Source organism: Hordeum vulgare, chromosome 5H, assembly GCF_904849725.1.
Source record: "Hordeum vulgare subsp. vulgare chromosome 5H, MorexV3_pseudomolecules_assembly, whole genome shotgun sequence".
In the NCBI taxonomy this organism is placed as follows: Eukaryota; Viridiplantae; Streptophyta; class Magnoliopsida; order Poales; family Poaceae; genus Hordeum; species Hordeum vulgare.
The window spans coordinates 421,047,653-421,119,741 of record NC_058522.1 but is presented as its reverse complement, the minus strand read 5'-3'; the positions used below and the strand labels follow the sequence as shown (position 1 = coordinate 421,119,741).

Here is a 72,089-nt window from a genome sequence, read left to right as displayed (position 1 = left end):
TGTTTTTTCCATGTTTTTGACCCCTTTGAGAGGAGGATTTTGAACGGAGTCCAAACGGAATAAAACTGTCAAAAAGATTTTTGCCGAAACAGAAAAAGATCGGGAAGCCGGAGAATTAGGGCAGGGGGCCTGCAGGGACCCCACAAGCCCTCATGGCACGTCCAAGGGGGCCGCACCTCCCTGGCTTGTGGGCTCCCTGGCCACCTCTGCCCTAGGTTTTGTGCCTATATATTCCCTAAAATCCTAGAAAAAATCAGGAGATCATCGAAAGTACTTTTCCGCCGCCGCAAGCTTCTATCTCCGCAAGATCCCATCTGAGGCACGTTCTGGTGCCCTGCCGGAGGGGGGATTCGGACACGGAGGGCTTCTTCATCAACACCATGACCTCTCCGATGATGCGTGAGTAGTTCACCATAGACCTACGGGTCCATAGCTAGTAGCTAGATGGCTTGTTCTCTCTCTTGGATCTTCAATGCAAAGTTCTCCATGATCTTCATGGAGATCTATTCGATGTACTGTTCTTTTGTGGTGTGTTTCTCGAGATCCGATGATTTGTGGATTTATGATCAGATTATCTATGAATCTTATTTGAGTTTCTTCTGATCTCTCTTATGCATGATTTCATATCCTTGTAATTCTCTTCGAGTTGTGGGTTTTGTTTGGCCAACTAGATCTATGATTCTTGCAATGGGAGAAGTGCTTGGTTTTGGGTTCATACCGTGCGGTGACCTCACCCAGTGACAGAAGGGATAGCGACGCACGCATCGTGTTGTTGCCATCAAGGGTAAAAAGATGGGGTTTTCATCATTGGTTTGAGATTATCCCTCTACATCATGTCATCTTGCTTAAAGCGTTACTCTGTTCGTCATGAACTCAATACACTAGATGCATGCTGGATAGCAGTCGATGTGTGGAATAATAGTAGTAGATGCAGAAAGTATCGGTCTACTTGGCTCGGATGTGATGCCTATATGTATGATCATTGCCTTAGATATCGTCATGACTTTGCGCGGTTCTATCAATTGCTCGTCAGTAATTTGTTCACCCACCGTAATATTTGCTATTTTGAGAGAAGCCTCTAGTGAACACTATGGCCCCCGGGTCTACTCCACACCATATTTTCAGCCTTACACTTTTTCTTCGTTGCACTTTCCACCTTCAGATCTCACTTTGCAATCAATCTTGAAGGGATTGACAACCCCTTTATAGCGTTGGGTGCAAGCTCTTTGTGTTTGTGTAGGTACTCTGGACTGGACGAGATTCTCCTACTGGATTGATACCTTGGTTCTCAAACTGAGGGAAATACTTACTGCTCCTGTGCTGCATCACCCTTTCCTCTTCAAGGGAAAAACCGACGCAAGCAAGAGAAGTAGCAAGAAGAATTCCTAGCGTTGCCGGGGAAGGACTTTTGTTGCCGTAGCAGAAGAATTTCTGGCGCCGTTGCCAGGGAGGATCAAGTCAAGAACTCATCCAAGTAAGTGTCGCAAACTCATCTCTTGCATTTACTTTTTTTCCTCTCGTTTTCCTCTCCCCCACTTCTGAAAAACAAAAAATTACAAAAATATTTGCCTTTTTATTTTGCCTTTTCGTTTGCCCTTTTCTTCGTTTGCCTTTCCTTTGCTTGTGTGCTATGTGCCTTCAATATGCTTGCATCTTCGCTTGCTGAAAATCTAGTGATATGGATCCTCATCCACTTGCTAATCTCTTTAAGAGATCCAATTATGTTGATCCAATTGCTAGTGAGTTGAGTGCACTTGACTTTCTCTATGGAGTTTTTCTTGAGATGCGTGAATCTGGAAATCGTGATGAAGAAATTTATGAAGTGATTCACAAGGGCTCCTTGAATGAAAAGCATGATTGCAATGATTTCATTATAAATTCTATTAATGACAATCATGCTAAAAATATGCAAAACCCTAAGCTTGGGGATGCTAGTTTTGCTATGTCTACTACTTGTTGCAATGATCATGATTGGGGTAATGATTTTTCTTATGATCTTGAAAATTTATTTAAGCCTCATGATGAATATGATATTTGCAATAATATTGAAAGTGGGTTTGGAGAAGTCATGACTTTAGTTGATGATAATCCCACTATTTTTTAAGAGCGTCAACTTTGCATGCATGTGGATCATGAAAAGAATATCCTATGTGATAGCTATATTGTTGAATTTGAATATGATCCCACATGTAATTGCTATGAGAGAGGAAAATATTGTGGTAGAAACTTTCATGTTACCAAATTGCCTCTCGTTATGTTGAAATTGCTATTATCTCTTTCTTCTTCCTTGCATTTGGTAACTACTGGTTGTCTTGCCAATTTGTTTTCCTATAAAATGCCTATGCATAGGAAGTATGTTAGACTTAGATGTGATTTGCACATGCTTTATGATGCTCTCGTTGTGCTTCAATTCTTGTCTTTTGTGTGAGCATCATTGAATTATCAATGCCTAGCTAAGGGCGTTAAACAATAGCGCTTGTTGGGAGGCAACCCAATGAATTTATCTTTTTATTTCTGTTTTGTTGTGTCCACACTTTCATAATTCTATTGTGATTGTGTTTTTTGTGTTTCTTTTTGTGTTTGAGCCAAGCAAAACCTTTATGACTAGTCTTGGTAATGGTTGTTTGATCCTGCTGGAAAAAGACAGAAATTTTTCGCTCACGAGATGATTTTTCATTTTTATTCAGAAAGAGATTTTCAGTTGATTCTTTTTTATGCTGGTTGATATGCCTTTTTCCCGGGCTGTCGTAACTTTTCAGAATTTGTGAGGTACCAGAAGTATACGAAGTATACAGATTGCTACAGATTGGTCTGTTTTTGACAGATTCTGTTTTTGTTTTGTTGGTTGCTTGTTTTGATGAAACTATGGTTAGTATAGGGGGTACTAGCCATGGAAAAGTGAGAATACAATAGCCCAACACCAATATAGATAGAATTCAAGTTTTCTACAGTACCAAAAGAGGTGGTAGTTTGTTTTCTTGTGCTAATGATATCACGAGTTTCTGTTTAAGTTTTGTGTTGTGAAGTTTTCAAGTTTTGGGTGAAGTTATCATGGACAAAGAGATAAGGAGTGGAAAGAGCTCAAGCTTGGGGATGCCCAAGGCATCCCAAGCCAAATTCAAGGACACCAAAAAGCCTAAGCTTGGGGATGCCCCGGGAAGGCATCCCCTCTTTCGTCTTCAATCCATCGGTAACATTACTTGGACCTATATTTTTATTCACCACTTGATATGTGTTTTGCTTGGAGCGTCTTGTATCTTAGGAGTCTTTTATTTTTGTTGTGTCACAGTCACCCTTTCTGCACACCTTTTTGAGAGAGAGAGACATGCACTCATCGTGATTTTGCTAGAATGCTCATAGTGCTTCACTTATATATTTTGATCTAGATAAGTTTGCTCTATGTGCTTCACTTATATCTTTTAGAGCACGGCGGTGCGTGACTTGGTAGTTGGCTTATGCTATGAAAGTAGTCCCAAAGGTGAGAGGTACCCAAAGAGGATACAAAAACCTCCATCTTCATGTGCATTGAGTAGAAACAGAAGTTTTGATTCCTCTCAATTATTTTTGAGACGTGGAATTGGTAATATTAAGAGTTATGTTAGTGGGTGTTGTGAATCTAGAAATACTTGTGTTGAAGTTAGTGATTCCCGTAGCATGCACGTATGGTGAACCGCTATGTTAGGAAGTCGGAGCATAATTGATCTATTGATTGTCATCCTTTGTGTTGAGGTCGGGATCGCGCGATGGTTAACACCTACCAACCCTTCCCCCAGGAGTATGCGTTTAGCACTTTGTTTCGATTACTAATAAAAACTTTCGCAAAAAGTATGTCAGTTCTTCATGACTAATGTGAGTCCATTGTATAGATGCACTTTCACCTTCCACCTTTGCTAGCCTCTCTAGTGCCGCGCAATTCTCGCCGGTGCACAAACCCACCATATGCCTTCCTCAAAACAGCCACCATATCTACCTACTATGGCATTTTCATAGCCATTCCGAGATATATTGCCATGCAACTCCCACCGTTCCGTCTCATGACTTGTGTCGTCACTCTCATATTGCCATTGCATGATCCTAAGATAGCTAGCGAGATGTTTCAACATCATATGCCAAGATAGATTGTTGCACATCCCGGTACACTGCCGGAGGCATTTCCTATAGAGTCATTTCTAAGCTTTGAGCTCTGAGTAAATAAAAGTGTGATGATCATCATTATTAGAGCATTGTCCGATGTGAGGAAATAAAAAAAGAGGCCAAAGATCCCAAATAAAAGGGAAAGAGAAAAGAAAAAAAAGAGGCCTAAGATCCCAAATAAAAAAAAGAGAAAAAGAGAGAAGGGACAATGCTACTATCTTTTTCCACACTTGTGCTTCATAATAGCACCATGTTCTTCATGATTGAGAGCCTCTCGTTTCGTCACCACCATATGCTAGTGGGAATCTTTATTATATAACTTGGCTTGTATATTCCAATGATGGGCTTCCTCAAAATTGCCCTAGGTCTTCGTGAGAAAGCAAGTTGGATGCACACCCACTAGTTCTACTTTTGAGCTTTCACATACTTATAGCTCTAGTGCATCCCTTGTATGGCAATCCCTACTCATTCACATTGATATCTATTAATGGGCATCTCCATAGCCCTTTGATACACCGAGTCAATGTGACCATCTCCTCCTTTTTGTCTCACAACCACCACCACACTCTATTCCACCTATAGTGCTATATCCATGGCTCGCGCTCATGTATTGCGTGATAGTTATAAAAAGTTTGAGAAAGTAAGAGTGGGAAAACAATTACTTGGCCAATACCGGGGTTGTGCATGATTTACATTAGTTGTGTGAGGATGATGGAGCATAGCCAGACTATATGATTTTGTAGGGATAATTTTAATTGGCCTTGTTATTTTGAAAGTTCATGATTACCTTGCTAGTTTGCTTGAAGTATTATTGTTTTCATGTCGATAGCAAACTATTGTTTTGAATCTTACGGGTCTGAACATTCATGTCACGTGAAAGAAGTTGCAAAGGACAACTATGCTAAGTAGCATTCCACATGAAAAATTCATTCTTTATCACTTTCCTACTCGAGGAGGAGCATGAGTTAAGCTTGGGGATGCTTGATACGTCTCCAACGTATCTATAATTTTTGATGGTTTCATGCTATTATCTTGTCAAACTTTGGATGTTTTGCATGTGTTTTATATATATTTCGGGACTAACTAATTAACTCAGTGCCAAGTGCCAGTTCCTGTTTTTTCCATGTTTTTGACCCCTTTTAGAGGAGGACTTTGAATGGAGTCCAAACGGAATGAAACTGCCAAAAAGATTTTTTCCGAAACAGAAAAAGATCGGGAAGCCGGAGAATCAGGGCAGGGGGCCTGCAGGGACCCCACAAGCCCTCATGGCGCGGCCAGGGGGGCCCGCGCCTCCCTGGCTTGTGGGCTCCCTGGGCCACCTCTGCCCTAGGTTTTGTGCCTATATATTCCCTAAAATCCCAGAAAAAATCAGGAGATCATCGAAAGTACTTTTCCTCCATCGCAAGCTTCTGTCTCCACAAGATCCCATCTGGGGCACGTTATGGTGCCCTACCGAAGGGGGGATTCAGACACGGAGGGCTTCTTTATCAACACCATGACCTCTCTGATGATGCGTGAGTAGTTCACCATAGACCTACGGGTCCATAGCTAGTAGCTAGATGGCTTCTTCTCTCTCTTGGATCTTCAATACAAAGTTCTCCATGATCTTCATGGAGATCTATCCGATGTAATCTTCTTTTGCGGTGTGTTTGTCGAGATCCGATGAATTGTGGACTTATGATCAGATTATCTATGAATCTTATTTGAGTTTCTTCTAATATCTCTTATGCATGATTTCACATCCTTGTAATTCTCTTCGAGTTGTGGGTTTTGTTTGGCCAACTAGATCTATGATTCTTGCAATGGGAGAAGTGCCTGGTTTTGGGTTCATACCGCGCGGTGACCTCACCCAGTGACAGAAGGGGTAGCGAGGCACGCATCGTGTTGTTGCCATCAAGGGTAAAAAGATGGGGTTTTCATCATTGGTTTGAGATTATCCCTCTACATCATGTCATCTTGCTAAAAGTGTTACTCTATTCGTCATGAACTCAATACACTAGATGCATGCTGGATAGCGGTCGATGTGTGGAGTAATAGTAGTAGATGCAGAAAGTATCGGTCTACTTGTGTCTAGTGAACATTGCCTTAGATATCGTCATGACTTTGTGCGGTTCTATCAATTGCTCGACAGTAATTTGTTCACCCACCGTAATATTTGCTATTTTGAGAGAAGCCTCTAGTGAACACTATGGGCCCCGGGTCTACTTCACACCATATTTTCAGCCTTACACTTTTTCTTCGTTGCACTTTCCGCCTTCAGATCTCACTTTGCAATCAATCTTGAAGGGATTGACAACCCCTTTATACCGTTGGGTGCAAGCTCTTTTTTGTTTGCGCAGGTACTCTGGACTTGACGCGATTCTCCTACTGGATTGATACCTTAGTTCTCAAACTGAGGGAAATACTTACTGCTCCTGTGCTGCATCACCCTTTCCTCTTCAAGGGGAAAACCAGCGCAAGCCAAGTCTCTGTCAACGTGCCAATTTCTGGCGCTGTTGTCTGTTGCCGTAGTAGAAGAATTTCTCGCGCCGTTGCCGGGGAGGATCAAGTCAAGAAATCATCCAAGTAAGTGTCGCAAACTCATCTCTTGCATTTACCTTTTTTGCCTCTCGTTTTCCTCTCCCCCACTTCTGAAAAACAAAAAATTACAAAAAAATATTTGCCTTTTTCGTTTGCCTTTTTCGTTTGCCCTTTTCTCTCGCTTGCTTTCTGTTCGCTTGTCTGCCTACTAAGACATGTATGGCCCAACCAAGGGATTTTGATGCTTACTATGCGAGGTTGGAAGAGATTGAAACTAGTGTTAAAGGCTTCATGTCTACACAGTTTGATTATGACAGTTACTTCTGTAGGGAACTGAAGGAGCAAAATTCTTTTTTGGCCTTTATGAATAAAGAAGTTGATGATATGGCCAAAGAATTCCTTGCGCTAAATTCTCAGTTTGCTCGTCTTGGAAAGTTGGTAGGCCAGATTTCTGATAAGCAGGCTACCTTAGTCAATAAAATGGTTGCTAAACCTGAAACTCGTGATGAGAATCACGAAGATCTTAAAGTGCTTGGTGTGACTCCCATTGAATCTTTGTTTTCTTGTGTCAAACCTAATGATGATTGGGTTGGATATGAATCCACCTTAGTTGAAAAACGCCCCAATGATTCGGAGTCCATCTATCTTGATGCTAAAAGCATTGAAAGTGGAGTAGAAGATATTAAAACTTTGAGTAGTAATGAAATTACTACTTTGGATTTCAAGGAATTCAATTATGATAGTTCCTCCTTGATTGAATTCATTTCCTTGATGCAATCCATGCTAAACTCTCCACATGCTTATAGACAAAACAAGGCCTTCACCGATCATATCGTCGAAGCTATGATAATATCTCTTGAAGAGAAACTTGAATTGGAAGTCTCTATCCCTAGAAAGCTTCATGATGAGTGGGAACCTACTATCAAAATCAAAATCAAAAACTACGAATGCAATGCTTTGTGTGATTTGGGTGCTAGTGTTTCCGCGATTCCAAAGTCTTTATGTGATGTTCTCGGTTTTAACGAGATTGAGGAGTGTTCTCTTAATTTGCATCTTGCGGATTCTACTGTCAAGAAACCCATGGGAAGGATCAATGATGTTCTTATTATTGCAAATAGGAACTATGTACCCATGGATTTCATTGTGCTTGACATTGATTGCAATCCTACATGCCCTATTATTCTTGGTAGACCTTTCCTAAGGACTATCGGTGCTATCATCGATATGAAGGAAGGGAATATTAGATTTCAATTTCCTTTAAAGAAGGGCATGGAGAACTTTCCTAGAAAGAAAATAAGATTGTCTTATGAATCCATGATGAGGGCTACTTATGGTTTGAACACCAAAGACGACGATACGTGATTCCATCACCTTATGCCTAGCTAAGGGCGTTAAACAATAGCGCTTGTTGGGAGGCAACCCAATGAGTTTATCTTTTTATTTCTGTTTTGTTGCATCCACACTATCATAATTCTGTTTTGATTGTGTCTTTTGTGTTTCTTTTTGTGTTTGAGCCAAGCAAAACCTTTATGACTAGTCTTGGTGATGGTTGTTTGATCTTGCTGGAAAAAGACAGAAACTTTTTGCTCACGAGAATATTTTTCATTTTTATTCAGAAAGAGCTTTTGAGTTGATTCTTTTTGCTGCTGGTTTATATTCCTTTTTCCCAGGTTGTCGTAACTTTTCAGAATTTTTTAGGTACCAGAAGCATACATATTGCTACAGACTGGTCTGTTTTTTACGGACTCTGTTTTTGTTGATTTGGTTGCTTGTTTTGATGAAATATGGATAGTATCGTACGGTACTAGCCATGGAAAAGTGAGAATACAGTAATCTAACACTAATATAAATAGAAATCAAGATTGCTACAGTACCTAAAGAGGTGGTAGTTTGTTTTCTTGTGCTAATGTTATCACGAGTTTCTGTTTAAGTTTTGTGTTGTGAAGTTCTCAAGTTTTGGGTGATGTTCTCATGGACAAAGAGATAAGGAGTGGAAAGAGCTCAAGCTTGGGGATTCCCAAGGCATACGAAGCCAAATTCAAGGACACCAAAAATCCTAATCTTGGGGATGCCCCGGGAAGGCATCCCCTCTTTCGTCTTCAATCCATCGGTAACATTACTTGGAGGTATATTTTTATTCACCACATGATATGTGTTTTGCTTGGAGCGTCTTGTATCGTAGGAGTCTTTTCTTTTTGTTTTGTCACAATCATCCTTGCTGCACACCCTTTGAGAGAGACATGCACTCATCGTGATTTTGCTAGAATGCTCATAGTGCTTCACTTATATCTTTTGAGCTAGATAATTTTGCTCTATGTGCTTCACTTAGATCTTTTAGAGCACGGCGGTGTGTGACTTGGTAGTTGGCTTGTGCTATGAAAGTAGTCCCCAAAGGTGAGAGGTACCCAAAGAGGATACAAAAACTTCCATCTTCATGTGCATTGAGTAAAAAGATAAGTTTGATTCCTCTCAATTAGTTTTGAGACGTGGATTTGGTAATATTAAGAGTTATGTTAGTAGGGTGTTGTGAATCTGGAAATACTTGTGTTGAAGTTAGTGATTCCCGTAGCATGCACGTATGGTGAACCGCTATGTTAGGAAGTAGGAGCATAATTTATCTATTGATTGTCATACTTTGTGTTGCGGTCGGGATCGCGCGATGGTTAACACCTACCAACCCTTCCCCTAGGAGTATGCGTTTAGTACTTTGTTTCGATTACTAATAAAAACTTTCGCAACAAGTATGTGAGTTCTTCATGACTAATGTGAGTCCATGGTATAGATGCACTTTCACCTTCCACCATTGCTAGCCTCTCTAGTGCAGCGCAATTCTCGCCGGTGCACAAACCCACCATATGCCTTCCTCAAAACAGCCACCATACCTACCTACTATGGCATTTTCATAGCCATTCCGATATATATTGCCATACAACTCCCACAGTTCTGTCTCATGACTTGTGTCGTCACTCTCATATTGCCATTGCATGATCGTAAGATAGCTAGCGAGATGTTTCAACATCATACGCCAAGCTAGATCGTTGCACATCCCGGTACACTACGGAGGCATTTTCTATAGAGTCATCATCGTTCTGAGCTTTGAGCTGTGAGTAAAGAAAAGTGTGATGATCATCATTATTAGAGCATTGTCCCATGTGAGGAAAAAAAGAGGCCAAAGAGCCCAAAAAAAAGAGAAAAAAAAATAGAGGCCCAAGAGCCCAAATAAAAAAGATATAAAAATAGAGAAGGGACAATGCTACTATCTTTTTACACACTTGTGCTTCATTATAGCACCATGTTCTTCATGATTGAGAGCCTCTCGTTTCGTCACCACCATATGCTAGTGGGAATCTTCATTATATAACTTGGCTTGTATATTCCAACGATGGGCTTCCTCAAAATTGCCCTAGGTCTTCGTGAGCAAGCAAGTTGGATGCACACCCACTAGTTCTCCTTTTGAGCTTTCACATACTTATAGCTCTAGTGCATCCTTTGTATGGCAATCCCTACTCATTCACATTGATATCTATTAATGGGCATCTCCATAGCCCTTTGATACGCCGAGTCAACGTGACCATCTCCTCCTTTTTTGTCTCACAACCACCACCACACTCTGTTCCACCTATAGTGCTATATCCATGGCTCACGCTCATGTATTGCGTGATAGTTATAAAAGGTTTGAGAAAGTAAGAGTGCGAAAACAATTACTTGGCCAATACCGGGGTTGTGCATGATTTAAATTAGTGGTGTGAGGATGATGGAGCATAGCCAGACTATATGATTTTGTAGGGATAACTTTCTTTGGCCTTGTTATTTTGAAAGTTCATGATTACCTTGCTAGTTTTCTTGAAGTATTATTGTTTTCATGTCAATAGCAAACTATTGTTTTGAATCTTACGGATCTGAACATTCATGTCACACGAAAGAAGTTGCAAAGGACAACTATGCTAGGTAGCATTCCACATCAAAAATTCAGTCTTTATCACTTCCCTACTCGAGGACGAGCAGGAGTTAAGCTTGGGGATGCTTGACACGTCTCCAACGTATCTATATTTTTTTATGGTTTCATGCTATTATCCTGTCAAACTTTGGTTGTTTTGTATGCCTTTTATATCTTTTTGGGACTAACTTTACTCAGTGCCAAGTGCCAGTTCCTGTTTTTTCCGTGTTTTTGACCCCTTTCAGAGGAGGATTTTAAACGGAGTCCAAACGGCACGAAACTTCCAAAAAGATTTTTTTCCGAAACAGAAGAAGATCGGGAAGCTTGAGAACCAAGGCAGGGGGCCACCAGGGACCCCACAAGCCCCCTAGCCACGGCCAGGGGGGGCCGCGCCTCCCAGGCTTGTGGGCTCCCTGGGCCACCTCTGCCCTAGGTCTTTTGCCTATATATTCCCAATAATTCCAGAAAAAATCAAGAGATCATCGAAAGTACGTTTCCGCTGCCGCAAGCTTCTGTCTCCACAAGATCCCATCTCGGGCACGTTCTGGTGCCCTGCCAGAGTGGGGATTCGGATACGGAGGGCTTCTTCATGAACACCATGATCTCTCTGATGATGCGTGAGTAGTTCACCGTAGACCTATGGGTCCATAGCTAGTAGCTAGATGGCTTCTTCTCTCTCTTGGATCTTCAATACAAAGTTCTCCATGATCTTCATGGACATCTATCCGATGTAATCTTCTTTTGCGGTGTGTTTGTCGAGATCCGATGAATTGTGGATTTTTGATCGGATTATCTATGAATCTTATTTGAGTTTCTTCTGATCTCTCTTATGCATGATTTCATATCCTTGTAATTCTCTTCGAGTTGTGGGTTTTGTTTGGCCAGCTTGATCTATGATTCTTGCAATGGGAGAAGTGCTTGGTTTTGGGTTCATACCGTGCGGTGACCTCACCCAGTGACAGAAGGGGCAGCGAGGCACGCATCGTGTTGTTGCCATCAAGGATAAAAGATGGGGTTTTCATCATTGGTTTGATTTTATCCCTCTACATCATGTCATCTTGCTTAAGGCTTTACTCTGTTCGTCATGAACTCAATACACTAGATACATGCTGGATAGCGATCGATGTGTGGAGCAATAGTAGTAGAGGCAGAAAGTATCGGTCTACTTGTCTCGGACGTGATGTCTATATGTATGATCATTGCCTTAGATATCGTCATGACTTTGCGCGGTTCTATCAATTGCTCGACAGTAATTTGTTCACCCACCATAATATTTGATATTTTGAGAGAAGCCTCTGATGAACACTATGGCCCCCGGGTCTACTTCACACCATATTTTCAGCCTTACACTTTTTCTTCGTTGCACTTTCCGCCTTCAGATCTCACTTTGCAATCAATCTTTAAGGGATTGACAATCCCTTTATAGCGTTGGGTGCAAGCTCTTTTGTGTTTGCGCAGGTACTCTGGACTTGATGCGATTCTCCTACTGGATTGATACCTTGGTTCTCAAACTGAGGGAAATACTTACTGCTCCTGTGCTGCATCACCCTTTCCTCTTGAAGGGAAAAACCAGCGCAAGCCAAGTCTCCGTCAATGTGCCAATTTCTGGCGTTGTTGTCTGTTGTTGTAGCAAGCTCTTCAATGATAGGGGCCCCAAGGCAAGGGGATCCCCTCTCACCCTAATATTCATTCTTGTCATGCAAGCCCTGCACTTACTATTTCGAGCCGCCATGCAGGAGGGATTGCTCGAGCCCTTGGGTCGCCATGGGTGACTCATCACCGCTCGCTCTTTGGCAACGACGTAATGCTATTCGTCAAACCAAGAGGAAGATACCTAAAGGTCTGCACTGCAATTCTGAAGGTCTTTGGGTAGGCCTCGAGATTGCGCGTAAATCAAATAAGTGGTGTGCTCTACCTATTCGGTGGTTGGATGATCAATACAAACTCATCTGCGAGATTTAGGGGTACCCAATTGGATCTTTCTCGAGAAGATACTTGGGTTTTCCCTTGATGATACGGAAGCCGGTGGATGCTCAGTTTCAGGACATCGTTGATAGTTTGGCACGGAAACTTCCTTCATGGATCGCTTCATTCCTAGAGAAGTCAGCCCGACTAATCTTGGTGCAATTGGTGTTGTTTGCGATTCCAATTCACACCATGATGGCCTTACGTACCCCCCCCCCCCCACCCCGAAAGTATTGGCCAAGGTAATAAAAAATTATCGCAATTTCTTGTGGGCGGGCACCTGTGAGGTGAGGGGTCGACAATGCTCTGTTGCAAGGGAGGTCGTATGCACACCCAAGTGGGCAGAAGGATTGGGTCTCCCTAACTTGCGTTTGATTAATATTGCACTGTGAGTGCAATGATTATGTTTGAAGAGAGTTGACAACGAGAGGTCGTGGTCAGAGCTTGACATATCGGTGCCCAAGAATCAATACTGAATTATCAAGTGGCAATTTTCGTGGGGGTGGAAGGACTGCACTTTTTGGGAGGACGGGTGGATCAATGGTTATCGCATCCACGAGATTGCACCACGCCTCTACAATCATGCCAAACCTCGAGTACGAGAAACGAGATTAATGGAAGAGGCGAGCAACGGATCACGGGTTCGCAATGTAGGCCCGAATGTTTCTGCAGAGGAGTTGGAGGAATACATGACCCTATGGATGAGACTTGTAGATATCACAATCACCGAAGGGCGAGAGGACATGATTCGGTGGGCTTGGGAACCCTCAAGTACATGCTCGGTTCGCTCGGCTTAAGTGGCAAACTTTGTGGGGGAATGCAGATCGATCCGCGGCATTGATCACTTGGGGATGTCGGGCTCCACACCGGTGCAAGTTTTTCTCTTGGTCGGGCATACAGGATAGTTGTTGGACATATGACCGGCTTGTGATGCAAGGCTTGCCACACTAGGACGTGTGCCCGCTTTGTGATCAAGAGGAGGGGAGCATTGATCACTTGTTGGTCTCCTGTGTTTTTGCATGGGAGGTTTGCTTCTCGGTGCTCTTGGCAAGGGACAAGGTGGAGTGAACATCAACGAGCGAGGACACGTTGATTCAATAATGTTCTGAGTTGCAACCGAACCTGACCACACGGAAGGATCTCCATACACTCACTTTGCTAGTCAATTTGGAAATGTGGAAGCACAAAAATGTCATATTATTCGACAACGCGAGTGATTCCTCGACGAAGGTTTTGGCGAGTATTTTGCATGTGAGCAAGGTGTGGGACATGGCGGGCAAATTTAGAGGGGATATGGACTTGTGGTTTTAAAACTTACATCGGCACACGAGTAGCGAGTAGTCGGTTGGGTCTCGTTTAGTGGGACTTAATGCCTACCTTGTAACTTTGGGGGACGGGTGTCTCGCCCTCTTCTTCGTGGAGTATATGATATGCATACTCATGCATATTCTAGAAAAAAGGTCTCTAGATTCCAAGTGTCAGCCTAGTTCTTGTACATAAAACCTTGATAATCTGGGTATTATTTGTGTGCCAAGGGTTTGACCTTTTTATCATGCTTAACTATACATTTTCTGTGCATAAGGGCCCCTCTTCGTGGTCTTGCACAAGGGCCCCTGATATGACAGGGCCGGCCCTGCCGCCAGCGGTAACTTCTTTTGGTTGTGAGCTTGTGATAGTAATCACTCGCCGTCTAATTTTGACCATCAGGAAGTGTTTTTCTGATCCATTTGGTAGATTCTTTTGGTTGTGATAAGTAATTACTGAGTCTATCTGAGCCCCGTTCGCGCTGTCCGTCGAACTTTAAGAGCATTATTCAACAAAATCCTCCCATGATGACCCATCAGCTACCGTTTGTGAACAGAAATGTACTGTATTCCACTGCAGGTCATACCCCATTTGGCCGGCAGCGCGTACGTAGCCAACGGCTTCCCCGGTATAGAGTGTCATCTTATGCTGTAGGGCCGGCGACACTGTCGCCCACTATGTACGCCCAGATCGTACTGTTGATATTCCGGCAACTGAGATTGATAAACAAGAAGAAAAAAAACCTCACGCACATGTACACCAGATGATTGATGGGGTTTTGGCTGATGGCGCACCTACACGCTATAGCAGTCGTCAGTACGTAATAGCATGTCTGTCTATCTAGCTACACACACCTGCACCAACAGTATCGGGCATAAATGTCACGTATAATTGCACGTTGATTAATTTGGCCCATCACCGTAGCATAATGGGACGTTTCCTTTTTCTTCTTTTCGTTTTTCCGTCGCCGCCCGGGTTGTGCTCGGAAGAAGTGAGATCGAAGCTAGGGACCAGCCGTGACTCGCAAGCTGCCACTGCCACGTTTCTAACTTCTAAGGAGGGGCCGCCAGTAAATCAGAAAATCGCGCTGTCACGAGCTTTTAAAGAACTTTTCTATGACAAGGTTTCTAAGAATTCGTCCACAATGTGGGGTAATTTTTATTTAGAAACATCGTATGCACACTCACAAACACACAGGTATATTCACTCTATAAATCATGTACGTACATCATGTCTCTATGGTCATCTCTAAAAAGATTAAACCAATCTTGAATTAACAAAGACAAAACAGACGACTTAAGTCGTTAGGAGGGTGGGGTGAAAGGGTATTGACTTGTATTTTTCCCTTGGTTACTGCTCTTCTTTTTCAGCACCTTGGTTTTTTTAGGCAATTTTCAGCGCCTTGGTAACTGCTGGAAACGACTGAAAATAGCCCACACACGGAATGCAAGAGGGACGCAGCTTCAGTGACTTAATAAAGTCAAGTTTCATCGTAATTTAGCCCTCTATTTTAGCCATCCATTAAAGATCCGACTTATCAAATTGACTAAGATTTCAAACAATTTTTTTAAAAGTCTTCAGAAAAAATTGAAAAAAAAATCAATAAATCATAAATGTTTCGATTTGTATTCTGAGAAAGTTTCTAGCCATTTGGATGTATGGTTTGTGACTTAATATCCTTTTGAGTTCAAATGAATAAATAATCTTTATTCAAAAACGATACATCCAAATGGATTGAATTTTTGATAAATACAAAACGCAACATTTATAATTTATTGGAAAAAAAATCATTTTTCTGAGCTCTTATAAAAAATCATTTGAAATCTGGGTCAATCTGATACGTCGGATCATTAATGAGTGGCTAAAACAGAAGGTTAAGTTACGGTGAGACTCAGCTTCATCAAGTCACTCAAGCTGCGTCCATGCAAGAGGTCGTGGACAAGATAGCCTTTAGCGGACACAAAAGCTTTTGTCCCGCCTAAGGTCGCGTTTGGATCAGCGTTTAAGCTCGTTTGTGGCCGGTTTAGGATACATACCTTCTTTCGTTGTTTTTATTCTACATAGAAAACAAGACGTGGTCGGTAAGTCATAAGTGTAAAATTAATACGGGTGTAAAAACTTACACCCATTCCAAACAGGACATAATGTTTTTCTAGAATCAACTTATATTTCTTTTAGGGGTCTATATCTGGCCTAATATTTTTGCTATATCTAGCGTACTGCAAGATGGTCTGTGGGCAATCCATTCCTTGTTATTCTCAGAAGATTTCGTCATATGCTTCCTTTTCTCCTTTTCTATGTTTTATTAATCTGTTTTCTGTTTTGTTTCAAGTTTTTACGGGGTTTTTTTCTTATGTTTTTTCTCTTTTTACTGTTCTATATATTATTTCTATTTATTACATATTTGTATTTGCAAATATGCATAACATTTTTATAAATAGACGTCAAACCTGTTGTAAGTACATGTTAAATATTTTTTACATACACGTTGAATATTTCTTAAATACACTTGAACATTTTTTTAAATGCATGTTCAGCATTATTTAAATACATGGTGAACAATTTAAAACGCAAGTTGAATATATTTTCAATACAGGTCCAACATTTTTATAATATATGGTACATATTTCTATAATGTATAGTGAATATTTCCAAAAATATGTTTAACATATTTAAGTAAACGAAAAAAGAATTATATACATACCATGCACATTTTGAAACAGATGATAAATACTTTTTTAAACATCATGAACATTTGTCTGAATGGCACAAACATTTTAAAAAATGTTATGAATAGTTTTTAAGCGTGTATTTTCTTTGGAGTGGTACAAATATTTTTTGAAGTATGAATATTATTTATAAAATGTCATGAATGCTATAGAAGCTAGCAAATACCAGCAATAAAAACAAAAACATATAACCAAACCAAATGTTGGACGGGCAGAAAACCACGGTGCACACAATGATGTGGACCGGCCCATGACGGGAGCTCCTGTTGGTGTGATCGAGCTCCCTACAAGCGGTACCTAAACATGGGGTGGTCCGTACTGCAGGCGCCCATTCCCGCTCCTGGCACCTGCAGCGCCCCATACTGGGGCGGCCCAATAAACTTTAACTTTAATGATAAAGAAGAAAATAAAATAAAAATTGATATTTTAAAAAGTTCATGCATTTTAAAAACGATCATATTTTTCTCTAAAGTCAATCAAATTCAAAAAAGTTCACTGATTCTAAAAAAACGTTCATAAAATTTCAAAAATGTTAATAACTTTTCTAAGTTAATCGAATTTTAAAAACATTAACCAATTTTAAGAAATCATTCCAATTTATAAAAATTCAATATTTTTCGAAAAAGTTCATCAAATTTGAAAAAAGTTCATAAATTTGGAAAAAAATACCTATTTTTAAAAAATGTTCCTCGAATTTGATAAAAGTTCATCATTTTTCGCAAAAAAAACCATTGAATTTGCAAAAAGTTCACAAATTTTGAAAAACAGTTCACTGATTTTTTTTAAAGTTCATCAAATTATAAAAAACGATCATCAAATTAGAAAAAAGTTGATCATTTAAAAAATCATCGAATTAGAAAATAGTTCATCCAATTTGAAAAAAAAAATCAAATTTGAAAAAAAACATTGAACTTGAAAAAAAGGTCAGTGAATTTGAAAAATGTTGACCAAATGATAAAAAAGTTCATCAAATTAGAAAAAAGTTCATCGTTTTTTAAAAAAAATCGTCGAATGTGCCAGTAGTTCATCAAATTTGAAAAAAAAGTTCACCAAATTCGAAAAAAGTTCATCTAACCTAAAAACTATTCAACGAAATTGAAAAATAATAATTGATTTTAGAAAGAAATTCATCCAATTTGAAAATAGTTCATCAAATTTAAAAAAAAACATTGAATTTGAAAAGACGTACAACAAATTTGGGAAAAATCATCAATTTTGAAGAAAAAATTTCATGAATTTAAAACAAAATCATCGAATGAGAAAGAAAACAGAAAAAAGAACAAAAGAAAGAAAAAGAAATGATCCATCCTGAAATGACCACGAACAAAGAAAAAAATGGCTTGGAAGGACTCACGCCACATGAGAGAACAAATAAGAGAAAATAAATTAGGAATAACTAATTGGTCGATGTCGTAGTGGTTACGGTCGTCGTAGATGTAACAACCGATCACGAGATCGACTCCTACAGCACACTCCTATTTTGATCATTTTTACAGAATAAACAGAAGTTATATGGGCCGGCCCAGATCGCTCATTGAGGGGTTGCTCTGCAGGCGCCCGTTTGTTAACGGGCGCATAAGCGCCAAATAGGATTTTCCCTAAACATGGGGAGCACACTCCTATTTTGATCATTTTTACAGAATAAACAGAAGTTATATGGGCCAGCCCAGATCGCTCATTGAGGGGTTGCTCTGCAGGCGCCCGATAAATAGGATTTGCCCTAAACATGGGGAGCACACTCCTATTTTGATCATTTTTACAGAATAAACAGAAGTTATATGGGCCAGCCCAGATCGCTCATTGAGGGGTTGCTCTGCAGGCGCCCGTTAAATAGGATTTGCCCTAAACATGGGGAGCACACTCCTATTTTGATCATTTTTACAGAATAAACAGAAGTTATTATGGGCCAGCCCAGATCGCTCATTGAGGGGTTGCTCTGCAGGCGCCCGTTTGTTAACGGACGCATAAGCGTCAAATAGGATTTGCCCTAAACATGGGGAACGTCTAACTAACAAATGTCTCGTATGGGGGGGGGCACTTTTTCTGGCATGGGAGCGCTCCATATGGTCCGCCCCAGGCTCCAACATCGCCATGTGTCACACATTGGATGGTTTCAATTTTGACTATAATTGGGCCGAACAGTGGTAGAACCCGGTGAATCAAACCTACTACCAAATGTTGATTCTCTCACCTAACCAATTCAAAATAAGTGAAATACATGGAATCGATCCAAACTCCAAGCAAGGGAATCAACTCTTATATATATACAAGGAACAAGTAGCCGTCGCCACCTATTCTTGTTGGAACAATTTTTCCTGATTTTTTCATTTTTTTTTTGGTTTTTTACTCGCTTTACAAGTTTTTTATGCTTTCATGTTTTGCCCATTTTTTCGTCGGGAGCATAGGTGTGCTTCACGTATGGAGTACAGGTTCAACTGTGCTTCCTCATGGGAGCATATTTGTGCCTCACCCTTGGTGAAGCACATTTTAGTACATGTAGGGATCATAAGTTTGTATGGAAAGGACCGCGGGTTGCAATCTTCTTTTTTGAAAAAAATGGAGTAGAAATTAGTGTTGGTTGAGAGAAAATGATTACAAACATGCATGCTAGTGCTACTTGCGAACGCTACTTGGGAAGCACTGGCGGAGCGTTGGCGGAACAAAGGAGGATCCTAGCCCCCCTTTCCAAGAGAAAAATTGCAAGGATATGCTCTTCTAAGTAGGCCTAAACTCGCTGATAATCTCCCGGCCTCCTTAATCTCTCTAACTCTTTTGGCCCCTCCTTGAATTTGGCTCACGCTCCACCACTGTTGGGAAGGAAGGGTTAGTTCACATTAGGAGGACAGGTTAGTACCAGCCTAGCTGCGAGCATAGTCCAGAAAATAAATTCGGTCAAACCTATCAACATGGAATCAAGTTTCGAAAATCTTAATGTGACGAATATAACAATGTAAATGATTTGTAATTTGGACACATGGTTGAAGATACTGAAAAACAAATCTAATAAAAAGCAAAGACCCATCTGTCCTATTGTGTGTTAGAAAAATCTTAGCAAAACTTCTAAATTATAACAAACGGTATAACTATGCACGACAAGATCACCAAAGGAATGGAAATATGAGTGATGAAAGTGGTGCCCTTTGTTTTTATTAGCCCTTGGTGATTTTGCTACCTTCGGCGGAAGAGAAGGGGGTGCAGGCATGCAGCTATGTGCCGCCTATTACGAGGCATATTGCTGCCTTGCGTACAGGGTGCCTGTGGTGGGCCGGTCCAGTAGGACTTGGTTCGTATCTTCCAAATTACTTTTATTTTTGCTTTTCTTTTATCTATATTGTAATTTAAATGCATATATCTAAAAAACTTAAATTTACTTACTAAATTTTAAAAAAGAATTTAAAAATGTTGACATAGTATGGAAAAGTTGTTAGTGCAGTTTCAAAAAAAAAAATCAGAAAAAAATGTTCGTGACAACGAAAAGATATTTATCTGTTTCAGAAAATGTGTATACAATGTAAAACAAAAAAAATTCATAATGTAAAATAAACTTTCATGCCATTAAAAAAGTACATTATATTTGTTTTAAAATTGTTTATTTTCATTGAAAAATGTTTGTGGCAGTTTTTTTAAATGTTTACTTTCATTGAAAAATGTACCGTGACATTTTGATAAATATTCACGTGTTATGAAAAATGTCTGTGAAGTTTTCATAACGAAAATTATACAATTTAAATAATTATCGGGTAGTTAAAAATTGTTTCCCCTCATTTAAAAAATGACAACGTGTATTTGGGAAAAAATACTATGTATTCAAAAATATTCTAAACATGTATATCTAAAAAATGTACATCCTGTATTTTGAAAAACATCCAACATTTATCAGAAATATGTTTCACATGTGCTTTAAATATGTACGTTTTTATTGAGACAATGTAGACATGTGTTTTGTTTTGCTAATAATATATACATTTGTTCAAAAGAAAAAAATGATAAAAGAAGACAAAGAAAAAATTGAAAACTAAAAATAAATAATGTAATAAAAAATATTAAATAAGAAACAAAGGAAAAAACGAAAAAGGAAAAGGAAAAGAAAGGGAAAAAAGACCGCTACGAGTAGCAGCGACCAAGCGAACTAAATGGGTTAGCCTGCTAACAGGCGACATATATGTGGGGCAACTTGGCCAGGCCTATAATCAGCTCACGCAACACTGGCCCGTTGGATCGGTCTCAGTACCAACAGCATTTTTCGCGCTAGCGTTTGACTCTCGCTCGATCACTCGACCACTGCCCGAATGATCGATGGTCGACGCTCCGGACGGCGGCGCGCGCGCCAACGGCGAGGCCACCCCCTCCCACTCATCTTCCGGCGAGGACGTCGATACTCACCGGGTCGCGCACTGCGGCGTCGTCAACCGTGGCCAGCCGCTGCCCCGACGCCCCCCGGACGACGCGACGCGCGCCGGTGAGAGATGGTGGCCGCGCCGGACGACGGAGGACGCCGCACGCCGCCTGGTGTCGTGGACAAGGGACGGTGGCTCCGTCCGCGCGCTGCTCGTCGTATCGGTGAGCCTCCGCTTTCATACTAAGCCCAATGATCACCATGATTTGGATCGTGCCGGCAACTGTAACATCATTTATCCCCCCCAGGTTGGATCCGTAGCATCCGTGCCGCTGACCGTCCTCCTGGTCTTCTCGTTCCTCCTCGCGGCGGCGATGACGACCGCCATCGTCACTTCGGTCGTCATGTCCCTGGCTGCCGCCGGAGGATTCATGTCCGTGCTGTTCGCTTTCGTGGCGGCGATGTACGTCGGGGCCCTGTCAGTCGCCGTCCTTGTTGTTTCAGCGACGACCGTCGCAACAGTCATTGCCATCACGATTGCCACTGGTACGTCTAACGCTTCATCTTCTTCCAGCTCCCACTCTTGCTTGAGACACTTCTTGTATCTTGGGGTGGTTCAGGACCCTTTTTTTTTGCACAAAAAAAAATCTAGATCTATTACATAAAAATTCATCAGAAGTACGTATAAAGCACCTCAAATGAATATTCGGTAGGTTAAGCTGGTAACCACGTTCTGTCATTTGGTTGTTCATTCGGAAGTCTTAATCAGATGTTGTCCCTTCCAACCGCATGGGACATGTGGTTAGCAAACTCAACATTCACATAGATGCTGTCCCTTCTTTCGTAAAAAAAAAATATATAAACGTTTAGATCACTACTTCTTTATCAAGGAAGTAGCAGTTAAAAGTCTCGTCTGAAAAACACGTCAGCAACGGGCACTATGTCAAGTACAAACTGAAATGTGGTGGAGGCATGAATATGGTCCTTCAAATACGCACATGAGGAGAGAGTATAGCTGGCCAAACGGGACGGGCTAAACAGACTGGCACGCCATGGACCGGGCATGACCAGAGCTCTTGACACATATTTTGCTTAGCATCGATGACTTAGAAACGTGTGCACAGATAAATACAGAATGTTAATCAAGCATATTGCAGCAATCCGTCTGACCATGCATATCATTGCAGGTTGGGTCGCGTTCTTCTGGATTCTTTGGTTTTGTGCTAAGAAATGCATGGGCCTTGGCTAAGTTCTAAGAGATCAAGAGGCACGACAAGCTAGCGGTCAGATCCACGGCTGTCTGTATATAAGATGGATAAGTTATTGCAATTATGTGAACCATGCATGTGAAGGTAGGGATCTACTCCAGCTAGCTATGTGAATAATAGGTTGCTTCTTTTCTACAACAGCGCAGATAAGGAATTCATGTAAAGCTCATCCTGTCTAGAACTGATCGATGTGGTTTTGTTGTTAGTTTCAGTCTATGACCCAAATCTTGCTTCATCTTAGGTTCGCCTACTCCAGAAGCATATTATTACTGGATTCATATACATATGAAGTTTTGGAATATATACTTTTGGTCACATGTAATACATATTTGGTTAGGACAACTCCAGCGCCATACATCAAAACGCTCCCAAATGCTCTGACCACGTGGTCCAAACACTATAGGCCTTCGAGTGCCATGCACCAAACGTTCGTTGCGTGCTTCGGAGGTTTGAAATCACACAGACCGGAAGCAAACTTTGAGAGATTTGGCGTCCGGTCCTCCACCATGTAGGCCTCCGACACCCCGGCTCAAGTCCCAATTTTCTCACTACCACCATCAGCCCCCCGCTATTTCGACCTATACCACCCACTCCGTTGCCTAGGCCTTTTCGGACCTCCGCTACGCCACCCAGGAGTTAGCCTCGCTTTGCCTATGCTTCCCTACCACCACTGGTCCGACAGTTGCCCAAGTACCCTCCGCTCATGTACATTGCCGTCCATAGTGGAGATCTCGTCCGATGAGTGTTCGGCCAAATGTCATAGCCAAAGTTTATAGAAGGTTTTGTTATTTACTTTGAAGTAAACATGATGGAATCGAACAAGGAGTACTACACTGAGTTCATGAATTAGTCCTCATCACATGAGGATGAATATGAGGATGAAACGCTGATGATACAGGCGGTTATTAAAGATGCGGAACATGTGGAGGAGCATGTTCTCAATTTCAAGGGATCGATCAACCAAGCGACATAGATTGTTGAATCAAAATAGGGCATGGGGGCATATGATGTTGATGGACAACTACTTTGTTCCCTGATGCGCTATTCAACCCCTATTTCCATCGTTGATTTTGGATGCGGTGAACTGTGTTCGATCGCCTCTACAATGTTGTTCGGACCTATGATGACTACTTCATGTTAAAGAAGGACGTCACTAGACCAATATTTTATCTAGTTACGAGAAGTGCACACCTATATTGAGGATGCTTGCCTACGGCATGGCAACAAATTCATGGGACAAGTGCCTTTGGATGTCTGAAAGCACATGTATCGAAGCCATGGTCATGTTTTCTACTCCGATGGTCAAGGTGTTTGGAGTGGAGTACTTGAGAGAACCAATTATCAAAGACACTACAAGGCTCATGGCACAGTCAGAAGCAAGAGGGTGTTTAGGTATGCTCGGATCCCCAGATTTGCATGCACCGGAAATGAGACAATTGCACATATGCTCAACAAGGGCAATATCAGGGTTGTTGTAAAAGCCCGTCAGCATTCTTGAAGCAGTTCCATGGCAAGACCTCTGTATTTGACACTTTTCCTTTGGGGTGTCCGTCTCACAATGACATTATGGTGTAGCTGTCTTCGTTGCTTGTAAGGTTGTGGGTGGAAGAAACTCCTCCATGCAACTATATCATCAACAGTCATGACTAGAACATGTGCTATTATCTTGTAGTAATATCCATCTTGGGCAACCTTCGTTAAGAACATTCTCTCAGCCAAGGGGTGAGAAAAGATCTCACTTTGACCAGACGCAAGGAGGAGCTAGAAAGGATATCGAGATGGCACTTGGAGTGTTCCTAGCCAGTTTTTTGCCACCGTTCGAGGACATGCAAAACTATGACATGCCTAGAGATTGTCGAAGTGATGACAACTTGTGTGCTCAGATTGTGGAGGATGAATGTGACAAACTTCGGCACGGTCTCGAATTTGAGCATATATGGGTGGTCCTATCCAACTTCCAAAATCTCGTGATGTTTGAGGGTTTCATTCAAATGCATCAACAAATTTGTCATCAAACTTACGAGCAGCTTCAAAATGATTTGGTTGAGCATTTATGGTCGATTCGAGAGAACTAAAAATGTCTTCGAATAAGCTGAATTCAAATTTAAACTATTTTATTGCAAAACTTCATGTTTGGATTGTAATGTTTGTATTTGATTTATCGTTGCATTGGAATAATTGCACAACATTATTTTGGATGAAGGATGATGTTTTCTTTAATTATTTTTGAGTGGTCCGATTATAGGCAAGAAAAATATGAAAGAACATTTTCCTCAAAAATATGACATGTCTGCAAAGATTTGGCGTATCCTTTTTAGTGAACCATGTTGGTGTTGCCCTTAGTCAGATTGCTGACCTAGAAGCACACCCATACCCTATACCCCGTTCGGAGGGAGTACCCCATAAAATAGACAAATCTATGTCTACTAATAAAAAAATAGATATTATTTGTTAATTATACTATTTTGTAAAAAAAACTAATGTTTTTGGTAATCAACTTGTAACTCAGTTTTAAGTCAACTTTTTGTTTTTGCAAAAAAAAACCTGATAATGGGATTAATCAACCCGTAATACATAGCAAATGATTTTTAAAAATATCCATGTCTTTTTAACGTAACTCCAAATTTAACGCGATATATAGACAATTATTTTTTTTAAAATATGTAAAATCTGAATATGATGTTATTTTACATGTACCGTCGGCAAGGGAGGAGACGGATAAATGACAACACATATGAGATGTTATGTATTAAAATAAAATAAAGGAATGAACTTATTGAGATCTTGAGTCATGATTATTGGGTTAAGAGAGTGGTTTCGGCAAAAAAAAGTAAGAAAATGTTTTTTTTCCTTCCATTACAACATATAGGCTCTTTTGCTAGTACTAAATACTACTCCTTCCATTCCCTTATACAAGGCCACTATGAAAAATACATTTTGCATCTATATAAGGCCACCAACAGTAATCAAGTAACTTGTTTAATAATTGCATGCATGTATTCATAATGACAGTTGGGTACTTTCTTCTCACTCATTCGTTGCATGCATCATAATGACAGTTGGGTACTTTCTTCTCACTCATTCGTTGCATGCACGCAGCGTATTAATGATTCCAGTTAACGAAAAAAAAACTTGATTTTCCAACCGATCATTAAATTTTACCTGTAATATGAGTTTGTGACCTTGTATAAGGAATGAAGGGAGTATAAAAGATAGGACGAGGCCCTTTTGCTAGTGAGATATGACGAGGCCTTTTGCTAGTAAATAGGCCAATAGGCCTCTCATATTCCTCACACGACTTGGATCGAATCCAACTTGTCCCAATTTTTATTAAAATATTTTTCTGGTTTTCTAATTTAATGACCCGTTTTTTCACTTGTTTTCCAAAAAATCAGACAGTTCTATTAATTTTCTCTGGTCCAATTACAGAATGATCTTATTAGCTTAAAAACCGATGAGGCTGCCGGTTCCAGCTTTTTCCGGTCCAACCAACTAGGGATACAGCACGTGGGAATTTGTGATAGCCAAGGTGGAACACCAGCGGTACAGACACCATCGACATGCATAATTTTCACAATAAATAGATGTGATTTTTTACCAATTTTTGGAAAAAAAATCACATATACCAGGTCTAAAATTTTCATCTGATGCGTCGGTTCAGAACCCGATGAAAAACCTGGGGTTTTTTTCTGCATATGGGACACCCCAGGATCCTGTAACTTTTCTTTACTACATAGTGCAACAACTGCAAAAGGCCAACCTGGATGCACGCCACTCCCATTTTTTCTCAATAAAGTTAAATAACAATGTGAACTTCAGTGAAAGCAGTAAAGCCAAATACAATCATCAAACCAACTGCACTGATACCACATGCCATGCAAGATGGAACCAGCCCACTGCACTAATAATATATACACATATTTTAGGCAAGCATAAACCAAGAGAAAGCAGAAATAGTTGTCAGCGAAACTCAGAACACAGTGATGACGACGTCATACATTTTGGCCAGGTAGAGTCACTGCGTTTAGGCCTTTAGGGTAAAGTAATGCAACAGAGTAGCGTGTACGGCCATGGACACATAGCCTGTGAAATGCGAAGGGTGGAGCAAAACACAAGAAGGTCAATATGAGCACTACCATCTTAATATGTAAGCGAGTACGTTAAAGACAGTACCATCAGCGAACATTACCTAATGGCTACCAACAAGAGAAAGCAGGAACGTCCGATAACCTCCTGATGTTTCTGAATGGATAGCATCAGCTAACGGCTTTTTGTATTTCTTGTAGTATTCTGCCTTGATATACTGCATATCAATCTCAGTCCTCGTTACCACAACCCTTACAAGTGTCTTGTCATCAGTACCTAGACCTTTCATGGACTTCCTTAACACCTGAATTAACATTGTTCGGAAAAAAATGACAAGTCCCAAAGAGTACAGAGAGTCAGAGATAAACAAAATAGAGGTGAGGCCCTGATAAGAGAATTAATAAAGATGTCATAACTTTTATGGTTACCAGTCACTACATGAGCAGATAATAACATTCATGAATGCATACTCTGGTAGCATATTCCCATAATGATACTAGTGTTCAGCCTGGATACTAAATACAGCTAGCACAGTTACGGATTATAGTGGGAAGTTAGGCACCTGTACCAAAAGTTATTGTCTATTTGAAAGTATTTACAGAATATTAGAATATATCACACCGGGATTGTAACTAGATATTTTCTGCAAATAGGAAACATGAAGAAAAGAAAACATAAACAAGAAAATTCAAGAGTCAAATCCTGCAGCTTTATGCACAGCATACAATGGAGCAACTGATGTTGATTGTTCAGATGTTCGAGAACAATGGTGGCATAAAAATAGGTTGAACTGTTGTAATTCATGCTCTGTACAAAAACACCACTTTATCAAAAACATGAAAGCTTGGCTGCTTGCCTCTTGCAACCAAATAATGATGTTTACATATTCTTTTCAGAGGATAGCACGGGTGAGATACCTTAGCAAAATACTTAGCTGGATTCTCAGCACATCTGAGGATAGTTATCAGAGCAACTTCAAAGTTTCCAGATGTTTCACTCTTCACAACCTACCAGCAGTAAAGGAAACTCATTATTACACTCCAGGAGAGCACCAAAATGTATATGGAAGGGAAAACTGAACAGAAGGGTTACCTTCTGTAATGACCGATCATACATGTGCTGGTAAGCAGAAGCAACAGCTGCCATGTGTGCCCAGCTGCGTTCAGTGAAGATGCGGATGAAGGTTTTCTCATCTGTGCCCAGCTTCTTCTCACCAGCTTTGTAGAGGTCCTTCGCATCATGTGTCACTATAGTGGGATCAACCTCTGGACCTTCGTAGCGTGGAATGCCCACATAGGCTAGTAAGATCTGAAATACACATCATATCATTCATTAGCACAAAAAAGTACAATTTGGACAGGTGTACCCAAAAAGTGTACGTGTGGAAACTGTAAGGAAGCCCATGCAGTAGATCACCTTGACATCAACATATAATAAAGCGAAAGTACAAAATGGTATCAACATAGCATTTCGTTAGTAACTGCAATATGCCCGAGAAGAACACAGCAAAATTCTGGGTTTCAAGAAATGATATGCACAAGCACAAGTCCTGATAGAGAAGTAAACAATGCAAATATAGCTTTCAACTGCCACTCATCGGATGAAGAAGTTCAACAAATTAAGAAATGAAACCTTCTGATGATCGCCGGATGTTTGCTGACTAATGTCATGCTCAAGATAAGTACCAAACTTTGCATAATATGTCTGTTTCATTATTTGCAGCTGTGATGGTGTCCTCGAACATATTATATCAGTAGCTGCTTTCAGATCAAGACTTTCAGCACTGAGAGCTTCTTTCAGAACAGTCGCATCACGTCCAGCAGGATCAAGAATCCAGAGCGACATTGCTTTCTGGAATCATATACCACAAGATTAGCCACATACCCATATCTAGCACAACAATATTTTGAGTAATTCAACTATACTGAGGACTGGCGTAACACAGACTTGGTTAACAAATATAGAACTAACCTATGCAAATCCATACTTCTACTCGGTGAATACTGGTACGAATAATTAAGCATACCATTTCAGCTAGTAAAGTTATTCAATAGTTTGATTTATATTTCAACAAACATTTTTCAACAATTTTCCATACCTTGTGGTTTCCACTGAGTTCAGACGATATACGACGCGAAAGTTCCTCGGAATACATAGTTTTGTATTCCTGTTGAATGTATCCACGTTGCATTGAGTCACGGTGAGCAAGTATATTTGAAACTGTTGTACTATCACAGCCAAACCCTGTAAGAGCAACGACCAAGTGAAAAAAATATATAATCAGGATGCAAAGGATTAATTATACTTATAAAGAAGACATGATGAGGGTTGATTGAAAAAATAATGACTCTTACATAATTTTAAGTAAAGAAACATAAAATTTGTTCAAATATGTGATTTTCTGAATCATCTTTCTTAGTAATTCTCACTTGATCACAGCAACCAGGAATTATTAGAGCATATATATAACTCCTGCCTTATCTAAAGAATAACTTAGTTTGCAGAAACAGTAACATTGGTAATGGTACCCGCAGAAAACAAACTTAACTTCATATCGATAAACTGTAATGGTCACTAAATGGAAAATGCCACATTTGGCTTCTCAAATGGAAGTACTTGCATGCCGTCAAAAAAGGCACCTTAACATGGACATATTTGCCACTAAAGTGCATATTACTACACAATTGCTGGTAAAGTACGTACAATTGTACATATATGTATGGTACTAAGGAGCGCAACTCAAATATCATGGTAAAAACGAGTACAACTCGACTAGTCATGGTACTTGGGGCCACAGCCCAAATAGACAACTCCACCGCTACAGAAGCTACTACTATGGCACAGCAATTATGTCACAGGTTGTCCATAACAAATAAATTCTCAAAAGACCTTGGTCAGATGTTGAGCCCTTTTCTTACTATGAGATCCTGAGCCTTTTATTGGGTGCACTTAGCAGTTGACAATTTTCAATTATAAGTTGTACTGAACACATAGGAGGGCCATGGCACAAATGCGGGCAAGAGCAGGGGCGGTTGGCCTTGCGGCGCTTCTTTTTTTCGAGAAAACGCAAAAAGCCTTTGCGTTTCATTGTATTGAAAAGAAGGGGGGTTACATCCTCCTAAGAGGCTATTACAGCATCGTTACATGAGGATTAGTGAACATCCCAAGATGTGGGCAAGACTACCCTTAGCCCTTTGGCCCCGGCTCTTGCCCAACACCTGGTCTCATCCTTGATCCTGTCCATGAGCTCATCGAGCGATGGTGTAACATGGTCAAAAACACACGCATTCCTATGCTTCCATATCATCCACGGCACCAGAAGCGCGGCCGACATCAACGCCTTGCGAAGCGATGGTGGTGTGGCATCCCTCGCCCTCATCCACCAGTCCTGGAGCGAGGCGTCGTGTTCTAGCGACGGGGCCGGCAGGCGCAACCAAGATAGGGTCTCGTGCCAAGCCTGCCTCGCAAAAGGGCAGCAGCAAGTGCCGGATGGTCTCCGGCTCTTGGTCACAGAGCAGGCAACGGGGGTGATGGGGAAGGCCGCGGCGAGCGAGCCGCTCCGCAGTCCAGCAGCGGTCCAGGTTGGCGAGCCAGTGGAAGAACTTCACCTTCGGCGGTGCCTAGCCCTTCCAAATGAGCTTCCAGGAGCGGCATGTCAACGATCCGTGGAAGGTGGCCCGGTAGCAGGACCTCGCCGAGGAAACGCCGTTGGCCGTCCAGTTCCAAACGAGCTTGTCTGGCTCGGTGGACAGTATTGTCTGCGTCACAAGCTGCCATGTCCGCAGGTACTGCCCAATCTCTTGCAGGCCTACAACTCCGCGGATGTCCCGGGCCCAAGCGTTGCCGGCAATGCCCTCCGCCACCGTCCGCGCTCTTCTTCTGTTTTTGGGGATGCATAGGTAGAGCAGGGGCGCGAGCTCGCGTATGGACTGATCGTGGAGCCAGCAGTCTTCCCAGAAAAGGGCTGTCAGACCATCCCCAACCACCATGGAGGTGGAGGCGTAGAAGAGGCCTCGCTCCTCAGGTGAGAACTGCAGGTCGAGGCCTTGCCAGGCATGGTCGGTGTCCGTCCTTGATAGCCAAAGCCATCGGAGTCTGAGGGCAAGCCCCGTGCGCTCAAGGTCTCGGACGCCCAGCCCGCCATACGCGATCGGCCGGCAGACCGTGCGCTAGTTCACGTGGCAGTGTCCTCCATGTGCGACCTCACGGACGGCCCAAAGGAAACCGCGTTGGATCTTCTCGAGCTGCTTCAGTGTTTTCTTCGGGGGCGCCAGGGCGAGCATCTGATGTATGGGGATCGCACTGAGCACCGACTTTACAAGCGCCAGCCGCCCGGCCTTGTTCATGAGCCACGCTTTCCGTGACGGGAGGCGCCCGGCCACGGCGTCGACAAGCGGCTGCAACTGTGCCGCGGAGGGCCGGCGGGTGGTGAGCGGGATGCCCAAGTAAGTGATGGGCAGGTCCGCCGTCTGGCAACCGAGAACCTCCAACAGGGCGGCGCCTGACTCGTCTCCATGCAGGGTCGTGGCAGAACTCTTGCCGTAGTTGACCTGCAGGCCCGATGTTGTCCCGAAGATACCCAGGATGCTCTTCACGGCGAGAACCTCATCCATCTCGGTGTGGCAGAACAGCATCACATCGTCGGCGTATAGGGAAATGGCCGGGATGTTGCGGCGTGGATGAAGGCGCCCAAGGATGCCGGTCTGGAGCGCCCGGTGCATGAGGTGGGCAAGCGTGTCGACCGCCAGGACAAAAAGCTGCGGGGATGCGGAGTCGCCTTGGCGCAGCCCACGACGGTGCCAAATCGGGGGGCCGGGCACACCATTGAGCATGACACGGGTGCTGGCCGAAGATAGGAGAATGGCCAGCCATCCCCTAAACCTGTCCCCAAATCCATATTGGCGCAGAACCTCAAAGAGGAACGGCCATGATATGGAGTCGAAGGCCTGCGTGAGGTCGAGCTTGAGCATGATGCGCGGCGCGCCCAGGTGATGAAGCATCCTTAGGGATTGCCGGACGAGGACGAAGTTGTCGTGAAGCGTGCGTCCGGCAATGAAGGCGTTCTGGTTGCGGCTCACCAGGCTGTCGAGCTTAGGAGCGATGCGCAACGACAGGACCTTCGCGAAGATCTTGGCCACGATGTGGATCAGGCAGATCGGCCGGTAGTCGCCAAGCTTGTGGGCGTCCGCGCGCTTTGGCAGCGGGGTTAGCAGGGCTTGGTTGAGCTTGCTGAATCCTCGCCCGCGCAACATATAAAGCAGCTCAAAGGCGTCCATGATGTCTTGCCTGATAATGCTCCAGCAGGCACGCAGGAATTCGGCGGTAAACCCATCCGGACCTGGTGCCTTGTGCGCAGGCATGCGTCTGACCGCTGCCCAAATCTCCTCGGGGGTGAATGGTGCCTCCAAGCTGTCCAGGTCGACGGGCGTGATGAGCTGCTCGAGGTCGAGCGTGTGAGCCCGGTTAGCGGCGGTGCCCAGCAGCCCGTCGAAGTGTGCGAATGCCGCATGAGCCATCTCCTCGTGATCATAGAGCACATGCCCGTCGATGAGCAGGCTGTGAATTCGGTTCTTCTGCCGGCGATACGTGCATTGCCTGTGGAAGAAGCTCGTATTCGTGTCGCCATCCGTGAGGAAGGAGATGCGGGCGCGTTGCCAGGCAATGGTGCGCTCAAGGGAGGCCATGCCAAGGTACGCCAACTTAAGCTGTTTGCGCAGCCATTCTTCCGGCAGGGTGAGCTGGCGGCTCTCCAGCGCATGGTCGAAGCGGGAGATCAGCTCGCGAGAGATGGCCAGCTTGTCCCGGATGTTGCCCGTGGACTTGGCACTCCAACTCGTGAGGGCACGGGCCGTGGCTTGCAGGCGCCTAACCAGCCGCTGGAAGGGATCGGGGTCGTGCACCAAGCTCCAGGCCGTGGCGACTGTGTCGTGGAAGCCATCGAGGCGTAGCCAATAATCCTCGAAGCGGAAGCGCCTATGGGCCACGGGGATTGGAGAGCAATCCAACAGCAGCGGGCAATGATCAGACACAACAGACGCAAGGCAGCAGAGGTGACATTCACCGTGGTAGTCCTCCCACTCCGCGGTGCATAGGACCCGGTCGAGGTGCACAAGCGTCAGCGGCGATTGCTCATTCGACCATGTGAATCGGCGCCTGTTGAGGTAGACCTCTTTCAGGGCGAGGTCGTTGATGGTGCGCCGGAACCTTCCCATCATGCAGCGGTTCAGGCTACATAACTTTCCTTTTCTATCGACGGTTGCGGCGCTTCTTCCGGCAGCGCCTGGCTCTTAGGGGTGTGGTGTTGTATACTCAGGTCTGGCCCTTCTTTGGCCTTGTACATAACTTTCCTTTTCTATCGATACATGAAGATGCAATACTTTTTGCGTTTTCTCGAAGTTGGAAACTGTTGGGGTGGTTGAGGGGAGAAGAATCATAAATGGAAGGGAAAAGAAGGAAATAGAATATAATAAAAGAAAAGGAAATCAGGAGACAATATATCAATTTGTGAACCAGAACAACAGTAATCACAACCCTAGCCACCATCACTTAACATCCTAGCAGTTTTCACCGGTGAATCATCGCTCACCCACCTCTAAGGTAGGGGAAGATTGATTTTTACAAAAAAAAAAAATATATATATATATATAGGTGCCGTTGTTCGTTGTCTCAGTTATAGCGGTGACAAAATTGGCTAGCATAATAATTGTTCTCCTTAGCCTTCGATATGGCGGTCTTGCCTCCAGCGTCAATCGATATGTGGGATTTCTGATCACGTAGTTTGGTCAACCATGGCACTATGGCAGGACTTCACTTCAGCTCCTTTGAATTCGATGGATCTTTCATGTAGATCCCGTTTTTGGGGAGTGACAACAATGGATCCTCTCCTTGCCAAGCTCGGGGTGATGCCCCGGCGCATGTACAAAGACTATTTTCCTGGTTCTGCCGCACACGACGGACTACTTTCGAGGTGGATTTTAACATACTTTGTGTCCTATTCCGGCTAGAGAAGAAATTCAAGGGTTTCGGTTTTCTGAAGAGGAAGACTTTCATTGGTCTGTCCGGTTTTAGTTTTATGTTTGTTGTGAGTCTTTGTGTGGAAATTACTCTGTCAGTCTTCCAGATAGAGAATTTTCCAAGTCATGTAATTTCGTTTGACAACCGTTGTTTTGCCTGGTTTAAGCTACAGGTTTCTCGTCAAAAAAAAAAAATACAAGTAATCACAATTATTGCACAAACTATCAGCCCATAAATATTGCCCAAGGTTAAATTCTTATTTTTGTGAACCATTAAGTTGTAAAAAAGAAGTCCTGGCAGTCTTGGGATAATTTAATTATCAGGTAACCAGCAATTACACGGTTTTGCAGTTTGCCCAGAAGAAGAGTCGGTTTCTCTGAGACAGAACTCGCCCTCCTTGGCCTCATATCAGTCCACTTGGCTCCAATTATATTCAGAACAGGTCAAGAAACAGGTCCTTGGTCGGTGCAGTACTGCAGTTAGCATCACTCATCCGACCACGGTCCACGTATCCGAACATCTGACGCTCCAAAGTCTCTTAATAACAAATCCACATCGACCAGAATTCTCCACATCAATTTCACATGCAAAATAAATCTAACGGACCGGCATCCCTCTTGACCACTGAATTCAATCCGAGCAGCCGAACAGCAATTTCTACCTGTAACGTTCCTCCAGCTCGTCAATTCACCTGAGACCGGCTAATCTCGCGGGCGCGCTGACCCTAAACTCCGACCGAATCGGTCCAAGAAAAGCGGGATTAAGAGGGGGAAGGGGGGAACCGGAGGGGAAAGGCATGGCACGGACCTTTGAAGGCCTTTTGGAGGTCGATGGCGTCCTGGCGGGGGTTCGGGGGCGCCGGCGGCAAGGTGAGGCTCGCCATTGCCGACCGAGTTCGATGCGCGCTTCCGCCTCCGGCGATTCGATTGGATTGGACTGGATTCGATATGCTTGATAGCAATTGAATGGAATGCAAACGAACGGTGACGCGCTTCCAGGGTTTTCCTTTTTAGAAGTCTTCTCCGAAAGTTGGGAGCGGTGGACCAGGTCTAGCTGTTTCGGATGGCCACTCACCAATCACGATCGCCATTCGCAACGGAGGGACGGCTCAGCGGTCTATCTCCGCGTGGCGTACCAGGCAGCTGATGGACCGTGCCCGTCGCGGAGTCGCCCGTGTGACCTCCCCGCCTCGGGAACGACAAGTACGCCACGACAAGTTGAATAACCTAACCTTCTTTTTTTGAGTAAGCAAATGCGTACTTTAGGTTGCACCGGTTCGCTTCATGACTAACTTTGTGTAAGGTGTACTTCCTCCGTGAGAGCAGGCCCCTCGGCTGCTGTGGCCTGAGAGGTTACCTGATGATGATGTTAGGCTCCTCATAGTGCGAGTAACATATAGTGATATCATGCATATGATACAATTGTATGATAGTATCATAAATTAGCATCGTAGATGGTCTTATTTATTGACATGCATGACACATAGTAGCATAGCATTTAACATGATACGATATCTACTTATATTACTCTAACCCCCATTCTTTTCTTTAAGTACTTGCCACATCAGCATGTTTGCTAGTCCCAAGACTATATAATACTAGCTATGATACTTTCACTATGGCCAGCCTTATGGTACTCGCGGTTAGTGATTTTGCTGGACCAGTGTGACAACGGAATGCGTTTGTTTCATCTAAAAAAAGTGTACTCCCTTCGTATGTGAATAAATATATACCTAGCTTTTGTTCTAAGTCAAAGTTTTATTACTTTGATCAACTATATAGAAAAGAAGAGTGACATATATGACATCAAATTGGTATATTATGGAAGTATATTTTAAAATGGGTCCACTAATACAAATTTACCGCCATAAATGCTGCTACTTTTCTCTATAAAGTTGGTCAAAGTTTTAAAACTTTGACTTAAGACAAAAGCTAGAGTAGTCTATATTGACATAGAATTGAGGTTCGAATTTGAGAGAGAAAGAGAGAGAGGTAGGAGACGAGTTGATCATATCCTATCCGGCTACTAGCCGTTCTGCCGTTCACACACGCCACCTGCTGGAAATATGCCCTAGAGGCAATAATAAATTAGTTATTATTATATTTCCTTGTTCATAATAATCGTTTATTATCCATGCTAGAATGTATTGATTAGAAACTCAAATACATGTCTGGATACATAGACAACACACTGTCCCTAGTGAGCCTCTAGTTGAGTAGTTCGTTGATCAAAGATGGTCAAGGTTTCCTGACCATAGGCAAGTGTTGTCACTTGATAACGGGATCACATCATTGGGAGAATCATGTGATGGACAAGACCCAAACTATGAACGTAGCATATTGATCGTGTCGTTTTATTGCTACAGTTTTCTGCGTGTCAAGTATTTGTTCCTATGACCATGAGATCATATAACCCACTGGCACCGGAGGGATGCCTTGTGTGTATCAAAGGTCACAACGTAACTGGGTGACCATAAAGGTGCTCTACAGGTATCTCCGAAGGTGTCTGTTGGGTTAGTATGGATCAAGACTGGGATTTGTCACTCCGTGTGACAGAGAGGTATCTCGGGGCCCACACGGTAATACAACATCACACACAAGCCTTGCAAGCAATGTGACTAAGTGTAAGTCACGAGATCTTGTATTACGGAATGAGAAAAGAGACTTGCCGGTAACGAGATTGAAATAGGTATGCGTATACCGACGATCGAATCTCGGGCAAGTAACATACCGTAGGACAAAGGGAATGACATACGGGATTGCCTGAATCCTTGACACTGAGGTTCAACCGATAAGTTATTCAGAGAATATGTGGGATCCAATATGGGCATCCAGGTCTCGCTATTGGATGTTGACCGAGGAGTACCTTAGGGCATGTCTGCATAGTTCTCGAACCCGCAGGGTCTGCACACTTAAGGTTCGGCGATGTTTTAGTATAGTTGAGTTATATGTGTGGTTACCGAATGTTGTTCGGAGTCCCGGATGAGATCACGGACGTCACGAGGGTTTCCGGAATGGTCCGGATACGAAGATTGATATATAGGTTTGTCTCATTTGGTTACCGGAAAGTTTTCGAGCATTACCGAGAATGTACCGGGAGTGACGAATGGGTTCCGGATGTTCACCGGGAGGGGCCAGCCCACCCGGGGAAGCCCATAGGCCTTAGGGGTGCCGCACCAGCCCTTGGTGGGCTGGTGGGACAACCCAAAAGGGCACTATGCGCAGGAGATAGAAAATCAAAGATAAAAGGAAGAAAAAAAAGGTGGGAAGGAAGGGAAGGACTCCACCTTCCAATCCTAGCTGGACTAGGATTGGAGTTGGACTCCTCCACCTCCTTGGCCGGCGAACCCTTGGGGTCTTGGAACCCAAGGCAAGCCTACCCTCCCCTCCTCCTATATATAGTAGAGTTCTAGGGCTGATTTGAGACAACTTTTGCCACGGCAGCCCGACCACAAACACCACGGTTTTTCCTCTAGATCGTATTTCTGCGGAGCTCGATCGGAGCCCTGTAGGAGTAGATCGTTCACCACCACTGGAGCGCCGTCACGCTGCCGGAGAACTCATCTACTTCTCTGTCTTGCTTGCTGGATCAAGAAGGCCGAGATCATCGCCGAGCTGTACGTGTGCTGAACGCGGAGGTGCCGTCCGTTCGGCACTAGATCGGAGCGGATCGTGGGACGGATCGCGGGACGGTTCGTGGGACGGTTCGCGGGGCGGATCGAGGGACATGAGGACGTTCCACTACATCAACCGCGTTTCTTAACGCTTCCTGCTGTGCCATCTACAAGGGTACGTAGATCCAAATCTTCTCTCATAGATGGACATCACCATGATAGGTCTTCGTGCGCGTAGGAAAATTTTTGTTTCCCATGCGATGTTCCCCAACAGTGGCATCATGAGCTAGGTTCATGCGTAGATGTAATCTCGAGTAGAACACAAAGGGTTTTGTGGACGGTGATGTTCGATTTGTTGCCCTCCTTAGTCTTTTCTCGATTCGGCGGTATTGTTGGATTGAAGCGGCACGGACCGACATTATTCGTACGCTTACGAAAGACTAGTTTCATCACTTGACATGCAACCTCGTTGCATAAAGATGACTGGCGGGTGTCGGTTTCTTCAACTTTAGTTGAATTGGTTTTGACCGATACGGTCCTTGGAGAGGTTAAATAGCAATTTGCACATCTCCGTTGTGGTTTTTGCGTAAGTAAGATGCGATCATACTAGATACCCATAGCAGCCACGTACAACATGCAACAACAAATTAGAGGACGTCTAACTTGTTTTTGCAGGGTATGCTTGTGATATGATATGGCCAATGACGTGATGTGATATATTGGATGTATGAGATGATCATGTTGTAATAGTTAATATCGACTTGCACGTTGATGGTACGACAACCGGCAGGAGCCATAGGGTTGTCTTTAAACTAACGTTTGTGTTTGCAGATGCGTTTACTATATTGCTAGGATGTAGCTTTAGTAGTAATAGCATAAGTAGCACGAAAACCCCAATGGCGACACGTTTATGGAGATCATGGTGTGGCGCCGGTGACAAGAATATTGTGCTGGTGCTTTGGTGATGGAGATCAAGAAGCACATGATGATGGCCATATCATGTCACTTATGAATTGCATGTGATGTTAATCCTTTTATGCACCTTATTTTTCTTAGAACGACGGTAGCATTATGAGGTGATCTCTCACTAAAATTTCAAGACGAAATTGTGTTCTCCCCGACTGTGCACCGTTGCTACAGTTCGTCGTTTCGAGACACCACGTGATGATCGAGTGTGATAGACTCAACGTTCACATACAACGGGTGCAAAACAGTTGCACGCGTGGAACACTCGGGTTAAACTTGACGAGCCTAGCATGTGCAGACATGGCCTTGGAACACAAGAGACAGAAAGGTCGAGCATGAATCGTATAGTTGATATGATTAGCATAGAGATGCTTACCACTGAAACTATTCTCGACTCACGTGATGATCGGACTTGAGATAGTGGATTTGGATCATGTACCACTCAAATGACTAGAGAGATGTACTTTTTGAGTGGGAGTTCTTAAGTAATATGATTAATTGAACTAATTATCATGAACATAGTCTAATGGTCTTTGCGAATTATGATGTAGCTTGCGCTATAGCTCTACTTTTTTATATGTTCCTAGAGAAAATTTAGTTGAAAGTTGATAGTAGCAACTTTGCGGACTGAGTCCGTAAAACTGAGGATTGTCCTCATTGCTGCGCGGAAGGCTTATGTTCTTAATGCACCACTCGGTGTGCTGCACCTCGGGCGTCGTCTGTGGATGTTGCGAACATGTGACATACACGTCTTTGATGACTACATGATAGTTCAGTGTGCAATACTTAATGGCTTAGAAGCAAGGCGCCGAAGACGTTTTTGAAAACGTCGCAGAACATAAGAGATGTTCAAAGAGATGAAATTGAGATTTCATGCTCATGCCCTTGTTGAGAGGTATAAGACCTTCGACAAGATTCTTTGCCTACAAAGTAAAGGAGAAAAGCTCAAATCGTTGAGCATGTTCTCAGATTGTCTGAGTACAACAATCGCTTGAATCAAGTGGGAGTTAATCTTCCAGATGAGATAGTGATGGTTCTCAAAGTCACTGCCACTAAGCTGCTAGAGCTTCGTGATGAACTATAAACAAATCAAGGATAGATATGATGATACTTGAGTTATTCGCAATGTTTGACACTGCGAAAGTAGAAATCAAGAAGGAGCATCAATTGTTGATGGTTAGTAAAACCACTGGTATCAAGAAGGGCAAGGGCGAGAAGGGATACTTCATGAAACGGCAAACCAGTTGCTGCTCTAATGAAGAAACCCAAAATTGAAACCAAACCCGAGACTAAGTGCTTATGTTATGAGGGGAACAGTCACTGAAGCGGAGCTACCCTAGATACTTGGTAGATAAGAAGGCTGGCAAAGTCGACAGAAGTATATTTGATATACATGATATTGATGTGTACTTTACTAGTACTCCTAGTAGCACGAGGGTATTGGATACCGGTTCAGTTGCTAAGTGATTAGTAACTCGAAATGAAAGCTATGGTATAAACGGAGACTAGCTAAAGGCGAGGTAACGATACGTGTTGGAAGTGTTTCCAAGGTTGATGTGATCAAACATCGCACGCTCCCTCTATCATCGGGATTGGTGGTAAAACCTAAATAATTGTTATTTGGGGTTTGTGTTAAGCATGAACATGATTGGATCGTGTTTACTGCAATACAATTATCCATTTAAAGAGAATAATAGTTATTCTATTTGCTTGAATAACTACCCTCAATGGTTTATTGAATCTCGATCGTAGTGTTACACATGTTCATAATATTGGTGCCAAAAGATACAAAATAATAATGATAGTACCACTTAGTTGTGGCAGTGCCACTTGAGTCATGTTGGTATAAAATGCATGAAGAAGCTCCATGCTGATGGATCTTTGTACTCACTCATTTTTGAAACGTTTGAGACATGCAAACCATACCTGTTGGTATAAATGCATGAAGAAACTCCATAGAGATGGATTGTTTGAACTCACTTGATTTTGAATCACTTGAGACATGCAAAACATACCACATGAAACAAGAGAGTAACTTGTTGGGAGTAATGCATTTTTTATGTGTGCAGTCCAATCAGTGCTAAGGCACGCAGTGGATATTGTTATGCTCTTACTTCACTGACGATTTGGGTAGATACAGGAGTATTAACTTGATGAATCACAAGTCTGAAATATTGAAACGTTCAAAGCTATTTCAGAGTGAAGATCGTCATGACAAGAGGATAAACTGTCTACGATATGATCATAGAGATGAATATCTGAGTTGCGAGTTTTGGTACGCAGTTAAGACAATGTGAAAATTGTTTCGCAGCTCATGCCACTTGGAACACCATAGTGTGATGATGTGTCTGAACGTCATAGCCACGCCCTATTTGATATGGTGCATACTATGATGTCTCTTATCGAATTACCACTATCGTTTATGGGTTATGCATTAGAGACAACCGCATTCACTTTAAATAGGGCACTGCGTATTACTGTTGAGATGACACAATATAGACTATGGTTTGGAGAAACCTAAGTTGTCGTTTCTTGAAAGTTTGGGGCTATGATGCTTATGTGAAAAAGTTTTGGTCTGATAAGCTCGAACCCAAAGCGGATAAATGCATCTTCATAGGATATCCGAAACAGTCGGATACATCTCCTATCTCAGATCCGGAAGCAAAGTGTTTGTTTGTAGAAACGGTTCCTTTCTCGAGGAAAAGTTTCTGTCAAAAGAATTGAGTGGGAGGGTGGTAGAACTTGATGAGGATAGTGAACCGTCACTTCAACCAGTGTGTAGCAGGGCGCATGAAGATGTTCCTCTGGCGCCTACACCAATTGAAGTGGAAGCTAATGATGGTGATCATTAGAGCTTCGGATCAAGTTACTACAAACCTCGTAGGTCGACAAAGGTCGCGTACTACTACAGACTGGTACGGTAACCCTGTCTTAGAGGTCATGTTGTTGAACAACAATGAACCTACGAGTTATGGAGAAGCAATGGTGGGCCCGAATTCCGACAAATGGTTGGAGGCCATGAAATTCGAGAGAGGATCCATGTATAAAACAAAGTGTAGACTTGGAAGAACTACTTGATGGTAGTAAGACTATTAAGTAAAGATGGATCTTTAAAAGGAAGACAGATGATGATGTTGATAAATCACTATTAAGAAAAGCTTGACTTTTCGCAAAGATGTTTTCGACAAGATCAAAGAGTTGACTATGATGTGACTTTCTCACTCGTAGCGATGCTCAAAGTCTGTCGGAATTATGTTAGTAGTTGCTGCATTATTTGTGAAATATTGCACATAGGAAGACAAAACATTGTTTCCTCGACAGTTTCCTTGAGGAAAGATTGTATGTAATACAATCAGAAGGTTTTGTCGATCCTAAAGATACTAGCAAGTATGCAAGCTCCAGCGATCCTTTTATGGACTGGTGCAAGCATCTCGGAGTTGGAATATACGCTTTGATGTGATGATCAAAGCTTTTGGGTTTGTACAAGGTTTATGAGAAACTTGTATTTCCAAAGAAGTGAGTGGGAGCACTATAGTATTTCTGATAAAGTATATGTGGTTGACATATTGTTGATCGGAAGTAATGTAGAATTTCTGTGAAGCATAAAGGTTGTTTGAAAGGAGTCTTTCAAAGGAAGACCTGGATAAAGCTATTTGAACATTGACTATCAAGATCTATAGAGATAGATCAAAATGCTTAATAGAATTTTCAAATGAAATGCATGACTTGACAAGTTTTTGAAGGAGTTCAAAATAGGCCAGCAAAGAAAGAGTTCTTGGATGTGTTGTAAGGTGTGAATTTGAGTAAGACTCAGAAGCCCGACCACGGCAGAAGAAAGAGAAAGGACGAAGGTCGTCCCCTATGCCTTAGCCGTAGACTCTACAGTATGCCATGCTGTGTACCGCACCTGATGTGTGCCTTGCCACAAGTCTGTTAAGAGGTACAAAGAGTGATCCAGGATTGAATCACTGAACAACGGTCAAAGTTATCCTTAGTAACTAATGGACTAAGGAATTTCTCTCGATTATGAAGGTGTTTAAAGAGTTCGTCTTAAAGGGTTAAGTCGATGCAAGGTTTGACACTAATCCGAATGACTATGAGTAGTAAAACGGATTCGTATAGTAGAGTAGATATTTGGAGTATTTCCGAATAGCACATAGTAGCAGCATATATAAGATGACATAAAGATTTGTGAAGCACACATGGATCTGAAACTTTCACAACCGTTGACTTAAACCTCTCTCACAAGCAAGACGTGATCAGACCCCAGAACTATATGGGTGTTGGATTCGTTGAAATCACACGGTGATGTGAACTAGATTATTGACTCTAGTGCAAGTGGGAGGCTGTTGGAAATATTCCCTAGAGGCAATAATAAATTAGTTATTATTATATTTCCTTGTTCATAATAATCGTTTATTATCCATGCTAGAATTGTATTGATTGGAAACTCAAATACATGTGTGGATACATAGACAACACACTGTCCCTAGTGAGCCTCTAGTCGACTAGTTCTTTGATCAAAGATGGTCAAGGTTTCCTGACCATAGGCAAGTGTTGTGACTTGATAACGAGATCACATCATTGGGAGAATCATGTGATGGACAAGACCCAAACTATGAACGTAGCATATTGATCATGTCGTTTTATTGCTATAGTTTTCTGCGTGTCAAGTATTTGTTCCTATGACCATGAGATCATATAACTCACTGGCACCGGAGGAATGCCTTGTGTGTATCAAACGTCACAACATAACTGGGTGACTATAAAGGTGCTATACAGGTATCTCTGAAGGTGTCCATTGAGTTAGTATGGATCAAGACTGGGATTTGTCACTCCGTGTGATGGAGAGGTATCTCAGGGCCCACTCGGTAATACAACATCACACACAAGCCTTGCAAGCAATGTGACTAAGTGTAAGTCACGGGATCTTGTATTACGGAACGAGAAAAGAGACTTGCCGGTAACGAGATTGAAATAGGTATGCGGATACCGACGATCGAATCTCGCGCAAGTAACATACCGAAGGACAAAGGGAATGACATACGGGATTGCCTGAATCCTTGACACTGAGGTTCAACCGATAAGTTATTTGGAGAATATGTGGGATCCAATATGGGCATCCAGGTCCCGCTATTGGATATTGATTGAGGAGTACCTCGGGGCCTGTCTGCATAGTTCTCGAACCCGCAGGGTCTGCACACTTAAGGTTCGGCGATGTTTTAGTATAGTTGAGTTATATGTGTGGTTACCGAATGTTGTTCGGAGTCCCGGATGAGATCACGGATGTCACGAGGGTTTCCGGAATGGTTTGGAGACGAAGATTGATATATAGGTTTGTCTCATTTGGTTACCGGGAAGTTTTCGGGCATTACCGGGAATGTACCCGGAGTGATGAATGGGTTCCGGATGTTCACCGGGAGGGGCCAGCCCACCCGGGGAAGCCCATAGGCCTTAGGGGTGCCGCACCAGCCCTTTGTGGGCTGGTGGGACAGCCCAAAAGGGCCCTATGCATAGGAGATAGAAAATCAAAGAGAAAAGGAAAAAAAAGTGGGAAGGAAGGGAAGGACTCCACCTTCCAATCCTAGTTGGACTAGGATTGGAGGTGGACTCCTCCACCTCCTTGGCCGGCGGACCCTCGGGGTCTTGGACCCAAGGCAAGCCTCCCCTCCCCTCCCCTCCTCCTATATATAGTGGAGTTCTAGGGCTGATTTGAGACAACTTTTGCCACGGCAGCCCGACCACAAACACCACGGTTTTTCCTCTAGATCGTATTTCTGCGGAGCTCGGGCGGAGCCCTGCAGGAGTAGATCCTTCACCACCACCGGAGCGCTGTTACGCTGCCGGAGAACTCATCTATTTCTCCATCTTGCTTGCTGGATCAAGAAGGCCGAGATCATTGTCGAGCTGTACGTGTGCTGAACGCGGAGGTGCCGTCCGTTCGGCACTAGATCGGAGCGGATCGTGGGACGGATCGCGGGACGGTTCGTGGGACGGTTCGAGGGGTGGATCGAGGGACGTGAGAACGTTCCACTACATCAACCGCGTTTCTTAATGCTTCCTGCTACGCGATCTACAAGGGTACGTAGATCCAAATCTCCTCTCATAGATGGACATCACCATGATAGGTCTTCGTGCGCGTAGGAAATTTTTTGTTTCCCATGCGACGTTCCCCAACACCTCCTTACGACAAGAAGGAGTACTTAAGCACGTACAAGGTCCAAGGTCCATTCTTGGCGTGCATGTCAAGTGGGTAAACGAGGCTTGTGGGTGGGCCTGCGGTTTGAAACACCATTGTCTTCGCGCACTTGATGTGCCTTGTCCTTGACAATCCCCTCCCGTTGAGATACGACTTGACCCCAAGCCGGTGCACGAGGGACTCATTGCTTGATAGCTTCAAAATCTTCCAAGGTAGCGAGATCAACAGAGTTGCCTGTCCATTAGAGCAATACGTGGATCACCTTCTTGTCACCACGAAGAAGAACCCGGTGTTGCAATACTTGTTGAGGGATCTTCAGAGCGTCTTGGGGGTGTAGGGAGCCTCGGCAACACTTGATGCATTGGTTTGAGCACTTTGCGAAGAATAGAGGCATGAAAAACAGGATGCACCTTACTTATTGGTGGAAGATCAAAGCGATGTGCCACTTCTCCCACACGCTCTAGTACTTCATATGTCCCAAAAAAATTGTACGACGGTTTGTGATTGGCGCGCAGAGCGACAAATGCTTGAAGAGACGGTTGTAGTTTGAGGAATACCATGTCGCCAACAACAAAACTTTTATCCGTGCGTTGTTTATCTACCTGTGATTTCATCCTCTACTCTGACCGCAGTAGTTGTTGTCGAACTATTTCCAGGACCACGCGACGTTGTTCGAGCGAGAGAGACAGATCAGTCGATGCAACTACACAATAAGGGGACGGACCAAAGTGTCCTCGAGGGTGGTCGTAGATGATTTCGAAGGGAGTCTTGGTGGTGGTTGAATCCAGTTTGTATTATACCAGTATTTACAGAGCGGCGGCCATTTTGCCCACTTGGAAGGATGTGCGCTCACAAAACATCACAGATAACATTCTATTTGCTGATTTACACGATCGGTTTTATCGTCTGAATGAGGATGCCACGCTGAGCAGATAACATTCTATTTGTTGATTTACACACTCGGTCTGGTCGTTTGATTGAGGATGCCACACTGAGCTCATGTGCAACAGAATCCCTTGAGATTGTTGGAAAAGCTCTTTCCAAAATATGTTGGTGAATATCTTGTCACGATCTCATACAATAGAAAGAGGCATACCATGGAGCTTAAAGATTGTATACACGAAAGCTTCGGCCACTGTTTGTGTTGTAAAGGGGTGTTGGAGGAGAATAAAATGTCCGTTTTTGGACAGTTTGTCAATGATCACTAGAATGCAATTGCATCGCCCAGATGTTGGTAACCCTCCAATGAAGTCCATTGTTACCATTTCCCAAGGAATTGAGGGTATTGGTAATGGCTGCAAGAGACCTGGATAGGCCACTTGTTCTAGCTTTACTTGTTGAGAAACTGTGCAATGTTGTACTAAATATTTGACAAAGGTTTTCATGCTTGCCCATCTAAACAGTTGAAGAATGTATCTGTAAGTAATAGGGAAACCTGAGTGTCCTCCAAGTGGTGTGTCAGGAAGGCAAAAACATTTTTGGGCTACACCTTAGGGTCTTGGCCAACCCATATGCAACCTGTTGGAAATATGTCCTAGAGGCAATAATAAGTTATTTATTATTATATTTCCTTGTTCATGACAATTCTTTATTATCTATGCTAGAATTGTATTGATTGTAAACTCAAATACATGCGTGGATACATAGACAACACATTGTCCCTAGTGAGCCTCTAAGGACTAGCTCGTTGATAAAAAATGGTCAAGGTATCCTGACCATAGACATGAGTTGTCATTTGATAACGGATCACATCATTAGGAGAATGATGTGATGGACAAGACCCAAACTATGAACGTAGCATGTGATCGTGTTAGTTTATTGCTACTGTTTTCTGCATGTCAAGTATCTGTTTCTATGACCATGAGATCATGCAACTCCCGGGCACCGGAGGAATGCCTTGTGTGTATCAAATGTCACAACGTAACTAGGTGACTATAAAGGTGCTCTACCGAAAGTGCAATCATGCCCTTAATCATATTTTGATGTTGTTGACAACATACATATAGGAAACTAATCATCTTAATGAGTGTATCTCATGTTTTGTTCCCATGAGAGTTTTTGTGTGGATCATGACTAATTTGTCCAGGATGCTCAAGAACGAAGAAACAAGATGAAGTGGTCTATCATTTTATTTATCTTTCTTGAGTATAGGAACCCCACACTATTAAGAGGGGATCACTGGGTCTCGCAAGAACCTTTCTCAAAACTCTAGGCAATTCGTCTTTCTCTATCTTCCTATTGTTGGTCTTCTCTTGTCCTATCGTCCTGTGGTTCTCGGACGCGCGGCGCCGGATGACCGACGTCCTCCGGAAATCCGAAGCCATCCAACAAATTCAAACCCTCGCACTTCCAGGTCCTCCGGTCGTCCGAGGACTGGACGTCCGGGTACGGTAGGAAATCCGTTGCCACTCAACAGATTCAAACTGTCGGACTTCCGACCATTTCCGGACGACCGTGCCCCGGACGGTTGAGTCCTTTCGGACATCCGTATGCTATTCACCCTATCACCAGATGTTGTGTTGACCTAATACTTTATGTATCTTCGGACGGCTGACGTCCTTCGGACTCCGTATGCCGATCACCTCTCCACCAAATATTGTGATAACCTGATATCTTCTGCATCTTCGGACGACCGACCATTGTCGGACGTCCGACCACTCGTGGCTGTCCGGACGACCGTAAACTACCGAATGTCAGGCAAGTGCACAACATAAGTGGCTCCAACGACCACTTTTCTACCACCACTATATATAGTCTTCTCCCACCTCGAGTGGGACTCGTCCAACACAGCTGAAACATTCCATGAACATCTTTCTCTCTCACTCCCATTTGCTTACACCAAATCTTAGATCCCAAGAGCATCTGTGAGTTCCCTTCGGTGTTGTTCCAATCAAAAGATAGATAGTCTCCCTCTCCTCCTCTCAACCCAAGCTATTTGTGATTTGAGCAAGTTTTGAGCAGTCCCCGTGATCTTGTTACTCTTGGAGGTTGGAGACTCCTAGGCGGTAGGAGTTCTTCGGAGAGGAATCAAACCTTTGTGATTTCCCCCGAAAAGTTTGTGAGGGTTTGGAGGCCACCTGAAAGGCTTACCACTAGTGGTTGAGAAACGTCTTCGTGGTGTTGTCTCAAGGAGAGAATAGGGTGAGCCTTCGTGGCGTGGGTGTGCCTTCGTGGTAACACCCACCTCTCTAAGTGGTGACGTGGCTTCCCTCCAAGGAAGTGAACATCGGCATACATCCTTGTCTCTCGGAGTTGCGGTTATCCCTAACCCTAACTTCCTACTTGTTACTAGTCTTTGATTACTTACTTGTGCTTTATTATATACTACCTGTTGTCGTGCTTGGTACACAAAGCCTAACCTTCACCCTTGCAATTGTTAGGCTCGTTTTCATATTCCGCATTATTTCCTAAAATTGCTAAGTAACCGTTAAAATTTGTAACTCGACCTATTCACCCCCCTCTAGATCCATCTTGATCCCTTTCATCTACACGTATCTACGAAGGTGTCTCTTGGGTTGGCGTGAATCGGGAATGGGATTTGTCACTTCGTACGACGGAGAGGTATCTGTAGGGCCCACTCTCCCAGTGAACTATGAGCTTGCAAGCAATGTGACTAAAAAGTTAGTCACGTGATCTTGTATTATAGAACGAGTAAAGAGACTTGTCGGTAATGAGATTGAACTAGGTATGGAGATACCGACGATCGAATCTCGGCAAGTAACATACCGATGGACAAAGGGGACAGTATACGGGATTGATTGAATCCTTGACATCGTGGTTCGACTGATAAAGATATTCATATAATATGTAGGATCTCATATGGGCATCCAATACCTTCTATTGGTTATTGGCCGGAGATTGTTTCAGGTCATGTCTGCATAGTTCTCAAACTCGTAGGGTGTGCACAATTAAAGTTCGGTGACATTTCGGTATAGTTGAGTTATGTATGTTGGGGACCGAAGGTTGCTCGGAGTCCCGGATGAGATCCCCGACGTCACGTGGAGTTCCACAATGGTCCGGAGACGAATATTGATATATAGGAAAAAGGTATACGGGTTCCGAAAAGGTTTCCGGAACTATCGGTAAAGTACCGGGAGTGACGAATGGGTTCCGGGGGTTCACTGGGAGAGGCAACCCACCCCGGGGGGCCACATAGGCCCAATAGGTGGCACACCAACCCCTCGTGGGCTAGACGGCCAACCCCTATGGGCCTATGCGCCGAAGTGTGAGGAGGGGAGGGAGTCTGAATTGGAGGAGGACTCCTCCCTAGAGCCTCCACCTCCCAATCAGAGGAGGACTCCTCCTCTTGGGCGCCACCCCTTCCCTCCCTCCTATATATAGTGGAAGAGAGAGGCAGACACACCATAAAAGGCCATGGCGTGCAGCCGCACCTGAATAGGTCATGGCGCAGTGATGACCCACAAGTATAGGGGATCAATCGTAGTCCTTTCGATAAGTAAGAGTGTCGAACCCAACAAGGAGCATGACTTATCCCATGTCCTTAGGAACAAAAGTAACTACTCACAAAGCATAATCATAATCATGATTAGAGGTGTAATGAGTAGCATCAAGGATCTGAACATAAACTCTTCCACCAAGTAATCCAACTAGCATCAACTACAAAGAGTAATCAACACTACTAGCAACCTTACAAGTAACAATCGGAGTCGCGAGACGGAGATTGGTTACAAGAGATGAACTAGGGTTTGGAGAGGAGATGGTGCTGATGAAGATGTTGATGGAGATGACTCCCCTCCGACGAGAGGAGTGTTGGTGATGACGATGACGACGATTTCCCCCTCCGAGAGGGAAGTTTCCCCGACAGGATTGTCCTGCCGGAGCTCTAGATTGGTTCTGCTCAAGTTCCGCCTCGTGGCGGCGGAGAATCCACGAAAAAGCTTCACCCTGATTTTTTCCTGGACGAAACCCTTCATATAGCAAAAGAGGGGGGCCAGTGGGCCGCCAGGGTACCCACAAGCCCTGTAGCCGCCGCCAGGGGGGTAGGTGGCGGCTACCAGGCTTGTGGGCCCCTGGTAGCTCCCCTCTGGCACTTCTTTCGCCGATTATTTTTATATATTCCCAAAAAATTCCACGTTGATTTTCAGGGCATTTGGAGTTGCGCAGAATAGAGGACTCAGACTTGCTCCTTTTCCAGTCCAGAATTCCAGCTGCCGGTACTCTCCCTCTTCAAATAAACCTTGCAAAATAAGAGAGAAAGGCATAAGTATAGTACCACAAAGTAATATAACAGCCCATAAAGCGATAAATATCAACATGAAAGCATGATGTAAAATGGACGTATCACGCAGCTCTCTCTGTTTCCCTCCTCTAGTTCGTTCCACTTCTAGATTGATTCGGTAGCACACCACGCAGCCCTCCCGAATCTTCCCGACCAACACCGCCGCCATGCCATCATGCTGACGGAGAACTCATCTGCTTCTCCACCATCAAGCTGGATCAAGGAGGTGGAGAATGTCATCGAGCTATACGTGTGATGAACGCACATGTGTCATCCATTCGGCACTAGATCGGTATGGGTCGTGATGGGATCGTGAGACAGATCATGATTGAATCGCGAAGACGTTCAACTACATCAACTGCGTTATATACGCTTCTGCTTAGCAATCTACAAGGGTATGTAGATGCACCCCCCTCTCGTAGACATTGATCTCCATAGATTGATCTTGGTGAGTGTAGGAATTTTTATTGTTTCCCATGCAACGTTCCCGAACAGTGGCATCATGAGCTAGGTCTATGCATAGATGACATCACGAGTAGAACACAAAGGAGTTTGTGGGCTTTGATATTCAGATTATTGCCCTCCTTAGTCTTTTCTTGATTCAGCGATATTGTGGGATGAAGCGACCCGGACCAACCTTACTTGTCTCCGTACAAGAGACCGGTTCCATCGACAGACATGCAACTATTGGGGAACGTCGCATGGGAAACAAAAATTTTCCTACGCGCACGAAGACCTATCATGGTGATGTCCATCTACGAGAGGGGATGAGTGATCTACTTACCCTTGTAGACCGTACAGCAGAAGCGTTAGAGAACGCGGTTGATGTAGTGGAACGTCCTCACGTCCCTCGATCCGCCCCGCGAACAATCCCGCAATCAGTCCCACGATCTAGTACCGAACGGACGGCACCTCCACGTTCAGCACACGTACAGCTCGACGATGATCTCGGCCTTCTTGATCCAGCAAGAGATACAGAGAGGTAGAAGAGTTCTCCGACAGCGTGACGGCGCTCCGGAGGTTGGTGATGACCTTGTCTCAGCAGGGCTCCGCCCGAGCTCCGCAGAAACGCGATCTAGAGGAAAAACCGTGGAGGTATGTGGTCGGGCACCCGTGAGAAAGTCGTCTCAAATCAGCCCTAATTGCTCCATATATATAGGAGGAGGGAGGGGGGCCTTGCCTTGGGGTCCAAGGACCCCCAAGGAGTCGGCCGAGCCAAGGGGGGGAGGGCTCCCCCCCCAAACCGAGTTGGACTTGGTTTGGTGGGAGGAGTCCCCCTTCCTTCCCACCTCCTTCCTTTTTTTTCTTTCCTCTTGATTTTTCTTCTCTTGGCGCATTGGGCACTTGTGGGCTGTCCCACCAGCCCACTAAGGGCTGGTGTGGCTCCCCCAATGCCTATGGGCTTCCCCGGGGTGGGTTGCCCCCCCGGTGAACTCCCGGAACCCATTCGTCATTCCCGGTAACTCCGAAAACCTTCCGGTAATCAAATGAGGTCATCCTATATATCAATCTTCGTTTCCGGACCATGTCGGAAACCCTCGTGACGTCCGTGATCTCATCCGGGACTCCGAACAACATTCGGTAACCAACCATATAACTCAAATACGCATAAAACAACGTCGAACCTTAAGTGTGCAGACCCTGCGGGTTCGAGAACTATGTAGACATGACCCGAGAGACTCCTCGGTCAATATCCAATAGCGGGACCTGGATGCCCATATTGGATCCTACATATCCTACGAAGATCTTATCGTTTGAACCTCAGTGCCAAGGATTCGTATAATCCCGTATGTCATTCCCTTTGTCCTTTGGTATGTTACTTGCCCGAGATTCGATCGTCAGTATCCGCATACCTATTTCAATCTCGTTTACCGGCAAGTCTCTTTACTCGTTCCGTAATACAAGATCCCGCAACTTACACTAAGTTACATTGCTTGCAAGGCTTGTGTGTGATGTTGCATTACCGAGTGGGCCCCGAGATACCTCTCCGTCACACGGAGTGACAAATCCCAGTCTTGATCCATACTAACTCAACTAACACCTTCGGAGATACCTGTAGAGCATGTTTATAGTCACCCAGTTACGTTGTGACGTTTGATACACACAAAGCATTCCTCCGGTGTCAGTGAGTTATATGATCTCATGGTCATAGGAATAAATACTTGACACGCAGAAAACAGTAGCAACAAAATGACACGATCAACATGCTACGTCTATTAGTTTGGGTCTAGTCCATCACGTGATTCTCCCAATGACGTGATCCAGTTATCAAGCAACAACACCTTGTTCATAATCAGAAGACACTGACTATCATTGATCAACTGGCTAGCCAACTAGAGGCATGCTAGGGACGGTGTTTTGTCTATGTATCCACACATGTAAATGAGTCTTCATTCAATACAATTATAGCATGGATAATAAACTATTATCTTGATACAGGAATTATAATAATAACTATACATTTATTATTGCCTCTAGGGCATAATTCCAACAGTCTCCCACTTGCACTAGAGTCAATAATCTAGCCCTCACATCACCATGTGAATTACATTGTAATAAATCTAACACCCATACAGTTCTGGTGGCGATCATGTTTTGGCCGTGGAAGAGGTTTAGTCAGCGGGTCTGCTACATTCAGATCCGTGTGCACTTTGCATATATTTACGTCCTCCTCCTCGACGTAGTCGCGGATGAGGTTGAAGCGTCGTTTGATGTGTCTGGTCTTCTTGTGAAACCTTGGTTCCTTTGCTAAGGCAATGGCACCAGTGTTGTCACAGAACAAGGTTATTGGATCCAGTGCACTTGGCACCACTCCAAGATCCGTCATGAATTGCTTCATCCAGACACCCTCCTTAGCCGCCTCCGAGGCAGCCATGTACTCCGCTTCACATGTAGAATCTGCTACGACGCTTTGCTTGGAATTGCACCAGCTTACTGCACCCCCATTAAGAATAAATACGTATCCGGTTTGCGACCTAGAGTCGTCCGGATCTGTGTCAAAGCTTGCATCCACGTAACCTTTTACGGCGAGCTCTTCGTCACCTCCATACACGAGAAACATCTCCTTAGTCCTTTTCAGGTACTTCAGGATATTCTTGACCGCTGTCCAGTGATCCACTCCTGGATTACTCTGGAACCTTCCTGCCATACTTATGGCTAGGCTAACATCGGGTCTAGTGCACAACATTGCATACATGATAGAACCTATGGCTGAAGCATAGGGGACGGAGCGCATATGCTCTCTATCTTCATCAGTTGCTGGGCACTGAGTCTTACTCAATCTCGTACCTTGTAACACTGGCAAGAACCCTTTCTTGGACTGTTCCATTTTGAACCTCTTCAAAACTTTATCAAGGTATGTGCTTTGTGAAAGTCCTATCAGGCGTTTTGATCTATCCCTATAGATCTTAATGCCTAGAATGTAAGCAGCTTCTCCTAGGTCCTTCATAGAGAAACTTTTATTCAAGTAACCTTTTATGCTCTCCAAAAGCTCTACGTTGTTTCCAATCAGTAATATGTCATCCACATATAATATTAGAAATGCCACAGAGCTCCCACTCACTTTCTTGTAAATACAAGATTCTCCAACCACTTGTATAAACCCAAATGCTTTGATCACCTCATCAAAGCGTTTGTTTCAACTCCGAGATGCTTGCACCAGTCGATAAATGGATCGCTGGAGCTTGCACACCTTGTAAGCATTTTTAGGATCGACAAAACCTTCGGGTTGCATCATATACAACTCTTCCTTAAGGAAACAGTTAAGGAACGCCGTTTTGATATCCATCTGCCAAATTTCATAATCGAAAAATGCAGCTATTGCTAACATGATTCTGACGGACTTAAGCATTGCTACGGGAGAGAAAGTCTCATCGTAGTCAATTCCTGGAACTTGTGAAAAACCCTTTGCCACAAGTCGAGCTTTATAAACGGTCACATTACCGTCAGCGTCCGTCTTCTTCTTAAAGATCCATTTGTTCTGAATAGCCTTGCGGCCCTCAGGTAGTATCTCCAAAGTCCACACTTTGTTCTCATACATGGATCCTATCTCGGATTTCATGGCTTCTAGCCATTTGTTGGAATCTGGGCCCACCATTTCTTCTTCATAATTTGCAGGTTCATTGTTGTCTAACAACATGATTGATAAGACGGGATTACCGTACCACTCTGGAGCAGCGCGTGATCTCGTCGACCTGCGTGGTTCAACAGAAACTTGAACTGGAGTTTCATGATCATCATCATTAACTTCCTCCTCAACCGGCGTTGCAATGACAGAGGTTTCCCCTTGCCCTGCGCCACCATCCAGAGGGATGAGGTTCGACAACCTCGTCAAGTTCTATCTTCCTCCCACTCAATTCTCTCGAGAGAAACTCCTTCTCGAGAAAAGCTCCGTTTTTAGCAACAAACACTTTGCCCTCGGATTTGAGATAGAAGGTGTACCCAACTGTCTCTTTTGGGTAACCTATGAAGATGCACTTTTCCGCTTTGGGTTCCAGCTTTTCAGGCTGAAGCTTTTTGACATAAGCATCACATCCCCAAACTTTAAGAAACGACAACTTTGGCCTTTTGCCATACCACACTTCGTATGGTGTCGTCTCAACGGATTTTGATGGTGCCCTATTTAAAGTGAATGCAGCTGTTTCTAATGCATAACCCCAAAATGATAACGGCAAATCAGTAAGAGACATCATAGATCGCACCATCTCTAAAAAAGTACGATTACGACGTTCGGACACACCATTACGCTGTGGTGTTCCAGGCGGTGTTAACTGCGAAACAATTCCACATTGTCTTAAGTGAGCACCAAACTCGAAACTCAGATATTCACCCCCACGATCAGACCGTAGGAACTTGATCTTCTTGTTACGATGATTTTCCACTTCACTCTGAAATTGCTTGAACTTTTCAAATGTTTCAGACTTGTGCTTCATCAAGTAGACATAACCATATCTACTTAAATCGTCAGTGAAGGTGAGAAAATAACGATATCCGCCGCGTGCCTCTATGCTCATTGGACCACACACATCTGTATGTATGATTTCCAACAAGTCACTTGCACGCTCCATTGTTCCGGAGAACGGAGTCTTAGTCATCTTGCCCATGAGGCATGGTTCGCACGTGTCAAGTGAATCAAAGTCAAGTGACTCCAAAAGTCCATCAGCATGGAGTTTCTTCATGCGCTTTACACCAATATGACCCAAACGGCAGTGCCACAAAAATATGGTGCTATCATTGTTTACTCTAACTCTTTTGGTCTCGATGTTATGTATATGCGTATCGCTATCAAGATTCAATATGAACAATCCTCTCACATTCGGTGCATGACCATAAAAGATGTTACTCATAGAAATTGAACAACCATTATTCTCAGACTTAAAAGAGTAACCGTCTCGCAATAAACAAGATCCAGATATAATGTTCATGCTCAACGCAGGCACTAAATAACAATGATTTAAGTTCATCACTAATCCCGATGGTAGCTGAAGTGACACTGTGCCGACGGCGATTGCATCAACCTTGGAACCGTTTCCTACGCGCATCGTCACTTCGTCTTTCGCCAGCCTTCGTCTATTCCGCAGTTCCTGCTTCGAGTTGCAAATGTGAGCAACAGAACCGGTATCAAATACCCAGGCACTACTACGAGAGCCGGTTAAGTACACATCAATAACATGTATATCAAATATACCTGATTTTTCTTTGCCCGCCTTCTTATCTGCCAGATACTTGGGGCAATTGCGCTTCCAGTGACCCATACCCTTGCAATGGAAGCACTCTGTTTCAGGCTTAGGTCCAGCCTTGGGTTTCTTCGGCGGATTCGCAACAGGCTTGCCGCTCTTCTTCGAATTTCCCTTCTTGCCTTTGCCGTTTCTCTTGAAACTAGTGGTCTTTCTCACCATCAACACTTGATGCTCTTTGCGGAGTTCAGACTCTGCGACTTTCAGCATCGCAAACAACTCGCCGGGAGACTTGTTCATCCCTTGCATGTTGTAGTTCAACACAAAGCCTTTATAGCTTGGCGGCAGTGATTGCAGTATTCTGTCAGTGATAGCCTCTTGCGGGAGTTCAATCCCCAGCTCAGCTAGACGGTTTGAGTACCCAGACATTTTGAGCACATGTTCACTGACAGACGAGTTTTCCTCCATCTTGCAAGCATAGAATTTATCGGAGGTCTCATACCTCTCGATCCGGGTGTTCTTCTGAAAGATAAACTTCAACTCCTGGAACATCTCAAATGCTCCATGACGCTCAAAGCGACGTTGAAGTCCCGGTTCTAAGCCATACAAGACTGCACATTGAACTATTGAGTAGTCCTCCTTACGCGCTAACCAAGCGTTCTTAACATCCTGATCAGCCGTAGCGGGTGGTTCATCTCCTAGCGCAGCATTAAGGACATAATCCTTCTTCCCAGCTTGTAAGATTAGCTTAAGATTACGAGCCCAGTCTACAAAGTTGCTTCCATCATCTTTCAATTTAGCTTTCTCTAGGAACGTATTAAAATTCAGGATGACACTCGCGTGAGCCATGATCTACAACACAAATATATTCAAAGTGGACTTAGACTATGTTCAAGATAATTAGAGTTCAACTTAATCAAATTATATGCTAAACTCCCACTCAAAAAGTACATCTCTCTAGTCATTTGAGTGGTTTATGATCCACTTACACTATCCCAAGTCCGATCATCACGTGAGTTGAGTATAGTTTCAGTGGTAAGCATCCCTATGCTAATCATATCAACTATATGATTCATGATCGACCTTTCGATCTCATGTGTTCCGAGGCCATGTCTGCACATGCTAGGCTCGTCAAGCTTAACCCGAGTGTTCTGCGTGCGCAACTGTTTTGCACCCGTTGTATGTGAAAGTTGAGTCTATCACACCCGATCATCACGTGGTGTCTCGAAACGACGAACTGTAGCAACGGTGCACAGTCGGGGAGAACACAATTTCGTCTTGAAATTTTAGTGAGAGATCACCTCATAATGCTACCGTCGTACTAAGCAAAATAAGGTGCATAAAAGGATTAACATCACATGCAATTCATAAGTGACATGATATGGCCATCATCACGTGCTTCTTGATCTCCATCACCAAAGCACCGGCACGATCTTCTTGTCACCGGCGCCACACCATGATCATCCATCAACGTGTTGCCATTGGGGTTGTCGTGCTACTTATGCTATTACTACCAAAGCTACATCCTAGCAAAATAGTAAACGCATCTGCAAGCACAAACGTTAGTATAAAGACAACCCTATGGCTCCTGCCGGTTGCCGTACCATCGACGTGCAAGTCGATATTTCTATTACAACATGATCATCTCATACATCCAATATATCACATCACATCGTTGGCCATATCACATCACAATCATACCCTGCAAAAACAAGTTAGACGTCCTCTAATTTTGTTGTTGCATGTTTTACGTGGTGACCAAGGGTATCTAGTAGGATCGCATCTTACTTACGCAAACACCACAACGGAGATATATGAGTTGCTATTTAACCTCATCCAAGGACCTCCTCGGTCAAATCCGATTCAACTAAAGTTGGAGAAACCGTCACTTGCCAGTCATCTTTGAGCAAAGGGGGTTACTCGTAACGATGAAACCAGTCTCTCGTAAGCGTACGAGTAATGTCGGTCCAAGCCGCTTCAATCCAACAATACCGCGGAATCAAGAAAGGACTAAGGAGGGCAGCAAAGCGCACATCACCGCCCACAAAAAATTTTGTGTTCTACTCGAGAAGACATCTACGCATGAACCTAGCTCATGATGCCACTGTTGGGGAACGTCGCATGGGAAACAAAAATTTTCCTACGCGCACGAAGACCTATCATGGTGATGTCCATCTACGAGAGGGGATGAGTGATCTACGTACCCTTGTAGACCGTACAGCAGAAGCGTTAGAGAACGCGGTTGATGTAGTGGAACTTCCTCACGTCCCTCGATGCGCCCCGCGAACAATCCCGCGATCAGTCCCACGATCTAGTACCGAACGGACGGCACCTCCGCGTTCAGCACACGTACAGCTCGACGATGATCTCGGCCTTCTTGATCCAGCAAGAGAGACGGAGAGGTAGAAGAGTTCTCCGGCAGCGTGACGGCGCTCCGGAGGTTGGTGATGACCTTGTCTCAGCAGGGCTCCGCCCGAGCTCCGCAGAAACGCGATCTAGAGGAAAAACCGTGGAGGTATGTGGTCGGGCAGCCGTGAGAAAGTCGTCTCAAATCAGCCCTAATTGCTCCATATATATAGGAGGAGGGAGGGGGGGGCCTTGCCTTGGGGTCCAAGGACCCCCAAGGAGTCGGCCGAGCCAAGGGGGGGAGGACTCCCCCCCAAACCGAGTTGGACTTGGTTTGGTGGGAGGAGTCCCCCTTCCTTCCCACCTCCTTCCTTTTTTTTCTTTCCTCTTGATTTTTCTTCTCTTGGCGCATTGGGAACTTGTGGGCTGTCCCACCAGCCCACTAAGGGCTGGTGTGGCTCCCCCAATGCCTATGGGCTTCCCCGGGGTGGGTTGCCCCCCCGGTGAACTCCCGGAACCCATTCGTCATTCCCGGTAACTCCGAAAACCTTCCGGTAATCAAATGAGGTCATCCTATATATCAATCTTCGTTTCCGGACCATTCCGGAAACCCTCGTGACGTCCGTGATCTCATCCGGGACTCTGAACAACATTCGGTAACCAACCATATGACTCAAATACGCATAAAACAACGTCGAACCTTAAGTGTGCAGACCCTGCGGGTTCGAGAACTATGTAGACATGACCCGAGAGACTCCTCGGTCAATATCCAATAGTGGGACCTGGATGCCCATATTGGATCCTACATATCCTACGAAGATCTTATCGTTTGAACCTCAGTGCCAAGGATTCGTATAATCCCGTATGTCATTCCCTTTGTCCTTTGGTATGTTACTTGCCCGAGATTCGATCGTCAGTATCCGCATACCTATTTCAATCTCGTTTACCGGCAAGTCTCTTTACTCGTTCCGTAATACAAGATCCCGCAACTTACACTAAGTTACATTGCTTGCAAGGCTTGTGTGTGATGTTGCATTACCGAGTGGGCCCCGAGATACCTCTCCGTCACACGGAGTGACAAATCCCAGTCTTGATCCATACTAACTCAACTAACACCTTCGGAGATACCTGTAGAGCATGTTTATAGTCACCCAGTTACGTTGTGACGTTTGATACACACAAAGCATTCCTCCGGTGTCAGTGAGTTATATGATCTCATGGTCATAGGAATAAATACTTGACACGCAGAAAACAGTAGCAACGAAATGACACGATCAACATGCTACGTCTATTAGTTTGGGTCTAGTCCATCACGTGATTCTCCCAATGACGTGATCCAGTTATCAAGCAACAACACCTTGTTCATAATCAGAAGACACTGACTATCATTGATCAACTGGCTAGCCAACTAGAGGCATGCTAGGGACGGTGTTTTGTCTATGTATCCACACATGTAAATGAGTCTTCATTCAATACAATTATAGCATGGATAATAAACTATTATCTTGATACAGGAATTATAATAATAACTATACATTTATTATTGCCTCTAGGGCATAATTCCAACAACAACTTGTTGCATAAAGATGTCTGGCGGGTGTGTGTCTCTCCTACTTTAGTTGAATCATATTCAACAAAGGCGATCCTTGGAGAAGGTTAAATAGCAAATTGTGTACCATCGTTGTGGTTTTTGCGTAGGTAAGAAGCGTTCTTGCTAGAAACCCATAGCAGCCACGTAAAACATGCAACAACAAATTAGAGGACGTCTAACTTGTTTTTGCAGGGTATGTTGTGATATGATATGGCCAAAGACATGATGATATATATTTTATGTATGAGATGATCATGTTCTAATAGTTAATATCGACTTGCATGTGGATGCTGCGACATCCGACATGAGCCATAGGGTTGTCTTTAATTATTGTATGACATGCGTGTAAATCATTAAGCGTCATGTAATGCTTTACTTTATAACTAAACGGTAGCAATAGTAGTACAAGCATGGTTGGTGCGACAACCTCGATGGCATCACAATGATGGAGATCATGGTGTGGCGCCGGTGACGATGGAGATCATGTCGGTGCTTTGGAGATGGAGATCAAAAGCACAAGATCATGGCCATATCGTGTCACTTATGATTTGCATGTGATGTTAATCCTTTTATGCGCCTTCTTTTGCTTAGGACGACGGTGGCATTATAAGGTGATCCATCACTAAAATTTCAAGATAAAATTGTGTTCTCCCCGAGTGTGCACCGTTGCGAAAGTTCGTCTTTTTGAGACACCACGTGATGATCGGGTGTGATAGACTCTACGTTCACATACAATGGGTGCAAGATAGTTTTGCACACGCGGAACACTCGGCTTAAACTTGACGAGCCTAGCATGTACATACATGGCCTCGGGACACAGGAGACCGAAAGGTCGAACATGAGTCATATAGTAGATATGATCAACATGGAGATGTTCACCATTGAAGCCACCTCATCTCACGTGATGATCTGACATGGGTTGGTGAATTTGGATCATGTACCATTCGAATGACCAGAGGGATGTCAATTTGAGTGGGAGTTCTTAAGTAATATGATTAATTGAACTCATTATCATGTACATAGTCAAAAATGTCTTTGCAAATTATGTTGTAGATGATTAGCTTGCGCAGTAGCTCCCCTGTTTTTGATATGCTCCTAGAGAACACTAAGTTGAAAGATGATAGTAGCAATTATGTGCATTGGGTCCGTAAACGGAGGATTGTCTTCATTGTTGCACAGAAGGCTTATGTCCTTAATGCACCACTCAGTGTGCTACCCCAAGCATCGTCTGTGGATGTTGCGAACATCTGACATACACATCTTGATGACTACATGATATTTAAGTGCATCATGCTTTATGGCTTAGAATTGAGACACCCAAACATTTTGAACATCGTGGAACATATGAGATGTTCCAAGATCTGAAATTAGGATTTCAGGCTCATGCCCGTGTTGAGAGGTATGAGACCTCCGACAAGATTCTTTGCATGCAAAGTAAAGGAGAAAAGCTCAATCATTGAGCATGTGCTGAGATTGTCTGAGTGCTACAATTGCTTGAATCGAGTGGGAGTTGATCTTCCAGATGATATAGTGATTGACATAGTTCTCCAAAGTCACTGCCACCAAGCTACTGAGCTTCATGATGAACTATAGCATACCAGGGATAAACAAGATGATCCCTGAGCTGTTTTTGATGTTTGACACCACAAAGGTAGAAATCGCGTAGGAGCATCAAGTGTTGATGGTTGGTAAAACCACTAGTTTGAAGAAGGGAAAGGTAAAGAAGGGAAACTTAGATAATGACAAGTTAGTTGTCATTTGAATGAAGAAACCCAAAGGTTAAACCCAAACCCGAGACTAAGTGCTTCTATGATGAGGGTAACGATCACTGAGGAGGAACTGCCCTAGACACTTGGTAGATAAGAAGGCTGGCAATGTCAACAGAAGTATATTAGATATACGTGTTATTGATGTGTACTTTACTAGTACTCCTAGTAGCACATGGGTATTAGATACCGGATCTATTGCTGAATGTTAGTAACTTGAAATAAAAGCTACGGAATAGACACACACTAGCTAAAGGCAAGGTGACGATGTGTGTTGGAAGTGTTTCCAAGGTTGATGTGATCACCATCGCACGCTCCCTCTACCTTCAGGATTAGTGTTAAACCTAAATGTTGTTTGGTGTTTGCGTTGACCATGAACATGATTGGATTTCATTTATTGCAATAAGATTATTCATTTAAAGAGAATAATGGTTACTCTGTTTACTTGAATAATACCTTCAACGGTCATGCACCTAATATGAATGGTTTACTGAATCTCGATCGTAGTGATACACATGTTCATAATATTGATGCCAAAAGATACAAAGTAGCAATGATAGTACCACTTACTTGTGGCACTGCCGCTTAAGTCATATTGGTATAAAACGTTGAAGAAGCTCCATGCTGATGGATCTTTGGACTCACTCGTTTTCGAATCGTTTGAGACATGCGAACCATGCCTATTGGTGTAAACGCGTGAAGAAACTCCATGCAGATGGGTCTTTTGGACTCACTTGATTTTGAATCACTTCAGACATGCAAATCATGCCATATGGGCAAGATGACTGAAGGCGTCGTTTTTCTAGTGAGATGGAATGAGCAAGTGACTTGTTGGAAATAATATATTTTGATGTATGCAGTCCAATGAGTGCTGAGGCACGCAGTGGATATCGTTATGCTCTTACTTCACTGATGATTTGAGTAGATAGATGTGTATTTGCTTGATGAATCACAAATCTGAAATATTGAAAAGTTCAAGCAATTTCAGAGTGAAGTTGAAGATCATCGTGAAAAGAGGATAATATGTCTACAATGTGATCGTGGAGGTAAATATATATTTGAGTTGCGAGTTTGGTATACACTTAAGACAATATGGAAATTGTTTCACAACTCATGCCATGTGGAACACCATAGTGTGATGGTGTGTCCGAACGTCATAGTCGCACCCTATTGGATATGGTGCATACTATGATGTCTCTCGCGCCCTATTGGATATGGTGCATACTGATAACCCACAAGTATAGGGGATCGCAACAGTTTTCGAGGGCAGAGTATTCAACCCAAATTTATTGATTCGACACAAGGGGAAGCCAAAGAATATTCTCAAGTATTAGTAGTTGAGTTGTCAATTCAACCACACCTGAAAGATTTAGTATCTACAGCAAAGTATCAGTAGCAAGGTAGTATGATAGCAGCAGTAGCAACAGTAACTAGTAGCAGCAAAGTGACAGTAGTAGCAGCAAAGTAACAGCAGTAGCAACAGAGTAACAGTACCAGCAGTGATAGCAGTAGCGACAGAGTAACGTAGAAAGGACCAGTATGAAAAACTCGTAGGCAATGGATCGGTGATGGATGATTATGCCAGATGGTATTCATCATGCAACAGTTATAACACGGAGAGATATGTAACTAGCTCCAGTTCGTCAATGTAATGTAGGCATGTATTCCGTATGTAGTCATACGTGCTTAGGGAAAAGAACTTGCATGACATCTATTGTCCATCCCTCCCGTGGCAACGTGGTCCTAATGGAAACTACAGGATATTAAGGTTCTCCTTTTAGTAAAGAACCGGACCAACGCATTAACACTTAGTGAATACATGAACTCCTCATACTATGGGCATCTCCCGGAGTGGTTCCGGCTATTGTCACTCCGGGGTTGCCGGGTCATAACACATAGTAGGTGACTACAACTTGCAAGATAGGATCAAGAACACACATATATTGGCGACAACATAATAGGTTCAGACCTGAAATCATGGCACTCGGGCCCTAGTGACAAGCATTAAGCATGGCAAAGTAGTAGCAACATCAATCTCAGAACATAGTGGATACTAGGGATCAATCCCCGTCAAAACTAACTCGATTACATGATAGATCTCATCCAACCCATCACCGTCCAGCAAGCCTACAATGAGATTACTCACGAACGGTGAAGAGCATCATGGAATTGGCGATGAACGAAGGTTGGTGATGACAATGGCGACGATCTCCCCTCTCCGGAGCCCAGAATGGACTCCAGATCTACCCTCCAGAGGAAGAACAGGAGGTGGCGGCGCCTCCGTATTGTAAAACGCGATGAACTCTTCTCCCTGTTTTTTTCCGGACGAAAGGGACTAAATAGAGCTGAGATTGGAGGCGGTGGAGCAACATGGGCCCCACAAGCCTGCCAGGCGCGGCCAGGGGCGGGCGCCTGGTGGGCTTGTGGGCTCTCAGCTCCACCCCTTCGGTTGATTCTTGCGCCGGTATTTTTTTATATATTCCACAAAAAATTTCGTAAATTTCCGGGTCATTCCGAGAACTTTTATTTCCGCGCAAAAACAACACCATGGTGATTCTGCTGAAAACAGTGTTAGTCCGGGTTAGTTCCATTCAAATCATGCAAATTAGAGTCCAAAACAAGGGCAAAAGAGTTCAGAAAAGTAGATACGATGGAGACGTATCAACTCCCCCAAGCTTAAAGCCTTGCTTGTCCTCAAGCAATTCAGTTGACAAACTGAAAGAGACAAAAGAAAAACTTTTACGAACTCCGTTTGATCTTGTTGTTGCAACTATGTCTAACTCATATCCATAATTTCAGCAGGATCACAAGCTAACCACATAAGCAGATGACATCTAGGTCTCACGGTAAACTCATATCAATGGCACAACCAACTAGCGAGCAATAATAATAAGTTTCAAACGTCAACACTTCAATCAAGACAATCATGAAGCAGTACGAACAGATGGTATCTCGCTACCTCTTTCTGAGACCGCAAAACATAAATGCAGAGCACCTTCAAAGACCAAGGGCTGACTAAACATTGTAATTCATGGCAAAGAAGATCCAGTCACAGTCATACTCAATCACAGTTAAAAGCAAAGCATAAAAATGACAGAGGTGCTCTCTAATTGGTGCTTTTATAAGAAGAGGATAACTCAGCAGGAACATAAATAGAGAGGCCCTTCGCAGAGGGCAGCATTGATTTGCACAGGTGCGAGAGCTCAAGCTTTGAAAACACAGATAATAATTTTGGGTGGCATACTTTCATTGTCAACGCAATGACTAAGAGTTTTCACCATCTTCCACGGTACACATGCTATAGGCGGTTCCCAAACAGAAAAGTAAAGTTTTGACTCCCCCACCACCGATCAATCACACTCCATGACTAGCCGAATACTCGGGTGCCGTCCATACCAACATCAATCCAGGGGGAGTTTTGTTTGCAATTATCTTTTCGATTTGAGCATGGAACTGGGCATTCCAATTACCATCCCCTTTCTCGTGAATGATAGTGAATAAACACATATCGAGGATAACACACCTAGCATGGAAGATACTGATAGCCCCCTGTCACCACATGAGCGGTTTGGGCATGCAAAACAGATTATTTCTTGAAGGTTTAGAGGGTGGCACATGCAAATTTACTTGGAACGACAGGTAGATACCACATATAGGTAGGTATGGTGGACTCATAAGGAACAACTTTGGGTTTATGGAAGTGGATGCACAAGCAGTATTCCCGCTTAGTACAAGTGAAGGCTAGCAAAAGACTGGGAAGCGACCAACTAGAGAGCGACAACAGTCATCAAAATGCATTGAGATTAACCAACATTGAGTGCAAGTATGAGTAGGACATAAATCACCATGAACATGAATATCATAGAGGCTATGTTGATTTTGTTTCAACTACATGCATAAACATGCGCCAAGTCAAGACACTTGAATCATTCAAAGGAGGATACCATCCTATCATACTACATCACAGTCATCTCAAAATTCATGTTGGCATCCAAGGCAAACCATTATAAGCTCCCAGCTAATTAAGCATGGCATCAGAAACTATGATCTCTAAGTTGTCATTGCAAACATGTTTCTCTCACAACAAAGCTGAATCAGGAACGATGAGCTAGTCATATTTACAAAAACTAAATAGATCGAGTTCATACCAGCTTTTCCAGGCTCAGTCACTTCATCATATATCGTCATTATTGCCTTTCACTTGCACGACCGAATGATGTGAACAATAATAAGAGTTCTCGTGCATTGGACTAAGCTGGAATCTGCAAGCAAACACAAAGGAGAAGACAAAGTAATATGTCTCTTTGACAGATAAACAGATATGCATGCGAGAGCCACTAAGCATTGTAACCATGGTCTTCTACCTTGACCCAAAGAAAAAGAAAACTATTTACACGGGAAAGCTCCCAACAAGCGAAAGAAGAATGAGAAATCTTTTTTGGGTTTTCTCAAACTAGACAAACACACAAGAAGAAAGCGAGAAAAAGAAAATAAACTAGCATGGATGATACAGTGGCAAAGTGTGAACACCGACTATCAAAGTGAAAGAGTAAGCAAGAATATAAAGTCGGTGAGAAACACGTACTCCCCCAAGCTTAGGCTTTTGGCCTAAGTTGGTCTACTCCCAAGGATGGTCCGGGCGGTACCCAAAATCATAATGGGGGTTATACAGGAGCGTTGCAGCCACTGCCTGAATAGCTGCCTCACGGAGACGAGCAGCCTTTGCCTCCCTCTCATACTCCTCGCCTCTCCTCTGGTTATGTACTATCTCCGTTTTACCTGAAAGTCAAAGAAGGCGGGAGCAGGAAGGATAATATGGAAAACACGCTCCCGGTTAAATATTAAATGGTATAGGAGGGATTCATCATCCCTCTCAAGGAACTGATAGCGTGTCAAAGCAGCGCGATCAAGGAAAGCTGTATGGAGCGGGGAATCTCCTTCGCGGATGGGTACTCCAAGAAAATTTGCTATGCGCGTGGCAAATATCCCACCAAAGAAATCCCCTTCATTAGCATTATTATTCAGCCTCCTTGCTATTATAGCTCCCATGTTGAAACTTCTATCACCCGTTACTGCGCTCTTAAGAATACTAAGGTCGGGTGCGAAGAGGTGACAGTGCTCAATCTTGCCATTAATGCATCTACCTATGAAGAGGGCAAAGTAATGCAAGGCAGGAAAATGAATGCTCCCCATGGTAGCCTGTGTAATATATCTAGTTTCTCCGACAGTTATACTAGAGAAAAAATCTCTAACCGAAGATTTAGGAGGATCATTGAGACTACCCCAAATAGGTATCTTGCAAATTCTATTGAAATCCTCTAAATCCATGGTATACGATTTCTCATAGAGATCAAACAGTACGGATGTGTCACGGCCAGCTGAAAATTTGAATCTACGAACAAAAGAGGCAGTGAGAGTAACATACTGTTCACATTTATCGGAGATGAATTCTTCGAGTCCGACGTTGTGAACAAGTGTATCAAACTCGTCTTTGAAACCTGCCTCAATCATGAATTCATCAGAAGGCCATTCACATGGTTGTACCTGTGCGTTTCTTGGTTGGTAAGGATCGGGCTCCCGAATTGTGAGATGGGGACCCCTCTTGCTTGAGGAACCACCCTGATAGTTTCTCCTGAACATCTTCCTTTTCTGAAATTTTCAGTGACTCAAAGGAAAAGTGAACAAGGCTCAACTAAACTCGTAGCAACTACTCCAACAAGTGCCTAGGGGCCATATCACACATCAAAACTACTTGGGACCAGCTGAAATTAGCATGCAAAGCTCAAGAACAGGGTCACCAAGGCAGCAAAAATACGCGATGAACTAGGCACTAGAGCAAAAACTAATTGGACCAATGGAGGAGTCACTTACCAAGGAGCAATTTCCCCAAAACAGTTTGGTGAATTGTGCTTTGTACAAGGAGATCGAAAATCCCAGCAAGAAGAGCAAGAACATGGGTTTGAGCCGCGAAACGATTTTTTCTGGAGGTAGGAGAAGCACATGGGAGCTAGAATAAGTGTAGGGGGTGCACGTGGGCCCCACAAGCCTGGTAGGCGCAGCCAGGGGCGGTGCCCGCGCCTCCAGGGCTTGTGGCCCACTGGTGCGGCCCCCTGACTAGCTCTCCCTCTCAGTATTTTTCATAAATTCCAGAAAAAATCATACTTGATTGTCACAGCATTAGGAGAACTTTTATTTTTGGGGTACTTTTCTACGGGACGCTAAAACAGAAAATAGGGAAAACTAAACTAAATCTATCATTTTTCTTCTAAGCAACCGAAGGTGAAAGCTTGGAAAAGAGGTTTGTGACTCCTCGATTCATCCTTCTCATGGTCATCGAAAGAAATCCGTCAATGAGGTTGATCAAGTCTCCTTGACAAACTTTTTGGAATCGCAAAAGAGAACGGAGAATTTTCGAATAGTCACTAGGTTACCTCAATGGGGATGTGCATATCCCCAACAATCAAATCATACTTCATCTTGACAGTAGGTATAGGGCATTCAAAGCTCCCAATAAGAATCGATGAAGTTTTTTCAATAGCATTGATGCAATGTACTCAATATCGTTTCTTCGGAAAGTGCACCGTATGCTCATTACTGTTGACATGGAAAGTGACATTGCCTTTGTTGCAATCTATAACAGCCCCTGCAGTGTTTAAAAAGGGTCTTCCAAGGATGACCGCCATGGCATCATCCTCGGGAATATCCAGGATAACAAAGTCCATTAAGATAGTAACGTTAGCAACCACAATAGGCACATCCTCGCAGATGCCGATAGGGAAAGTAGTTGATTTGTCGGCCATTTGCAGAGGGATTTCAGTGGGTGTCAACTTATCCAGTTCAAGCCTACGATAAAGAGAGAGAGGCATAACACTAACACCGTCTCCAAGGTCGCATAAAGCAGTTCTAACGTAGTTGCCTTTAATGGAGAAAGGTATAGTGGGCACTCCGGGATCACCTAGTTTCTTAGGAGTTCCACCCTTGAAGGTATAATTAGTGAGCATGGTGGAAATCTCAACCTCAGGTATCCTCCTCTTATTAGTCACAATATCCTTCATGTACTTAGCATACAGAGACATTTTGAGCATATCTGTCAAACACATTTGCAGAAAGACAAGTCTAATCATTTCAACAAATCGCTCAAAATTCTCATCATCCTTTTTCTTGGATGGTTTGGGAGGAAAGAGCATGGGTTTTTGGACCCATGGTTCCCTTTGTTTACCATGCTTCCTAGCAGCAAAGTCATTCTTATCGTATCTCCCATTCTTAGGCTGTGGGTTATCAAGATCAACAGGTTCAATCTCCACATCCTTATAATTGCTAGGTTGAGCATCTACATGAACATCACTATCGATATTATCATTAGGCTCATGTTCATCACCAGATTGTGTTTTAGCATCAGAAACAGAGGCATCGTTTGGACTCTTGGGTGTAGCAGCAACAGGGTTGCTAGCGTGCAAGTTCCTATCATCTTTCTTCTTCTTCCTACTATGACTAGGTGCATCAGTGCTAACTCCTTGAGAATCTTGTTCAATTCTCTTAGGATGACCCTCAGGATACAAAGGTTCCTGGGTCATTCTACCGCCTCTAGTGATGACTCTAACAGAATTGTCATTCAACTCATTGAGCAAGTCATTTTGAGCCTTAAGTACTTGTTCTACCTCAGTAGTAACCATAGAGGCATGCTTACTCAGAAGCTTAAGATCATTGACACTTCTATCCACACAAGCACTTAAATGACTAAGCATACGAGCATTCTGTTCCAATTTTCTGCTAACATAATCATTGAAACTCTGTTGTTTGGCGACAAAGTTATCAAATTCATCCAGGCATAGGCTAGCAGGTTTATCAAAAGGAATATCACTCTCATTGAATATACGTAGAGAATTTACCTCTACTACCTGTATCGGGTTATCAAGACCATGGATCTCTTCGATAGGTGGTAGATTTTTGACATCCTCAGATTTAATGCCTTTCTCTTTCATAGATTTCTTAGCTTCTTGCATATCTTCAGGACTGAGGAATAGAATACCTCTTTTCTTCGGAGTTGGCTTAGGAGGTGGTTCGGGAATAGTCCAAGCATTCTCATTGCACAAGATATTATTCAATAGGATCTCATCTTGTTCTACAGTTTGTTCCCTAAAAACACAACCAACACAACTATCTAGGTGGTCTCTAGAAGCATCGGTAAGTCCATTATAGAAGATATCAAGTATTTCATTCTTCTCAAGAGGGTGATCAGGCAAAGCATTTAGTAGCTGGACGAGCCTCCCCCAAGCTTGTGGGAGACTCTCTTCTTTCAACTTGCGCAAAGTTGTATATTTCCTGCAAGGTAGCTTACTTCTTATGGGCGTGGAAATATTTCTTAGAGAAGTAGTAGATCATATCCTGGGGGCTACGCACACAACCAGGAGCAAGAGAAGTGAACCAAGTCTTAGCATCATCCTTTAGCAAGAAAGGAAACAACTTGAGGATATAGTAGTGGCGGATCTTTTCCTCACTAGTGAATAGGGTGGCTATATCGTGCAGTTTGGTAAGATGGGCTACAACCATTTCAGACTCATAACCGTGAAAAGGATCAGATTCGACCAAAGTGATTAACCCGGGGTTGACAGAGAATTCGTAATCCTTATCGGTCACAAAGATAGGCGAAGTAGCAAACATCAGGTCGTATTTCATCCTAGCGTTCAGAGATTTTTCTTTCCACTTGAGCAGTAATTTCTCAACATCATAGCTATCCTTACAAGCAAGAAAGTCCTCATCAATCTCTCCCTCCATAACATAACCCTCAGGCATATCAGGCAATTCATATCTAGGAGAGCTAGTTCTAACAGGCAAAATAGCATGTTCTACTTCAATAGTATCAGCAGTTTCACAAGTATCATCACATCTAGCAGCAACTCTAGCAATTTGTGCATCAAGGAATGGACCTAGTGGCAAAGCAGTATCAAGCATAGCATCATCATAAGCATCATGGGCAGCAGAAGTAGCATCATCAAGCACATGCGACATATCAAGATTTCTAGCAGGAGGCGGTGTCGCAAACTTACTCATAATTGAAGGTGAATCAAGTGCAGAGCTAGATGGCAGTTCCTTACCTGTCCTCGTAGTTGAGGGCAAGACTTTAGTTTTTGGATCTCTCGGATTCCTCATAGTGACCAACAGACGTAAATCCCAAGTGACTCAGAGAATATAGTTGTGCCTCCCCGGCAACGGCGCCAGAAAATGGTCTTGATAACTGTCACGCCCAAGATGCGACCCTATCCTCAATTTGGCACGAGGGCCTCGTCAGGGATAGAAGCGCATCTCGTCGTGTCGCAAGAATGGATATCGTTACAAGTACATGTACTGAAAAGAAGAGATTTATATAAAGTTGGCTTACACTCGCCACAAGCTACATCAGAGTCACATCAGTACATTACATAATCATCAAGGGTAAGAGCAGGGTCCGACTACGGACGGAAACAAACGAGAAAATAAGAACGACGTCCGTCCTTGCTATCCCAGGCTGCCGGCCTGGAACCCATCCTAGATCGATGAAGAAGAAGAAGAAGAAGAAGAAGAAGCAACTCCAAATGAACAATCAACGCGCTCGCGTCAAGTAACCTTTACCTGTACCTACAACTGGTGTTGTAGTAATCTGTGAGCCACAGGGGACTCAGCAATCTCATTTCCAAAGGTATCAAGACTAGCAAGGCTTAATGGGTGAGGCATGGTTAAGTGGTGAGGTTGCAGCAGCGGCTAAGCATATATATATATATGGTGGCTAACTTACGAGTACAAGAATTAAGATTGGGAAGATCTACGCATAACGGACGTGAACTACTGATGATCAAAAGAATGATCCTGAACACCTACCTACGTCAGGCATAACCCCACCGTGTCCTCGATCGGAGAAAGAACTCACGAAAGAGACAGTCACGGTTACGCACACAGTTGGCAAGTTTTAATTAAGTTAACTTCAAGTTATCTAGAACCAGTGTTAAACAAAGTTTCCACGTTGCCACATAACCGCGGGCACGGCTTTCCGAAAAGATTTAACCCTGCAGGGGTGCTCCAACTAGTCCATCACAAATTACCACAAGCCGCATAGAAATCCTCAATCACGAAGCTCGCGACCTCGTCGGATTCCCTAGTGGAAAACCTCAGCTCTGAGATTACCCAAAGCACCATCGGAATTCCGATGCACAAGTTATCTCGTCAAAGGTAAAACTAATCCAGCAAGGCCGCTCGGCGTGTCGACGATCCCGATAGGAGCCGCGTATCTCGTTCTTAGGACAGGACGGATAAGCGACGCGTACGAGTGCCAAACCTTGAGTTTCCTCGCGGTGGCCCCGCACAGTGCTCTGTTTTGGACCAGCACCATCAACACTGGCCCTCCCTGTATTATGTGAAATTACTCCTCGGGTTCATGACGCCCTATGCTTTCAGTATTAACAAAGTTATTATGTTGGGCAAATGTAGTACCAATGTTGGGCCTTGCCAGACCAGCTTTAATCTAAAACGAATTATCAAGGGGGTCCCCATAACAACACCGATCGTGTTAGGAGCGCTCATTTATGGAACATAACACCGGTAGCCGAAACTAAGGGGGCAAAGGTGGAACAAAACACCAGGCTAGAAAGGCCGAGCCTTCCACCTTTTACCAAGTATATAGGTGCATTAAATTAAATAGCATTTAATATGGTGATATAACAAGGAACCCATGTTTTCACATGGAAGCAACTGCGCCTGCAACTAGCAAGGCTAACAACATGGTTAAGCAAGCGGTAACATAGCCAATCAGTGGTTTGCTAGGTCGAACAGGTTGAAGGTAATCATGGCATTGTTGAGAGGCTGATGTTTAACATGTGGTAGGCAACAAGACATAATCGATAGAAGCAGTAATACTAGCATGGCAATGATAGTAATGGTATCTGGGGAAATGGTTATCTTGCCTGAGATCCCGCTTGGAAGAAGAGTGACTCCATGAAGCAAACGATCCAACGTAGTCGAACGGTCCTCACATCCGACACGCGTGCGGAACTCTATTGAGACGGAGGAAACCGGAAACAAGCATCAACACACGATATACACCGCACGATGCAAGACACACATGATGCATGAACGGTCTAATGCAAGGCATGACAATCAGAACAATCAAACACTACACATTAAGTGAAGCTCAATATGCAATGGGTTGCATATCGACGACACTCCACATTTAATTGTTTAGTTCACTCCCGTTAATTTACACGGCAATATTTAAAATGTTGTTAACGTGGCAAGGGGTGAAGGACAAATTAAACTACCTATCTAGGCATTTTAAATGAGACCGGAAACAACATATAGCATCTCCGAAATGACCCCACGTGTTAAATCCTAATTCTGTCCAGATTTGTCCTAAACACATTTTAGGTTTGT

At 43.6% G+C, this 72,089-nt stretch overlaps 1 protein-coding gene across 1 annotated transcript; it reads right to left on the bottom strand.

The window, feature by feature from the left end:
• Positions 1-25,959: 25,959 nt before the first annotated feature.
• LOC123395936 (annexin D5) lies at positions 25,960-34,467 on the bottom strand. The gene is made up of 7 exons (XM_045090961.1): positions 34,102-34,467; positions 28,379-28,524; positions 27,913-28,131; positions 27,373-27,588; positions 27,198-27,287; positions 26,384-26,584; positions 25,960-26,277 (listed from the first exon to the last, which is right to left on the bottom strand). Exons 1-6 carry the CDS (start codon positions 34,175-34,177, stop codon positions 26,384-26,386), a joined length of 948 nt encoding a protein of 315 aa, XP_044946896.1. The 5' UTR covers positions 34,178-34,467; the 3' UTR covers positions 25,960-26,277.
• Positions 34,468-72,089: the final 37,622 nt, after the last annotated feature.

Coding starts and splice junctions, on each gene's coding strand:
- LOC123395936 (XM_045090961.1), bottom strand. CDS start 34,177: ATGGCGAGCCTCACCTTGCCGCCGGCGCCCCCGAACCCCCGCCAGGAC. Junction 27,288..27,372: donor ATGATCGGTCATTACAGAAG/GTAACCCTTCTG, acceptor TACTGCTGGTAG/GTTGTGAAGAGTGAAACATC. Junction 26,585..27,197: donor CAGCTAAGTATTTTGCTAAG/GTATCTCACCCG, acceptor ATGTTAATTCAG/GTGTTAAGGAAGTCCATGAA.